This window comes from Diprion similis, chromosome 2, assembly GCF_021155765.1.
Source record: "Diprion similis isolate iyDipSimi1 chromosome 2, iyDipSimi1.1, whole genome shotgun sequence".
Lineage (NCBI taxonomy): Eukaryota > Metazoa > Arthropoda > Insecta > Hymenoptera > Diprionidae > Diprion > Diprion similis.
Window position 1 is genome coordinate 5,453,043 of NC_060106.1, and position 66,511 is coordinate 5,519,553.

The 66,511-nt window shown below is 39.5% G+C and overlaps 2 protein-coding genes across 3 annotated transcripts; both read left to right on the plus strand.

Moving 5' to 3' along the window:
* The first annotated feature begins 3,012 nt into the window (after positions 1–3,012).
* Positions 3,013–29,569, plus strand: LOC124416093. 2 transcript variants are annotated; one of them, XM_046896958.1, is made up of 4 exons: positions 3,013–3,313; positions 23,842–23,984; positions 28,649–28,742; positions 29,292–29,569. In XM_046896958.1, the coding sequence occupies exons 1-4, from the start codon at positions 3,113–3,115 to the stop codon at positions 29,460–29,462; spliced, it is 609 nt and encodes a 202-aa protein (XP_046752914.1). In that variant the 5' UTR covers positions 3,013–3,112; the 3' UTR covers positions 29,463–29,569. The 2 variants fall into 2 exon arrangements, with proteins under 2 accessions (XP_046752914.1, XP_046752915.1); XM_046896959.1 differs by having other exon boundaries at positions 23,866–23,984.
* A 7,729-nt stretch (positions 29,570–37,298) lies between these two features.
* On the plus strand, positions 37,299–46,501 carry LOC124413960. Its single transcript, XM_046894784.1, has 2 exons — positions 37,299–37,635; positions 45,799–46,501. The coding sequence occupies exons 1-2, from the start codon at positions 37,433–37,435 to the stop codon at positions 46,052–46,054; spliced, it is 459 nt and encodes a 152-aa protein (XP_046750740.1). The 5' UTR covers positions 37,299–37,432; the 3' UTR covers positions 46,055–46,501.
* The last annotated feature ends 20,010 nt before the right edge of the window (positions 46,502–66,511 follow it).

The following is a 66,511-nucleotide window of genomic DNA, read 5'->3' on the forward strand; positions in this document are numbered from 1 at the left end:
CTTAGGGTACGAAAGCGTTTTGGGAACACCACAGTGTGTCGTGGATATATATGCGCTCTGTTGATTCGACGAAAATGCAGATCCTCGCGGGAACGATCAGGCTAATTAATTGCGCGTAGGCTCAAACAGTTAGGGGTAAGTTTCGCATTCAAAGTGTGTCGCCGGAAAGATCTTAAGCTGTGTCTAGAATACGAATAGCGGCGCGTTTCACGTATTGTAAAAATCAATTTCATGATTCGTTTTTCCAGTAATTATGTAATGCGGCGAAGTTGATTACACCGAGTGTGAGAATCTAAATACGTTAGCTTTCGGAAAAGCACATGAAGTCAGTTATGCAACTTTACTCTTCTATTCTTTTTCATCCGATTTTAAAATCGCGCTCCTTCGATCATGTTGCACAGTTTTAAGAAAAAGTTCGTGCGGTGATGAAGAAAAATAAAATGAACTTATTCTTGAATCGTAGCCATGTGAATTTTCTTTTTTTATGCCTTATAACTTTGCGTTTTAAAAGATCTTGAACAACAGTTTGATCGACAATACCACCTAAACCAATAACAAAAATTCACTTTGATATAAACTTTTGATCTCAAGATTCAGTTAATACTTTTGGCGATAGGAAATCTTTTTCTCACGATATTTCTGCACAATTTTTAGACTAAATAATATTGACTGTAGAGATTGCAAGAAACAAACCACAATTATCACGATCTCAGGTTATTTTGAACACGCGAAGTTGTTATTAATGATCAGACTGTAAATAAAGTCCAGTTTTATATCGCATGAGAAAGAAACGTCTGGACTATTGAATGAGCTTGGCTTTTAGACAATACGTAAACGAATGTTTCGAAGTCGGAGAACACCAACTTTTTTCACACGATAAATTTAAAATTTTAAAAATTTACGAACGTAGAGAAGAAAAGAATCGCAGATTAAAATGCATAAATAAAATAATATCAAAGTAAGACATAGTTTTCGGGATAAAACCTTATCGGAAAATTGCAACAATAGAAACCTTGCGTGACAATTTGTATAGCCGTGGATCTCGAGTTCAGCCAGATCAAAGATTGATTCTGTAAACATAGTTTCCTAACTAATGCAAGAAAGCTTAGAAAGCGTTCTAACATCGAAACTCGGGAACATATAAATCAGACATTTGGAGCCCAGAATATCGCGGATCCCATGATCCGGAAAAATATATATAGGAGGTGATCAAGTCTGCGGAGTTTCAAATTCACTGAGGGAGTTGGGAAAATTGAAAGAGAAAAGAGAGAAAAGCGCAGAGATGTTCGGTAAGATGAGAAGGAGGCGAGCTAGTGAAATAAATAATGATAAGAAGCCGTGCAGTCGGTATTTCCGGCTCACTTTTCTTCCGGACTCTTCCACTGCACCGGCGGTCTCATCTCCTCGGAAAACACGATAGAGGCGTCTCGTTTCCTCCTCCTAGGTCAGGTCCGGGGAAAACCTCGTTAATTTCCACCATCGGGACGACGCGCGGGTTAAAATTGCCGCGTCGCACGTCGTGTCGGAAAAGACGGCGCAGGAATCCATTAAAATTCTGAAAGCTCTCCGATTCTGGGGTATTTTACTAGCGTAAAATAACAGCTCGGTTAATAGGCGACCCCCTCGAGTCTCCCCTTCTTAAACGCCTGCACGGGACGAGAGAGTCCTCCTGGGTGTTTTTGAGTGCGGGCTACGCCACCCTCTTCGTCGTCCTCCTCCGGGTTCCGTTCCCCCAACCGCTTCTTTCGCATTTCAACTTTCCACCTTGCCGCCCAATCCTGATAATAAGGACGAACAAGAAGAAGAAAAATGTCGAAGGAAAAGGCTGGAGAAACGCAAGCTTTGAAACGTGAAGAATTCCGCTTCTTGCGCTTTACAGATTTTTATGCGACTGAAAACTTCACGCATCGCGAAATTTGCACCGCAATTTTTTATTGCTCTGCAAAATTTCTTCTAGTTTCAATTCTCAATGTGTTGAAATTGTTTATACAATAGTTGAAAGTTACGTTTCGATTGAAACATCGAATTAGCATACATATCACGTCTAATTTGGACCGTTTCTAAATTTAATCTGCACCTCGTACACTCGTAGTGATTATGGTCGGATTTTTTTTTCTCAAAAAAGTTGTATTGCATCATTATATTTTGCACATTTCCTCTTAATTTAGTGCTTGATATTGAATCAGGTTTACGATCCGGTTAAAAACGTATCGAAACGTGAAAATATTGGAAAACAAAGGTTCAATAATAAATAATGTTTAAGTTGTAATAACTCTCATCAGAAAACCATCCTCTTATTAGTACAGAAAAAATTGAAAATTGAAAATTCTGATCAACATAGTTTAGAGATTAATTATCTCAGACGGCTGAAATTATCGAGCACATTTTTTTAGAGTAAAATTTGCAAAGTTTGTTTAATTTCAACAAATAGTTAGGCTCGTTTTATTCGTAAATAAATTCTGCAAAAATCACTTGGCATGAAGTTTTAATATAACACGAATATATTTTGAAATAAAACCGTAGTTATTTATTAACTGCAACCTGTAACGATCTTACGTCATTCACTTTATTAGTCAATTCAAGAGCTGAAAATTTAACTTTTGGTCGGTGTTAGATTGATCATTTTCAAACAGACTTATCACTACTACCTTCAGTCTGGTAACAAAGTAAGTTATATTCAAAGTAATATTGAATATGCAATAAATTTTTCAATTTATTTAATGAATACAGCATATTACGGTATCTAAAAAATTATTAACGATTAAGATGATATTTTATTTTTCCATACTGACAACTCACTTCAAATCAGAACTTCGCTTTTCCTATTTTATGATGATTGGCATGTTTTTCACTTGACTGTACATTTGATAAATTCTAAACTTTCTTCAATCCCCAAAGGTAACAACGATCCCCTTTTTTCAATTCCAGGCGAAGTTGCGAAATCCTCGGAAACGCCCAAAATGGCAACTTTCCCTCGGCGCATTTTCGGCCCCTTCGACTGAGGCCGCCTCGGGCCCCAGGACGAGACACACGGGACTCGGGGCTGCTGTCCCTTTGGGGGTGGGGCGAAGGACGGGGCCCCTCGGGTCAGGGGCGACTCAGGGCCCGTGGGATGGTCTCGGGGTGGTGCCCCTGCGTGCCGCTTGGGCGTCGGCAGCTACCGCCCCCGCAGAATCCGAACATCAACGGAAACGGGGGTCCATTCACCGTCAGTGCCGCGACGGATCACTCAGAAATGGTGCAGATGTTTTACTACGAGAACCGGGGAAAATGCTGCAAGAAACTCCTGCGGTACAACGGATATCCAAACAAGGTAACCTCAAAATAGCGAAGTACGCCATCTGGTGGCAAAAAAATGCGTTCTCATATTTAACGATAGAAGGCGTTGTTCAACGTATGCTTCACTCTGTATTAACTCATTCTTCTTAAACAGAAGTCGAATCACTCGTGTAAGAAGTTTTCTGTCTAGTTGTGTCCGCGTATTTCGGCTAAACTGATCAGCTGTTGAACCGGTGCGACGCCATATTTCTCTAGTCATGCCCTACTTTGGATACCAATAATTAGCTATCGCCTTCGATCCTGCATTTGTAGGTTATAAAAGGCTTTTAAATCCAGAGAAACTTACCTCTTAACTGCGAGATAACGATTCTAATTATACAACTTTCCAAACTACTACGAATTTTACAACTCTTCAATAATCGTTTCGTGTATCCTAAATTATAGAAGAATTGCTCGACTGATTTCGACGACGTTTTAGTGATACGTCGAGTACTCGGTAGAAATTTCTCACGAAACTTTTGAAACTTTTACCACTTCCGATAATGGATATTCTGGATTTCGAACGAATGGCCAAATCGATTTGAATACAATTTCATTCTCAGATACGCGATCATTTTTTTGAACATCTTTCGACATTTGGTTACAAAAAGGTTACTTTTAAGTTCTAACTATGAAAATCTATCGCTTGATTATAACATTCGTTTTAATTAATCAATCAAATATGGCATCATTTAAGACAATTTATTTGTAGTTGGATCGAGTAATCTAATTTTATTGATTCATCATTTGCTTTTTCTCGGTGTACCAATTTCGATTTCTTGTTGCGATAAAAACATATTTATCCCAAACTTACTTCTGAATATAGCCTGTCGTTTATTTCTTAGATTTCTTTCGTACAACATTTCCAATGAAATTCTATTTTCATTTTTCAAAACACGAATCTACCGTCACCAAAAAATCTTTTGCCAAGATTTATTTGAGATTTGAAGAAACTAATTGATCTGCAAATTAACCGCTGATAATTATTTATTCCCCTCATCGTGTATTAAAAATACACAAAATACTGTGAGAAAAGGTGCCAATTGGTGAGAATAAAATCGTTTTTCAGTTACCATTAACATATTTTTTCACACGATTTCAAATTTAGCTTCCCTCATGCCGAATTCTTACTCAATAATCATATTAAACAAAAATCCTTTCACCGGGCGTCTTTCCTCTAAAACGTAGTTGAAGCTTCTGATGATCTTCATAAAATATTCCATCTCCGAATAGCGTTTACCGATTTGTTCAACGCTAGCGAGGCAGGCGGCATTTCTCGGTGGCAGTATATCGACAATATTGTGCGGTGGAGTTAGAAATATATTGGAAATATCGACGGAGGTTTTCCTTGGGTCACCTCGGGAGCAATAACTCGATAAATTCCGCTCTGAACAACTGCAGAAATTGCAGAAATTGCATCGAGTTACGAGGAAAGTAAGTCTTGAGCCTCTTGGCGCTTGGCAGAATGTCAGGAGCCAGCTGCTGTCGCATTGTTACCTTCCAATCATGCCACGCCGGTTCCGTCCAACGCTTTCGATCAATCGGGGAACCAATTTATCCCTTAGAAAAATATCTCGATCACTCGGTATAATTACTTGCAGAAAAGTAGAAACTAGCAAAATTACGAAAAAATATCTGATCAATATCGATGTGGAATCATATTTGCTGTAAAAAAAATTCTCATTTTCAGATCAATTTTAACATACTGAGGCTTATTTTGTTCGTAAATAAATTTGGTTTCTTGCAGTTGGTCACATAACCGTGTTTAGAGACATTGTATAAAAAATACTTCCAATAATCCAATGAAAAACGGAGAATTCGTTAAAAACGAAAATGAGCCCGAGTACATTAAAATCGGTCAATCGACGCAATTTTCTCACTCAATAAATTAATAAAAATTGAGCTATCGTAGATGAAATTTATGGGTTTTAATTTTTCTCTGTATTAAGGATGCCTTCAGTCGCAACTGTACGTTTGGTAATTCCTTGAGATGCAATGATACAGCGTAGTTTTGCTGACGAAAGCGAAATCCGGAGTGTTATTTTCACCCGCGCTTGGCAATATTTTACTGATTTGAATAATTACGGCATTCGCTTTCCGCCCTCGTTCCTCTCAACTTGCAGAGTCGCTTTCTCGCCAGGGACAAATCTGCGACTCGTCAAGCGCAACGAGATACCCCGAATTATCCCAAATGCCACGTGAAAACTTTGCAAGTTACTTACCTGCTCTCGCTCTGTTTTTCTTTCTTTCTTTCTCTCTCTCTTTCTCTGCAGGCCACGAACTCGATGGGGATTTTCTTGCCTGCCTTAGTTACAACTTATTTACTTGCTAGACTCAGAGACGTGACTTTCATTCATTCATGCAGCTGAGAATTGAACTTTTTCGCGAGGAGAAATTTACTCGAAAATCAAACGAATGATTCCCATGCGTTAAAATTGATTTCGAGTGATTTCTATAATTTCTATGATACTCATGGCTTCAATAATTTTCGAGAACTTGGGCCGATTTTACTGTTTTACGGACTCCATGGAATCACGATAATCAACCTGCAACGTTGGGAAATCATTGGGAATCACTGATAGGATAGAAATGAATAGAATGTCGATGGATTGAAACCATTTACCTTATACCGCAAGACTATTTTACAATGATTTTCATGACTTATTTCAGCGATATCATGCGGTTTTCAGTGATTCGCAATCGTTTTCAATAATTTCAGTTATCTCGATAGATTTCTCGTTATAGCAAAGACCATTTCAATGATTTAAAAAAGTTGGTCGTCCAAAATCAATACTGTTTATTAATTTTTTTTAACGACATGTAATCGTACATTGAGTATTTATCGAATCATTATATTCCTAACCTGCGAACATCTCTTTAAAAGTAGAGTAGAAAATAATAAAATTATAATCAGAAACTTGGAAATAGTTGCTTCCTTTCAAATGGCTTGAAAACGGCTAAAAATCAAGCAGATTCGTTCGATTTCTCCCTATATCGACTGATGTTATTCAAACGACTACTTTCTAAAAAGTCACTGAAGCAAAGTTTGTAACCTTGTAAAATTAAACATTCAACGAACTGAACAAAATGAGCCATCATAAAATGAAATCAAACAAACATCCCAGATTTGAATCCATTCTGACGTGGTTTGAAATGAAATATTGATGTCTGAGCTCTTTTTTTTATAATTTGCACAACGAATATACATTCAATGTACGAAAATCTCGTAATAAAATTGATAAAACGTATCAATTTTTGTCCAACCAATTCTTTGAAATTTTCCTGGTCGACTATTCGATTTCCAATCGTGAAACTTATGACTTCCTTGGGAAACTTGCACTCCTTTTGCGCGTCTAAATTTCGCAACATCGGCAAAACAAATAAAAGCATCGAAAAATATTTCTTTTTCATGATTTTTGTTCTTTGTCTGTAACTCGCGCTTTTCAATAATTAATCCGAGCCCTGAATTCAACTCTTCTACTGTCTCGGGTGAAAACCTCGAGTCGACTCGTCGAAAGACGAGCCGACTGGTGCTTTGAATATGGAATTTTGTTGGCCGTCGGAGATCCGAGAATCCCGCTGCAGTCTCCTTCGTATTAGTTTTATTCCGCACTCCGAAGTCGTCTCTCTTCCTTTTTCCAGCACGATTCAACGCATTCTTCAAGTTTATTTTAACCTCCCCTTCTATTCCTCCTTCTTCTCGGTGTATTTGGGATCCCTTTATTGCTTCCCGAAGCTACGGGGAACGCGATTCCTTCTCACTTCTTCAAATAACTTTCGAAGACCTGTCTGGAAAGTACCCAGAATCACGTCTGCACTCGGTTCTTTAGTGGCTGATGCATCGCGTGTGCCGCAAATGTTGCACAACTTGACGAGCTCCCCGCAATAAACTTTCAATGATCGCTGTCGAGATGCGAGGAAATTAGTTAGAAGCTCTTCGATCTTAACCCTTCATTAAATCCTTATTACTATTATTATCATAGGCGAAATAATTAACTAGAGAAGATAATTCTCAGTAACTAAAATTAATCTCCCTTCCACCAGCTTAATTAATTCAACCGAATGATACTTTCTTTGATATAGACTTTTCGAATTTCTGCGATCGTATAAATTTAATTATAGAATCTGCTTATTATACCAAACGAATACACGGTTAAGTGATTATATTCAAATGATACGTTTTTCTTGTACCCAATCAAATATTAAGTACATTTATACTTTATTTTATGGGTTCTCATGGAAGTTCATATAATTCGCTGGAATCAAATTCTTATAACAATTCCAAGAATATTCAGTCGATTATTTCATCAAAATATTCGATTAATTCAAACCACAGCGAATCAATTCATTAGATTCAAGTGACGAATGTCATTTGCAAATTGCATCGGAATAAACTAAAAGGTGACGCAGTTCGTTAGGTAAATCAAGTAAATGTAATTACTCGCTATTTAAATGCAGCGAATTTTCTTCCTCAGCGTGGGAGAAAATTGATGCAGGAAATCAATGAATTGATTCGATATCCAAATAGCCGTTATATGCCGAGGGTAAACGGGGCGAATCGACAGCCCAGCCCCACTTCCGAACTGGGGCAATGTCTCGAGTTTCTAAACTTTTGCACGCTTTCGAAATTCCTTATTGAAAATAACCGTTCAACCGTATCCTCAATCAGCTCTGGGATTTTTTCTACCCCCAAAACAATTGTCTCTACACTTTTTCCAAATTGTGAATCGTGTAAATTGATTAGCAGAATCGTAGATAATCCAAACAAGGGTAGCGCAGTAAAGGGAGCGAAAAAATATTGGCCGAAGTTTTTGCAACAAGATTTGACCCTGGGTTGATATTTTCCATACGATTTTTCGTGTCTTATTCAATTTCTCTTTTTCTTAGTCTTCCGGGTTTTTTCTCTATCTTTTTTTCTGTTTTACTTCTTATTCTTCTTCTTCTTGTTCTTCTTTCTTGGTAAATACCTCGACTGAAAACTGAAACGCGCGCGCTCTGAGGAGCATTTTAAAAACTTATACTTATGGGCTTTACGTCGTTAGACTTTGAAAAGTTTCTCCTTTTACCCTCCCTCCACCCCTAATTCGCATCCTCAGCCCAAGATGCGCACGTCTAACTTCCAGCATCCGCTGTTAACTACTACCATCAAATATCTGGAAAGAGATGACGCGCAGATCGATGCGACTCATCTCAACTAAGAAGAAGCAGCAGCCGAATGGTTTACTCTCAAAAACACCAGTTAAATTGATCTCAATTTTTCAAATGAAATTATGGACACTTTACTTGCACGGAGAAGGGATAATAAACTTATCATTTTTGGATAACCGACCATTCAGTGAAATAAACGTTTGATAAAACACGTTAAGAAATCGACATCCTGTTCACTTTATACGAGAACAATTAACTTTGTTGAGGGTTTTTGCAGTACCCGTGAATCCACCCTCAAAAATTGAACGAAATTAGATTTTTCCCCGTATTCCTTTTGTCACATTATTCACTTTGATGAATTTTTCTCACCCGGTGAAATATAGCGGAAGAACGGAATTGTACTTTTTCTCTTGAATACGTAATTAGTTGCCAAAGTTTTTTTTCATGTTCCTGTTTTTTTTTTACATTTGTCCTTCTTGTATCAAAGTTTGTACCGTATTAAACGAATATTTCAGTTAATTTGATTGCAACGATGTATTCATGCCGTTTATATTGACTCGGAACTTACTTCAAGTTTCCCGCTTGAAATATTGCTTAGCGTTTTTCGAGACATAAATATTGTCAGATGATACTCATTTCGCCGAACACATGTTCAGAATTCTTAATATTCGGTTGTAGAAAAAAAAAACTATTTCAAATCGAGCCGTATTTGATAAAAATCGTCATTAATATAAAAGCAAAGTGAGATTTCTAAACATCAGTCAAGCAAAAGATATATATGATTACGAACTGATTTTCAAGCCGGCAACGAGATTATGAGCCTAAAATATAATTCAAGGGATAAATAAATCGCGAAATTTTATTCCGCACAGAAAATTCACATGTATAAAAATTTAAGGCACTCAGTCAGTCGACTCGGTGAAATATAATTACGTTCACCGAACCGTGAAATTGAATCACCATGAATCAAGAGATCACGTTACATTTTGACTCGATCCGCGAAGATCTTTTCAGTCCCGAAACAAGCTTTGACAAAAGTCCCACCAACCCAGGGGCGTAACTAGCCATTTAGGGGCCCTGCGGTAAGGACACAAATCGGGCCCCTTGGGTGAATAATGAAACATATTTTTTGGGGCCCCTCCTTCCGTGCTTTATAAATTTCTTCCAAATAAAACTGTAATTGCTGGGCAACTGTCAAGTTGTTAGATTGGATAATAGTAATGAACTATCACCAAACCTTGCAAAACGCATCTCAAAATACAGTACAAAAACATCATGATTACGAATCCGAATGAAATATTGCGACTTCATTTTTTACCCCGTTACCCCCGGGGCCTCGGGCCATTGTCCCGATTCCCTAGTTCCCACCCACTCCCGGAGGAGTGGAAAATTGTGTAGAATCCATTGTTTAGAACATAATGCGTGCGTAAGAACTATTCGGGTCTTTGAAAGCTGCGTATAACCCTGGTGGGCATGCGTAATGCTGAAAAATGAGTAACACGACTCGAGCCGAAGAAAGAGGCGGTTTTAATCCATCACTGAGGTATAATGTTTAGTGATTAACGAGCGGTGCCACCAACTTAACACCGTGACACGTGTTTTGTCGGTTGACACTGGCGCCACCGAGTCCCAAGGCATTGTGCCCAGGTCCCGCCGCCTGTGGAGCTACTGTGATTAATCGTAACCTGAACCCGTCCACGTGTAACGATGGATGTGTGGATGCGTATTCCCATACCTGGCCCTAATCCACCGGGCGTAGTCTCGCCCTTACGTGAAATCCATCGAAATTCGTCGAGGGAGTTATTTTTGAGGTTGCCTGTACCTGGTATAATTTATTGTACGGTGGCAAAGGACCGCTTACGTGCAACGACTCAATTTTTTAATACCTTTAATTTGTAGGTACTCGAGTATGAGACGATCAGATGCGAAGACAGATGAAAATCTAATTTCCGGAAATTTGTTGGGCTGAAGTTAGGAACGTCGTTGCGACGATTGATTTTTCTTAAAAGTCGGTATTCCGTGATTTTGGGAATGTTTTAAATGCAGTAAACCATAATTAACGAAAAATGTATTGATATTTTGGGAAATGTAACTACTTGAAACTCGCTATATGTATAATTTCTAAGTAGTAAACTTTACCGAGAATGATTTATTGCGGTTATGTTACGAAGTTCAGTCTCATGGAAATTTGCATTGAAAACAATAGAGAAAAAAATCATTCAATCCGATGGTTCTTGTCATTAGTGAATAATTTTTTTCGTTCCTCTTGAAATGGTTTTTCGAAATCATAGTCTTTTGTGCGGTTATTCAGATTCAATAGATTATACATTCTCAGATTATTTCCAAGTATCTTTGAAGAGATGGGATTCAAATTCCACCCTGGAATTTTCAAGATTTTTCAAGAATTTAGTCGTTATTGCGTTTTAGTTTCACCTTTAAAAGCTTTGCTTTATAATCACTACATTCTTTAACCTCTCTCCTCTGATAATCAAATATGAATAAATATGTATAATATATTATATTGTGTAATATTCAAAAACTTGAAAATTAATTTCTCATACTGAAAAATCTGTGTGGTTTTGTACTTCGTGAACCTAAATTTATTCCGTGTTTAACCAATAGTAATATTTAATTAAGACTACGAATGATCCTTGATTGAGATTACATTTTCGATAACTTATTCGGAATTTTATGTCTACATCGTTGATGACAATTTTTCAGCAGGTATACAATAAATCGACAATTCTCTTCCCAAAGTTTATTTTTCCATGAACTCGACGGGCCGTCACCGAATTTTCATTAACACCGACTATATATATATATATCCTATAGTCTGAAAATATGTAATTTCGCTGCATCCTGCAGGAAGACCGCATATGCGATGTGAGCTCGACGGAATCCAGCGAGGTATCTTCTCCGCGTGCGTAGGGATGGGGTATATCATTATTCACGAGTGAATGAATCCGGTTCCAAGGTTTTAAATCCAGACCCAAGAGGCGGCGGGTTAAGCAACGGGGAAAGTAATTAGTTTTTAACAAGCAGAATACCCCAGTCTCATTAACGTCCCGTGCGTACGGCGGCAGGCCGGTGCACCGGACGAGCGGAAAGAAGAAAAAAGAAAAGGTGCGGAAGAAACGAAAGGAAGAATGAGCGCCGGAAGGCAAAATTGGAATTACTGCAATTTAAGGACGTGGCTCCCGAAGGAATTGATTCTTTCTCATAATTTTTTTACCAGGTAATCGTAGGTTGAGTATTTATCAAATTATTGTATCCGTAAGCTGCAAAAATGTCTTTCGAAAGTAATAGAATTGATAGAATTCACTTTGCGATCAGTCATTTTATTCCCAGGACTATTTTTACAAAGTTGTTGAAACAGATTTTCTTGCTCCTCAGTAATCAATCCAATATTGCAATGGGAATAGTCTTTTGAACAAAACGAACCACCGTAGAATAAAATCGAATGAATAATCTCCTAAGCTTTTAACTAATCTAAATCAATTTAAAGTAAAACATCGATAATCAAAGCTTAATTTGCTTAAAACTGCGGTATTTTTTTCCATTTTTGCACTCCAAGAAAGCGATCTTCGCAGCTCATAGGAACATAAGAACTCTATGAATACTCAATGTACGACAATTTTTTAATAAAACCAACAAAAAGTATCGGTTCTTGGCCATCCGACCTTCTCATTAAGCCTCGTTTCCAACCGGACTGCCCAACCAAAGACCAAACACTGCGATATGCGAGGCAGAACCGGAGAGGATCCCATTCCGTTTCCATGGTGACCGACCCGAACAACACCCTCCACTCACACCCGTCAAGGGGGTTGTTCTGCGCTCTGCAGGGGTGGACAGGAGCCGCGGCTAAGCATTGCTTTCCGATTATACCGATATAATAGTTATCCCTACTCGATTCCGGACTCCTCCATGTTGCCAGGGGTCGCGGCTGACGCAGGAACGCATTTCAATTTCCGCAGGACAACGCCTTTTCACCCTTTCACGCGATCTCTGCGCGAGTTTACGAGTCGAACTATTTTTAAACCAGAGACCAACGGGTCAGAGTTGATATGAACGGGTAATTAAATGAGTTGATTATTTTTATGATTTGATAAAGACAGTGTACAAGTAGCTGTGAACAATTTGTTTATCTGAATACTTGAGTAGCTTGGTTTCATTATTTCCCAATGTCATACGAAGCTTGATGATTTATCCGCTGTGACTTTGGCAAGCAAAATAATGGATTCGATTGTGAATGCATTGCGAAAATCACAGAGAATGATACTGAAGAAATTCTTTCTACAGAGAACAGTCAATCGTATCATTATTGATCCATGCGTCGAGTGTCTTTTACCAATTTTGATTGCACTTAACACGTACTTTCAAACAGTTAACCATCCATTGATTCACTTTTTGTCTGCTTTATTCTGTCATCTTGTGTTGTGCATATCACGATGTCGTAGTTTAATCAAGATTTCACTATTTCATTGCGTACACCGTAAGAGGATCGAACAGTGCGCAGTGTGAAAAGAGATCATTTCGGCACTTCTTGTTGCTTTCAACAGCTATCCTCGCTGACTCTCAATATGGAGAAGGTCGGATCGTTAAGTCAGTTTCCTCGAGCATTCGGTCTACGGACCGTAATCGATAGTTGGATAATTAATTTATGCTAAAGAATTCCTAAAATTTCTTTGATCATTCCTCACTTCGTAGGCTCGGTCCCGTCTCTTGTGCCCGTTTTTCTAGAATCCAAGGCCTGATGGAGGCGTGTAAAAACTCTGGAGTAGATTCTGTAATCCAGTAATTTGTTAAACGACCCCTTTATGCTATCACTTGAGTCTAATCTCACTCCAAATTCAACCGGATAGATGAAGAAATCACATCAAGCAACCTAACTGGTGAAGTTTAGTTAATCTAAACGAGCATGTGATTCCACTTTTAGAGAATATTCTTTTCTCAATAAGACATGCACCTTTGGATCAGTTTGGCCATGCTGTTAGGAATGCACAGTTCAGACCGTTACCTAACGGTGTCGGCAGGTTTAGTCGGTGCCACTTGTTCCTAACGAGCCTCTTTGTCTGAGCCCCTTGCGAAACCTTTTGTAGCCAGGACCTTATCGCCCCTGACCTAGGCCTCTAACCCCTTTTCCACTTTACCCGGGATGATGACGAAGCGCCGTTCCGCACCGCTTCTGTAAACCTTGTTATTGTTTACCCTGTAAGGCAGCTTATAGCTGGTTACGTCTGCATCCCACTGTACTCAACACCTCGTGTGTAACGCGTATATTGATTGCCACAACCACCCAATGCTCTGGCCATTGAGTTTGTTTTTCGGAACCACTTTGCGGCCTTCGATCTATACGAGGGTATAATGTTGTGAAAACATAATCATTTATAACGGTTTACCGACCCGTCAATCGGCTTCCAAATCGTTTGATCCTATTTTTCTCTAGCTTCTTAGGACGTGTTATTGCATATTCGTACCAGTTATAACCATATTCATCACATGCAATCTGAACTTATGGCCACAGATGGTATACCTGGAGGTACTTTGGTCTACGTAAATGATAGACCAATTTTCAACCACCAAAGTGTGCCGAGTACTGAAAACTTGTTTTACATTTCAGTAAAGCGTCAAACTGATGAACACATAATTCTATAAAGCTGTCCGCAGTTGGTACAGTAACCACAAATGGAACAAACATTCAATAACTTCAGTGGCTCGGGTTTTGGGCTGGGCAACAGATGGAATCTGAGAATGGACAATGAGCCGGGGTCCGCTAGCCGCTAGAATTCCGTGACGCTAGAAACCGATATGGCATCCCTGATTGGCTCTGTTTGAATAACTTCCCAGCGAACTGAAATACCTACCTCATTCACCCTCCAGAGGTGTATGCTTGCCCAAACAAAGTGGGCGACCAGCCGGGGAGGGGGGGAGGAGTCCTGTGAAAATATGGCTCGATGAATATCGGTCATCTTGCCCGGTTCCACGAATCTCCGCTGTACGAGCCCTGAACCGAAAATGGAATAACAAGATCGCAGCACCGTCAGCAAGGGTTCAAGCAACGCCGGAAATTGCGGAGTCTTTGGGCTCGCGGTGTTGGTCACGTTGTGAAAACGTCCTGTTCACCAAATTAGGAGTTGCCTGCGATGAATTTTGATCGAAGACATTGGGCGTGGAACAGTGCTTGCTTCAAGATTCATCGGGAAGGAATTAGTTGGATTTTTTTTTTTTTAACCTTTTATTTATTTATCCTCGTGGATTTTTTTACCAGAGAAATTCATCGTCGTGTCGTGAGATAATTTGAAATATTTCATCGGCGATAAATTCTTTGAAAGAAAACTTGTCGAGGTATTCAAATAATTAAGCACTATTAATTCCAGCTTGTCGTTGTTCCTTCACAATTCGCGGCAAGATTTTCTCTATAATCTCTGCGAATAATTTGAAATAATTTGAAATAATTTGAAATAATTTGCATGTCTAACGATCCGTGGGAGTTTCAGGGAGAGACGACTACGGTGCGATTTAATAAGTCGTTAAATCGGTAGTCAAGAAGGCACTGGGGCAAATTCAGATTAACGACTGCTACCTTGTTTCGCTGTTTAATTGTTTGTTGCGAAGCTTTTTGCAAATTAATGGACGAGTCGTGGATTAATTAGTCCTCGGCTTTATACGATAAAATTACCCTGGGACTACGGATTGATCGTCGTGTACTGAAAGCCACCCATTCATCACCATCGCCCACTAGTTCCTGTACCTGATATATATAGGTATATATGTGTATGTATATCACATATGTATATGTGTAAACTAAGGTTATTATCAATTACGTCATGCAAAAGAAACCTGCACGAAATTTTTAAATCGACACGTGCAGCCTTCTTTGGAATTCGAGAGGAGCATTGCTAATCGTCATTTGAAACAACATCTGATTAGACACGTGTCGTCTTGTAATTGAGTTAAAATCAGAATTACACATCTGCACCCTGCTCGTCCCTCGGCAAATGTTTAGCAATGGCTTAACGAGCCTTAACTATGGCGTGGCTTATTTGATCGATCGATATAATTGGAAAGACACACATCTCGGGGTTCGCGTTCAAGTGTTTATCCTCATTCAATGAGGTTTGAGGTACGCCTTTAACGATCATGTGCACATCTGTGTCCCGGTTGATCAAAGTTACCCCCAAAGTCCTGGATTCATTCTGGCTTGTAGCTATATATATATATATATACGTCTCTCGTGAATCCTTATCTAATTTACAGGCCATTGTTTTTGCATCGAGGCTTGAACCTGGTTAAATTTTTGCCCCTCGATTCGATAATGGAAGTAATTCGTCCGATGTAAATGAATCCTCAAGGGATGGGGGATGGGGTGTCAGAGTAGAGCAGAGCAGCGTGCGAACAGTCAATTTTTCACCAGGCGAGTAGGAAATGTCGCGGAACGCGGTAATGCGCGGAGCGCAAAGGGATTGATTGAAATCAATGCCCAGATGCGAGGCGTGATTGAAGTGGCTCTGCGAAGCGTAGGAGCTGAGATTCGCAGCATGCTGGTTAAAAATTGCAAACGATATGATAAAATCGGGAATAAAAGAAGAGAAAACAAAAATAAAATTAGACAGATCACCTTTAAGAATGAAGAAAGTTTTTTCTCGAAAGATTCGATCGAGACCTCGAGGTGCGCGAGATATTTTCTAGTCGATTGACCCAAGAAACAAAAAAAAAAAATCGAAATCAAAGTCGATAAGGCATAAGGGAAACGAGAGAATTGCATGCCCGGTGTAAAGTCGAACGGCGTGTCAGGACGCGGGAAGCCGGAGGAAGTTCTATATATTCAAGGAGTGACACAGGTCGGCGCCACTTTTATGCTACTACAATATCCCGCGTCATTGGTTTCCCCTTGACAAACGACAGGCGCAATGTCCTACACCGTTTGCTGGAATATCCACTTCTGCAAACTTTGGCAAATCGATACACTTGCAGCCTCACACATTCGCCCGCGTTACACGCTCTCCGACTTTGTATATATATATGTATTTATTATATATACATATGTGCAGCTATACATATATATTCAAGTTGCGGAGAACGATGCAGAGAAATCCGGTGACCGGATGTAATTCTGACAACTGCTGCTGCTGCTGCTGCTGCTGCTGCAAGGATGATAGTGCCAGGATAATTTGTCAATTCGATTATATTAACAAACTTTGCAAACTTCGTCGATTACGTTGCAGGATTAAGGAAAATATCTACTGATTATTCTAAGTCATTTGATCGAATGATCCTCGAACCATTTTAACCAATCTTGATTGTCATTTCTTTCGGAGCTCGTACGGTACCATCATATACAGTATAGGACGTACATAGTAGCAATAAATAAAAATGGACAACAGATTTAGTAACAGACACACATCCGCGTTCCGGCTCGAGTTAATAAGTCGAGGCACGTAGTTCTGTATCCCATTCCACGTCACGTCAGTTTGAACAATACCCAGGAAATTGACCTCCGCTACCAAAAACATAGAAGAACTCTGCGTTCTGAGCAGAAGTTTCTCTTTGCACATCGAGTATGTGCGACTCAAGTCACGAGAGATGATATGTTGACAATTGGCATGTGGCTAACGAAGATTGTGCAACCATTGAAAGTGCCAATTCCCACTTCACAAAGCCAGCAAAGCTTCGGAGACTTAAAAGTCTCACTGACATCACCACCTGCGATGACTCAGGTGAAGCCAGAAATCTAATCCCGGCGTGGTGTAAAATTTCTGACCCAGAAACCGGGCTGATCCGCATATGTACCAGAGTGGTTTAAGTTACAGGAGTCGAGAATCACTGCAAATGCTCCTCGCCTCTGTCAGGTACACGCGTTACACCATTCTGTTTCATTTTATTCTGCTTAGCCGACACATTTATACTCCGAGCTCTTCACTCTCTGCTGGCTTCTGTTTGTAAACTAATTCCGCTCGCACTTGGTCCAGTTTCTATCGCACTGCAGTACCTGATTCCGACGTACGTACATACATACATACTGGTAACACCGCGAGAGTTGTTTAGGGATAGATGAGGGTGACGCGATGGCCTTACACTAGTTGAAACAATCTTCTTTATACATTACAGTGGTTGAATGTTGCGTTAAATTTTCTAGTGGTGCTATGTCTGTTCTATACTGTAATCGATTTCTAACTAACTCTCTAGGAGTTCTTTAATAAGTCTCTGAGTGAGGGTTGCAAATTTTATAAGGGTGAAAATTGTTCAAGGAGGGAATCCAAGTCGAGGGTGTTGGATTTCTGATGTTCGGTTCAATGTGTTTTAACAATGAACGGTAATTAGTGTCGGAGAGTCACCTACGAACCGTACTAAAGAAGTTTGGAAAAACTGAATTTACGACCAGCCATGTGGTTGCCAAATGTTTGATGCGACAGTGAGAAAGTTGAGGAGACAATGGTTATGACGGGTTAGTTGAGGTTTATAGGCTCTCTTGTTACAGATGTTGAATTAACGTTATTTTCACTATACCATTGTCCAAATTAATCTTATGAATCTACCTACGTCTTAGTTGAAGTAAGCGCTAAACGTGATATTGCATGTAACATTGAAATATTAATTCTACTATGAGACTTCAACTCCCTGTTAAGGTGGTTTGGGACCAAATATGAGTTGCCATCATCAATCTCCATAGGCGTAGAACAGCACGTGTGAATATGACTCCAGGGTATACAATTGCGCCCTCTTCCAACTAAAAATATTTTTTAGCCTCCACGTGGCTCTTAGGGGATGTTTTCACCGTGCAACTCCCAGGGGTTGAAGTGGGGTATCGTTTTCTCGAAACATCAACGAAACGGATACTTTAAACTGGATTTCCATGCCGTGAACACGCACCGCTATATACCCTTTTGCGTTTCTCTCGTCCCGAGAGAGAACCCCTCGAGTCAATTCACCCTCGCATTTCCCTCGACAAGTGAGAGCCTCTCCCCCCGATGATGTACCTATACGATTTAGAGAGAAGCAGGTAATGGGGTGGCCAAATTTGCCAGAATAAGCGACTAGATTCCGGCTCAGCCAAGCGCACCATTGCTTTATCACATTAGCCTTCCTGCTCACGCTTTTCAGTGGTCTCCTCTTCCCCGCCCATGACCAACGCTGCCCGGGACCATCTCGTTTGGTAATACTCATTTCCGGCGGCTCAATGGCGCCTGACTGTATCGTTCAATTCAAGTTTGAATAATCCGACGCGATGGAATTTTGCACAATCTTCCAGACCTCATGTTTGTCAGCTCGATGATGGGTCTTGTCCTTCGAAAGGATTATCGCTGGCATCGCTTGGTGTGAAGTAGAAATTGATCGTTATAATCGCACGATTAACAACATGTAGATTAACGCAGAAACGTTACCGTCACATCTCGTTTAACGCATCGCGTCGTTGGATATCCTGGACGACGTCGGTGGTCCTGGGCTGTTGAACCCAGAAGTCGAGGCTAGACGCGGCTTATTTGCACCAAATTTAATCCGGATTATTGTAATAGGCTTGCAACGTGTGGAAACAGTTTTGACCGGGTTGGACTTGGGATTATAATATTTATGTAAAAGCTGTTCGATATTCGATTACATAGTCAACAAACCCTGAAGGCTTTTGCGGAAACAACGCGTGTGCAATGTAATATCGAAAACTAATGGCACCTTGAAACTTAAAAACAATATACAAAGAGCGTCACATTTTAGTTTCCCTAAATTGAGAAGCCATCTTCGTTTGTTGAAAAACTCTGCTTTCGTAGAGCTTCATTTCTGACCGTGGAAGACTCGAGGAACCGTTATAAGTACCGTTCGAGTACCGAAGAAGCACTAAATGAGCAGTTTCTAGCCGAAAGGACTGCTAATGGTAAAATTAGTAAAGCAAACGTGCCGTTTCGAGTCCCAATTAAATACGCCAGTAATGTAACACGCCACCCTTGTACCTTCGCCTTTCTGCCATGTCGCAATGCACTCCCTCTCGAGGATCACGGAGTTTGCGGCTAACTTTGCTGCAGTCGGGGTTTGCACTGCACTTTGTTACATAGTTATACGGCAGACTGGCACGTTTCTAACTTGCTCAATTACAGCGCTAAATCAACGTTACGCCGCTTTCCCCAATCGCTGCAACGCGAAATGAAACTGCGAATTATCATCGCGTTGTCTCCACCAGGATCCCACGTCCAATTCGGAGGGATAATTAATTCGGTAATTATTGCCGTTGAATCGGAGTGACATTTCGCAGGGTCGGGTAATATTTAATATCTGAATACCAGAGGCCGGATTTCACGTTCAGTCTTCGTGCGGTTCGTCAGCTTGACGTGCTGACGAGAGCAGGACGTGACATGCACCCGTTGCTGCTAACAATTTCCGGAATGTTTATGAGAATTAATATCATTTCCAGAGCGTGCAATTGGGAGAATCTGCCGATCAACGCTTAACGCGTATAAAGTGGCTCTGCAGCTCAACTTCAGCGCTCTGTTCAACGGACGAAAAGCTCGCCAGCTGCTGCGAGATCCGAGTCCAGCAGCAAGGCTGTACCGATCATCCGGCTTATAGCTCTCGCTCAATCAGCTCCAATAATCTCTGCAATCTAGCTTTTCGTCCGGGCGATACAAGAGGGCATGGATTGTTTGTTCCTGTTATTTTATCCCCTTCTTTTCCGTCATCCCATTCGCGAAACCTCGCCGAAACTCCCATCTGGAATATTTCTGGTCGAGCAATTGACGCGATCATTTTATCCTCGAGAAAAATGGATAACCAACTAAAAAACGGTGTGGAGTAAATTTATTTGAGGATAAGATTAGAAGCCAATCTACGTCGTGTCGCCGTACATGTCACGGTTATGGGAGACAGAATTCTGGATTTCAAAGTGACGACGAGTTTCCAAGTTTTCTTTGTTTGCTGGTGTGGCACGTGGGACGTTTGCAATATTCATAATTAGAATGAAGAACAGCGCGTGCCTCTTTCGCAGAGGACTGAGGGAGGCTGCCAGGTATTTCCCTAATTATTTTCAGCCAGTGCTTCGTGTTTCTCATTTAAACAGGGAGGCACGGGAGGAGCTTTCATTTCCCTTGGACGAGTTCTCCCTTTTCTTCTCTTTATATTCTATCACGCGTTTGCTTTTTTCTCTTTCTTTCTTTATTTCTTTATTTTTACTCTTGCTTTTCTTTTCTCAGTTTCGAGCATCGTAAGAGGATTACAAATTCAACGATATTGCTAAAACTTTCCGAGTGCCGTTGCTGCTGCTGCATTGGCACAGCGCTTTATGCACGTTTATAAAGCTCAACTACTCTGAACACTCTTGTTGTTCCTAATTATTTATTCCACTGTCCCGATCCTGCTGTATATCCTTCTCTGCACATCCTTCCACTTTGCAATTTTTCCTCTCGAATAATTTATCTCCTTTGGATTCTTTCGTCGGACACCATAAATTAAACCCTTTCTTTACAATCTTATAAATTTGAGATGATACGTAAATGCGGGTGAAAAATATTTAAAACGATTCAAAGTGTTGAGCATGCTGGAAAGACCTGCATCGTCGCGCCTTTTGCGAATGGTGAAAGAACTCGTTGTACCGGACAAAAGCACCAGAGATAAGCCGGATGACCCTTCTGAGCTCCAACAAATGTGAAATTATGCGAATAATTTGCATTCCCGGTGCTTTGGACGGGAGATTGGAAACTTCATCGGCCGGTAGGATCAAAGTGATGCGAATTTCCGGGTGGAATTTGGTCCGAAATTAATAGACTGAGCTCGGTGCAGCGCAGCCAACGGGGTGCATGAATATTCGCACTCGTTAAATTGCATCGAGGAGTAGCTGCACGTTAATTCCCTGTACAAACAAAGTTACGGTGCATTTAGAGGGAAATTGATTGCCGCGATGTCGTGTAAAAGTTTCTATTTCTGTTCCGAGTATCGGGGAGGTCCTCGAGCCTCTTTGGGTCTCCTTCAGGCTTGCCAACTCCGGTTTTCTTCCCTCCGAGATCCGAGCCTTCAGTCTCCTGACCCTGCACGAAAATAAATCTCGTAAAGCGAACGAACTCAGCAGATTGAGCCGTAGAAGGGGGAGGAGGACGGGGTTTGAGGGAGCCTCGAGTCGGTTCTCAATATTCTTGTTTACGCGGTAGATCCGAGATTTTGGCTCAGGATCTCAGCGGTCTTTGCCGAGGCGGTCCGCTGACGCCGGCGCGGATGCTGGGAGTTGATAAAATCTCCAGACGACCCTTTGGTCTCGATCTAAATCTTGATATCGCGCTCACCCTCCCTCTTCCCTCTCCCCTCTCATCATTCCGCTTTTCATTCTGATGCTTCTCTCCAGAGTCGCGGGGGTCGGGAAAGCGGAGAAGAGCGGTAAATTGTCTTGAGGATTTCACTTCCATGCGAAACGACGCGAGTTAAGAAGTTTCAATCGGTTCGACATCCCGCGATGTGTGTATTATACCTACACACACACACACACACTCATACGTACACCATAATTCTTGTGATTATTTCCGAAAGTGCATCGGTTACGGTGCACTGCTCAGATGAGCGAGGCAGCAGACCGTCGTGATGAAAAAACTAGACACTGCAGCTTCCCACGACTAATGGCTTTATGGCTTAACAACTCATGCGGTGTGCTTCTCTAAATTGAAAACCCACACACCCCTGAAACACTGCTGCTTTTACGTGCTGCAATGGCTGCCTGTTTCATGTGAATCACATGCTTGATCCGCTTTCATGCATTTTGGATAATGTTTTCATTAACGGATCGGAAAGAAATCCCCCTCTGAGTTGGCTTTATTCTTTTTTCCGGTTTAGTTATCCGCTTCCGGTTATTTTCTTGGATTACCAAACGGATCAATAATAATCTGCTTTTCTTGGATGTTTTATATATTGTATAGAGATTGATTTGAATTAGATCAATTTGTAGATCTGATGAGGGCTCTGGTCAGAGTCGAATCGTCATTTGTTGCTAACAAACTATGACAACTTATTTTAACGACGGACCTACAAAATCAACCACTTCGTTAACAAATATGGATACTTCAATATTCGTTTATCCCAAAATTATGAGCTCGATGAGTTCAGAGAATATTCAGTAAGGAACCCAATCGATCAAAACCGAATTCATTTATGCACGATGCTGCAGATTACATAAAATATTTCATATAAATTGATAAACATCTTTTTATGGGGATAGAAAAACAAGGTAATAGCGTTTTTCAATTATCATTTCATACTTTATTGCAATTTTAATTAATCAATATAATCACTTATTGTGACGTTTTTTCGAGCAGTATGGTTTTCAAGTGATATACACCGTCGTTAAAATTGTTTATTATATCCAGAAAATCGATAACCAACTTATTGCAGTATAATAAATCATGATGTATTTTAATCAAACTAGGATAACAGTGGAGAAAATAATGTCAATCAAGTGTCATCTGCACGAGATAAAACATTCGTTCGTAAAGCGAAAAATCCTCGACAGTCGAAGACGTGAATCACATTGAGTTTTAAATAAGGTAGAAGGTATCTGTTCGCTTCAGGGATTTCTAAAAGCCCTGAAGAGTCTGTCAAGAATATCAATATTTCCGTCAGATAGTTTCGCACTGCCGGGAAACCAGACCACAGCTAGAGCCCAGAAGGCAAACGTTGACGGTTGCTCTTCGCCCTGACACTCTTGCGCAATGATCTATCCTTGATCTCTCCTCCCGTTGCAGTCAGCATCCCGCTCTCCTTATAGCTTCATTTTATTTCAAGGATGTGCCAGGTTGTTAAGGTACGTCTAGTGTGTAGGTAACCCGAGTAAAAATTCCCCGGGGAATCTTCCCTCTATCGCAATTCTCTCAATTCTATCCCCGCAGGGTGGAAAAATATTATACCCTCCGATTACTCAACCCTTTTTCTCCCCCTCTTCTTGCCGACATATCGCCCGATGCTTTTTGCCACAGCTTTCACGTCCCGTCACCTTTTTAGTCCCCGATGGCCACCGCCTTACACTTGAACTCATTTCTCAACTCTCCGTCGCGTCGCCCTCAGACGCCGCAAGATATCCGCGAAGGGAAACCACGATGTCACGTGATACAGCGCGGTACTTCCAACTTCCGGGACTGACATTAACTGACTCCGCTAACTGGCGTGAGCTTCGAAACTTGGCTTCTCTGACAAACGTATACCCAAACGTTTGTGCAGAATGTTCAGTGACGTGCGGCTTCAGGCTTTTGCAATGACACGAATTCTGCATACCTTGCAAAGTTGCACAATTCCGTTTGTCACGTGAAACTGACAATCACTGTGAGAAACCTTGGCTTTGGTTCCTCTACACTCAACGAGCCACTCTCTTCTCCCCCCCAAAGCTGAACCGAATCTATTACCACCCCTGGCTGATAGAATACCGGTCAATTCTTGTTCCAGGTCCTGTTATTCCCAGAGGAGGGCTGGGCGAGGAGTGCGAGCAGTTCCTACTGGACCCTGACGCCGTTCTGGTGGAGCAGAAGCCGTTGCAAGGTGGTCGAAGTGGCTGGAACGAGGAGGTAATAGACTTTCGAGTCAATTTTTCACCCCCGAATCGATGATTGGCGGGACGATAACTCTGACTCCGGTTTTTCCCCGATAATATAAGTTGGAAAACTTTCTCTTATACATATTTTTCGAGCTATTTTCTTTCCCTTTTCTTCCTTACTTGCGAATCGAAGAAGGGCGCGTGGCGCTCCTCAACAATTTCGCGATTTCAATATCTGTCTGCACGGCCCAACGCTATCGACGCGTGGGGGATGAACGATCGGTACTCCCTTTATACTCCTCCTCACCCTCCTGCTTTCAGACACGATAGAAATGCTCTGGCACAATACGTCGTGGGTTACCATCTAGAAGGCTCATATACAATGTTTATGGGCACTTCACCCTCAATATTCGGGTCATAAATTACGTCCAATTCGACACAAGGATCGCGACTCAATTCTAAATCCGAGACCAAGGATATACGGAGTTTCTACTTGCGAGGGAATTAATGCAAGGCGAGAGGCACAATATCGCTAATTATTTATACATAGAGTTCTGATCGTTCCTGCAAAACCCCTCACCTCGATTATTCATCGAGCAAAATCCCGCCACGCGATCTTCAATTCCGGGCACGCAGTGCCAATTCAAAGACGCGAGGTTCCCTTGACTGTTTCGATGCTACGTGCTCTCCTCATTATATCTGCCCAGCTATGGAATCGCACCGTACCTTCCATCTCCCTGTTTCTTCGGCTTGGGTTGTACCAGTACATCGTGTAATTCTCACGGAACCGTCGCTTCCAATGGCATCGTCGTTGGCTCCCTCCGATTCCCTTTGTCCTCTTTCCTCTGATGTCTTCATCGCCTCACCCTCCGAACTTCCGTCTTTCCATTACCTTTAATATCCACTCGATCAATGAAAACCAGTATAGATCATTTTTCTTTGCCATCGTTTGTTCCTTCCTCTCGAAAGTATCTTTCATATCTTGATTTTAACCTCTATTTGGGAGGATACTGTATAGGGTGGACCCGGATATTGCGTGTCGACACCATCGTTCCACAGTAAATGAAAGTGTGGGAGGTACAGGTGTACAGAGTTTATTTTCACATGTGAAAGAAAAATGGTTTTGACGTATTCTGGGAAGTCTGAAATTCAGAAGGGCCGAGAACTTTGTTGATTATAGAATTTTGCTTCATCGGAAGTATTGCAAATTGATTATTTTACTTTGTTTTTGTGATATTAGATTCTGCTCATTGCAATAACTGAGTGCCCTTTGTAATGGAAATCTTGAGAAAACAAAAAAAAAACTTGCGCAAACATACCGACTCGTATATTGATCCTTTTCCTTAACACGACTCGTCTATATATAAGACACCTGAGTGTTGGAAAACTGGAGCAGTAGAAAGTTAGTGAGGTTCTTCTTGGCACAGGATTCGATGCAAAAGAAGGAAACAGTTCACTTTTGACATGGTAATTTTTGATCGTGAATTTTGGCTGGCTGCCGTTCGACGGTATAAGGACATTGAAATTCCTACAGTACCGAGATAAATTCTTCGTCCTTGGCGGTCTGGTTGGTCTAAATATCATCCGGACGGTTTCATCTCCATCCGCGTTTCTCCCGGGAGATGAGGATCGAGTTAATTCACTCACCACGTAGCTGCAGAGCTAGAACTGCAGCTCTCGGAAACTAGAACTGGAGATGCTCGCCCCATTGCCTTGTCGTAATCTCCTTCTGTTCCTCCATGTCATATCCACGTTTCACGACTTTGCAGGAACCAGCAGTCTGCACTTCGGTCTGCTACAAAACCGATGTAGAATCTATCCTCGCTGCGTTGATAACATAGTTCTTTTTTATTTTATTTATAAAAAATGCTGGGATGTAACGTACGTTCTAAACGACCCTTTCGAACAGAGTTCTTCTTTTTTGTGATTGATTGACCGTAACAACTAAAGACTTATAGAAATTAATTGCCAAGTTTTCATAAATCTCATGTAATTTTTGAAATATAGAAACGATTCTAGAACTGTTGCTGAGCGCATAAGAGGCGAACCGTAGATTTGCAGGTGGGTACAGAGTTGTTTATGGACTTGGTAGGTACATACATGTCGGAGTTACCCTCCGGAGGGTGGTTTGCCTGGCGCCAGACACCACGGCTTATTTGATGTCGACGGTTTCCCGCTACCTCTTCACCAAGGGATTCGAATAAAAGCCTCGGGTCCTGGGACCCGGGGTTCAAGTCGGCCGCAGATGCCATGAATTGCTCAGAAATATCCACGATAGTTCGACGCTGGTTAGCCGTTGCCAGCTTTCGCTGTACTACACTTCTTGACCGCAGCTTTACAACCAACTCATACCCGCCAAGGGACAACGATATTTTTGATGTTTCACACCGGCGAAATAACTCCTCATGTTTTTCATCGTCGAGGAAAAGGTTAGAATAACATGGGGTCGTATAGCACTTCTTTTTTACGGATTATATTGTGCTGTCCTATCGCAGAGGTCCATCACCATGATAGGGATCCATGGTTTCCAGTAGGTTTTGTGGCAATGTAACATTTGATGTTATCTGATTCGTGAGTTTCGGTGTGCAGAGTTGAGGCCGTTGGATAGAATCAAAGCCAACCCCACAGGTGTTGAATGGAGGATTTTAAATAATTTCCTTGCCTCTGAGAGTACCTTCGGTACATAAATTATACTTATACGTATAAGCTACGTGATGTGTATGGAATACATTCTGGAAAGAGTAAAAATACTCGCGAGATGGGAGCTTAATTTTAACGACGCAGGGTATAACAACATCGGTACTTCGAAATTCTGTGAAAGGAAGTACGGTGAAAGCAGGCTGCAGGATAGAGCCATTATATCCGCTCGCTTTACGAGCTTGATGAATACTTTGTTCGGCATAAAATCATCCGGTATAGCAATAAATGGAGTAAATAGCTTGTATAAACGAAAAAACGAACGAATTTACGTTTTCCAAAACTTTTTCCACCCGGAGTTTTCCGAGCGCTCGAGATTCGGAATTTTGCAAGCTCAAAGAACCGTGCAGCTCGCTTTCATTCAAACATTCCAACTTAATCCACGCCATTACTCAAAACCTAATGCTATACAACATACTTTGAAAATGAAGCTCCAAGTTTTACCTCCTGGCTGTGACTCCTGATGCGCGTCGAAGGATTTTTGAAACGAGGGTCATACGTTCAATACCTTTGTTTCATTTCGTTTGCGTCCAACAGCCTAGCTAGTAAGTATAGGTTGGAATTTGGATAAAAGTCGAGCACTTGATCCGCGTACTTCACGGAGTCCCCTATCGTTTACACTTTTAACAATCTCCATTGATCTCGAGGGTGGCTGCTTTCCGCTCTCTTTGCTCTTGCCCTTCGAAGTCAGAGTCTGATCCACCGCGTTTGGTCCTTGGTGCTTAGCCTAAATCCACAGGCTCTTTGAACCGGCGTTTAGTTACAGAAGTAGGCAGTCCTTTACGGTGAGACTCGTCAATTTCAAACCGAAAATATCCGCGGAAAAAGACGGCAGGAAATGCGCATCGTGAGCTTTCAGCGGGATCTTCTCGCTCGGTAAGATCGTCAGCTCTGAGCTCGCTCCACGATTTCGTTCGGCGTGATCCCGGTAATCTCTCCAGGTTTTCGGGTCCCCGGTTTCATCACGTAACTTTTCGAGTTTCGGATCAAACAGCTGGAAATATCCCGAGTCGATTAGATGCCAGATAATCCACGAAGTTCCCAGTCAAACTTTGACGCGAATTTTCGTCACCGGGGTTCCAATTTCCAACATCTTTCCTAACTCCCGTCTATGTCTGCTTTATCCCTCTGGTAGAGAGACTTTGGCTAACGATTTATCTAGCATACCGTGCGCTAGATTTCACCAGCATGAGACCCTCGAGGCTGCGACACGTGGAGGGTATGTGAAGTGCAAACAAGTACGTCTCTCGGTATCAGCTCGTCTTCGCAGACAGATTGGGAACACAAACGGGCTTATCAAGTTGGCTAAAGTTGTTCGGTGACAAGGAGAAGCTCGGATATTGCGATGATTTTCCTTTCTCCTTCGTCTTCATATCACCGTCATTTCGGGAAAGAAACACAGTGCGAAAAGCACAAGGTGAATCTGGTAGATGAGCTTTCAATGAAGTTGAGCACCGCGATGAAATACTTGTCTTGACTTGACTAGTGACGTTTCGAAAGTAGCTATCTAACTAATCTTGCGAGGTATTTGTTTAAATGAATGGCATTTCAACGTCTCTCGAAAGGCAAAGGAACCCGCTTGAATCCAGGATGAGATTTGTTGAACGATTTACGGATGCTGTTATCTCCGTTTGAATAATAAAACTTTTCCCTCGGTTAGTTAGTTAGTTACTTACTTACTTACTTTCTTAGTCAGTTAGAATGAAATTTTTGCGACAGTATTCTTTCCTCCCTTCGTTCAACTCGTCAACTCTTGCAATGGCTGTGCGATCTTATAATGAAGTTCTAGACCAGGAGGGGGATGAAATCAGTCGGACGTTTTGACGTTAAGAAAGAATCTTTTAAACTCGGTATGAAGATAATTTCCGGAAGATTTTCTTTTTCTGCTTGGCATTATATTATATCCCGGTAATCACTTTTCCTCCCTGCCTCAACTTCTACGGTAAACTACCCCTGCCCGTCCTCCCCTTTCACGGCTCTCCGTAATTTCTGTTCCAGATACAGCACTCAGGCAAAAATGGTCGACACTGGAACTGGGACGCTCTACATCATCGGATCCTTCAAGAGAATGACGACAGATCCAGATTTCAAGGTAGATTCCCCGTCACTATAATGCCGAGTCATTCCATGGCAAGCGGAGAGTCTTTTGTGTAGAATTTAACTCGATGCGATCGATTTGATCTCAGTTTTTGAAATGCGCGTCTTTTTTCTCGTACAGGAGTTATTTATTTATTTATTTCTTTTTTTTCAAAAGTCACGACCCTTTGAAAAAACGTGACGTGACGTGACCCATAAATCTTGACCTTTTAAAAATTGTCAGATAAACCATTAGGTCGATTCTCGTTATTCAAAACGGGGTAAAAAATCAAGTAAACGATTCTAATTTTCAAACATGCGTGAAAAAAAGTGTACATACGAAAAATGTATGAGCACATATGTTCGTTTTGCGTAAATAATGTGATTCTCACGTACGTGTGTTTGATAAATGAGAAATACATTCTACCTACATGGCATGCATACTTCATGCATGATTGAACGAACGTGACTACATATTCGCACGTATATCGAAACTATATTGAAAATATATTTACTGCCAATCAAATCTTCGACATCAATCCAATTCCTTGCCATTTCCGAGCAGCTGTACCTAACGTCCAACGTCTCGTCGAGCGACTTCAACATGGGGTACAGCATGACCGGGACCCTGGAGAGGGGCTGCAAGAAAACGAACTCCTTCCAGATGACGCACTTCGCTGTGATCCGTCGACGGGACTACGAGAAGGCCTACGAGGAGCCGAACCACCCCACCTAGTGTCCGGAGACACCCACATCGTCGGAGTGTGGGGACTACGAGCGATATACGTAAGAATTATAAGGTGTGCCCCGACGAGTTGTGACACTCGAGTATCAAGAAGACGCGAATCATGATCCAAGTAATGCATGTGTAGCCGGCTATAGGCGTGAGTTTATTACACGATAGCTGAAGAATTTCTGCCGAGAAAATCCCTAGTCAAGGAATAAAATATATGTATACCCTGAGAACGTGGGTGTTGATCAACGAATTATATCCTGCACTATGATTTGCTTGAGTGCTTGGCGTTTTTCGGCTGCTGTTGAAAACGTTGATATAATATGTATACGGTATCTATTACGCGTGTAGTTGACATTATCGAATAGAACGGTGACACGGACGAATTTTTTAGCAGATATTATACTCGATGAAACCAAATGAAAACTTTAATCAAAAGTGTAGAGCAGACTTTGAAAGATAATCAAAAAGCGTTTAAGAGAATTTTATAACTCGATCACTCGTTGACCAAAGGGAACTTACGTTCGGCTGCAACCTCTTCATTCATCGACTACGATGAAAGAGATTTCTTTGACTCTCGTTTAATTGATGTCGTTTTAATTTTTTTTTTTTTTTTTTTTTTTCTACTTTCAACCGTCAAGCGCGCGTCGTAAATCGTAAGTTACGACGATACCTACCGTCTGTGGAAACTTCACGAGTATTTCGTATACATATATATGTATACATAGGTATATACATTAAAATCGTAGGGGCACCCCGACGAAACAGTAAACGTCCAGATATTTTAAGATTTAGGTTAAACTTTTACTGTCGCCTGGTTAAATGCGAGAAAGAAAGAAAGAAAGAAAGAAAGAAAGAAAGAGAAAAAGTAAAAGAATCGATTGAAACGTGATAATGTAAATGAGGGATTAGCGATCAACCGAAGCGATCCGATATATATATATATATATATATATACATATGTAACTTTACCAAAGTATTAACGAGTAAGTTTAGTCCCATCGCGAATGCCTGCAGCGTTGAGTGAATGCAAGGGCCCGAATTCCTTTCGAGTGCTTGAGTTAAGTCGTAGAATATAAGGGCTGAGGATGATAAGTAATACTCTTAATTATACGGTAAGATATTGAAAACTAATAACGAATTCTTCAATTTAAACTTTTGACTATATTGTATGTTTTCTTAGCTGCAGACGTTTCGTTTTTCAATGCTTAATTGGTCAGTTAATCAAACTGCTGTATGAAATTATATATAACACCGAAAAATCGCGAGTAAAATTTAAATTACAATGATACATATATATGTATGTCTATTATATACTCGACACGTAAGTATAATACATATTTATAAATAGTACATTAATATGGGGGATAAAAATTTTGTGCTCCTTTTTTTCGATAAAAAAAAAAAAAAAAAAAAAAAAATTTTTTTTTGTTTTTTTTTCTAGTCTTTTTCAAAGTAAAAATAATCTCGTCCGTTACTATAATTATACACTAATATAAACGATGCTGACAGTTCTACGTGATAGTTATTTTTGCTAACAGACAACGCTTTCATTATGATATATTATATATATATATATATATATATATATATATATATATATATGTGTAACATATACGTTATGTACCGTAATTGCTCGTATCTGAATCAAAATGCGAACTTATATGCTCAATGGTCAGTATAATTATCTATTGCCAAAGAATACTAAGAGAATAATAGTAATACAGTTGACCGATGAAAAGGTTGGTCCTTGGTTTAGAACTTCACTGTAGTTTGTACAGCGTAGAATTCTACGACGATGATCATTGTGAAAATCTACTTGTCGTGTAGTATGCGTTTCATTCCTTGCTCAGCAAATATGCATGGTATTGTTATAAACATAATCCAGGCCAAAGAAAACCAAAGAAAAATCGGAGAGCTGAAAGAAACGCACGAATTAAAGAAATCGGTATGATACTGCGTACATGGACGAATTTTGACGAATTGGAAAAATCGCGATTTGGCTATGTTGGTAGTGTTTTTTGAAAAATTGAACGGATTTATAAAAAACGAATCACGAGTTTACATAGAGTGAATCAATAGTTATAGAAAAAAAGTTTTCGTCGAAGTAATAATATTTTTTATAAATATTGAGGATAATTGCGTTTCCTTTGAATAAATTCAACAAAAAATAATATATGTAACATCTTACTACAACTGTTTTCGTAAAACCAACATCAATGATTAATGATCAATAAACAAATGCGATTTTTCGAAATTATAAACCTGCATATCCATCATTGCAGGTCGGTGCGGTTAGTCAGAAAAATTGGCCTTTTACAAGCGGTAAATAAACTAACAATGTGCTGCTTAATCCGTGTTTTTGCTTCATGTTTTCCTCCTCTAATGAAAGCTTTGGATTTGGATGAGTCCACGTCCAGCTGTTGAATACGCGTTTACTCCCAGCAGAGAGAAAAATTTTTCATTCCATTTCCTGCGGCTTGAGTGTCTGCGAAAATAAGGACTTGATAAAAAAAAATGCCAGAACAAGAAACATGCAAAACTAGTTCGTATATATCATCGGTGCAGATGCTGATTCGTTCGCTATTCTCACGACGGACTTCGATGAAGGTGTGAGAAAGTTCGGCTATTCCGTGTTCAAAAAGTGTTTTAGAAGAAAACGGAAGTCTGGTTTACTCCTCCAGCATTTTATATTCTTCCACGTCCGCGCATGTCGTAGAGAAAAGTTTTTCTGACGTCGACGATGTAGCTTCAAGCCGTTAATGGTCTCTATTTCGATATTCTATAACCGTGTGTAGCTGTGTATTATAATAATAAAAGTATTTTTATCAATTAAAATTTATCCGATTAATTAGCGCGGTACAGGGTTTCGCTGGATGTCGTTTTCAAACGGCGTTCTTCTTAGCTGCAGAAAGAGCAGACGCGTTTGGTCCATGAAATGATAATCGCGATGTCGCAGCCGGGTTGTTCGTTGCGTCTAAATAAACGTATCGTCGCCAAAATCCCTGTCTAATAAATGGGGAAAAGTGACGTTGGCATGCTTGTAAATAATTGTAAAAAAGAATGAAATTTAACTAATCGATAATGACTCTTCAATTTTCTCATCGATGTTAGATGCAGGAGGAATACATGTATACCAGGGTGTTTCTGAAAAAAAATTATTTACCATTTTCCACCGTGTCACCCACCAAAAAGTTTGCTTAGGCTGAAAAAAAGATTCTGGAAAAAAATGAGCGCTCTATGTTATGTGGAATCTCATTTGATTTTTCACTTGATTCACAATTTTTTTGAAATTCCGAAGGAATGCTTTGTAGCACTTCAATTATTATTTCTTTCCTGATATTTATATTCAAACCAAAGATCACGATCCATAATACGACAATATATCATCCGGAAATCTTATTCTCCCAAATTAAAAGTTCATATTAAATTATAACTATTTTATGAAATTGAACTAATAATTGAAAAGTCGTTAAATACGCTTCTCAAATATCGACTAGAGACTTGGTATTACAATTGTGTGACGTAAATTGATATTTAAAAAAAGTGACAAATCAACTGACTTCCATCTTCCACACAACGACGAAAGCTCAACTTTTTACAGAACCTTTCTTTTAACCTGAAAAAATTTTTTAGGGGGTGGAAAATGGCAAATTATTTTTTCAGAAACACCCTAATATACATATAACGACTATACCTACCACCTCGTTTGTAAACTGCATTTTTATTACATGTATGCACACTTATAATCAATTTATAGTTACGTTCTCACTTACTTATCTTACTTAGGTATATTACTATTATAAAACTCACTAATTAGACTAAGTAAACTGTCCTAGTCAACACGAGTCGTAGAATAGACTTACGATTAGTATACCCGCCGGATGTCTGGTTAATTAGTTTATCCATTCTGGTTTGGGTTCGTATAGCGTTTAGAGCTGTAGTTTCTACGTCTATCCAACGCCAGGTCTTTCGAGCACGGAAGCATTTCGAAATTTCTACGCTTCACCCATTACAACGGATTTCCACTTGCAGTAATTTTGTTTTATAGAACCCATAACGTATATCCCGGGGTCTGATATTTTTGGAGAACTTGCGTGTCTCGGCAAAAATTTTTCCACACTCAACGCAATTCGATTCTAAAACCATTCACAAATTGAAAATAATATTCTACGTAAACATATTTGTTTTTATTTTATTTTTTTTGGTGACGAATCAAGTTTATGCAACTTAAAAAGTTTCCAAACTCACTTACAACACAACCTTAATTTCTACACGATCTATAGATTTCTTTGAGATATTTTACTCCGGAATTCTCTCGCTAATTTTTTCTAATTTTCTCTTACGATTAGACATCTTTTGTATACCAATAAGAAAATTTCTAGTCGCTGTTTACCACGACTAATACATCGTTGTACGATAACTGTGTATTGAACGAGGTTTACTATAAAACTACTGTGCGTAGTGTAGCCCCCTAGAATGATCTATAAGTGAAGTTCACGTCCGATATCACGGTCCCTCCTAACTATGTAGTAGTAGCCTAGACCCAAAAATGCACGCTTAATTTTTTTTCACTTTCATATAATAGTCGCATTATTATTGAATTTTTTTTTCTCTCTCTTTTCTTTTGTAGAAAATGTGAATCGATCTTTTTTTTAATAGCTGCATACGGGTCTGTTAGTTCTTCATATTGTATCACGCGTCGCTTCTGTACTTTTCGTTCTCTGTCCAAATTTCCGAACAAATACTTAGTGGTTGAAGTAGAGAGAAAGTAGTAATTGGATAAAGAAGAAACGTCCGAGTTATATGTATAGGAGATTCCCTACGCTGCATCCATTGAAGTCTATACTGGATGCTGCTCTCTGACAATAGATAGACTAAAACCTCCATAGAATTCGGAGTTCAGAAAAGTTGGAATAGTTATTCGACGAGATATCCTGCAGGACTAAATTCTCGGTCAAAAGAGAAAAAAAAAGTGTACCAACGTAATTTGAAAATAGTTCGATTCCGTTCGCGCTGATCATAGATTTAATAGACAATATTAAATTTTTTGCTTGAATTATCGCGCGGTTTTATTCTCGCACTTAATAATTGTTGTATCAGATTTTTGACAGGAAAATTTTTGACAAGTTAGAAGCGACGCTGTATATTATAATTATTATCTTCGAGGTAAATTCTGTAGAGTATTGTTAGTCCGTAGAATCCATAGTGAGCTGAACCAGTTAATTTCGTCTCTCTGGATTACATAGCTATATGCAATTACCTATGTGAATGTAACACGTTGAATGGTCGATGTGCAGATACTGCAATAAGTATTTCAACTTGGGTAATGAATTGCGTTGGAACTTGAGTATTTTGTTTACTTCTTACGCAATTTCAAATAAAATGTTTAACCGGAAATTTTTATACAACCATGAAATCGATTCGGTGTAAATGCAGTATTTGTACGACGTTTCAACGTTCACTTTAGCTGTTCACCGCCGGAACAATGCGCAGTTGTTGCTCGATTTTCTTTACTATCAAACAATTAAACGTGAAAAAAGGAGAAAGAAGAAATGCAAACTAATGAAATCGTGGTGTTGAAATTCGCGAAGTGAGAAGAGAAAGGAAACAAAATTTAGCAATCGGATAATTATTGATGAGATGTTTTTTTTGTTTTTTTTTTTGTTTTTTTTGTTTTGCAATCTTTAACTGCAGCTGCGTGTTATTGTCGGCTGTCGGCTAAAGTGTAATCAATGTGGTAGTTATTTAGTGTGTAGATATCATCGAACTCAAAATATACTTACGCCTAATATTAACGATATTATTATACTGGTCTTAAAATACGAATTAAAGATTCGTATTCAAAGCAATGGCTGTGATCCCATATACTAATCATATTTAAAAAGAATTGGAAAAAAAAAAGAAGAAAAAAAACGGTTCAATTGTATCCGACATTGTACGTACGTAGGTTATCGCATTATATTATATTATATTATATTATATATATATATACATTCATAATAATATATATATATAAATATATTGTAGTAAGAAATTGATATTTTCAAGACGGTTAAGCGTTTATAATTAATTTTCAAATTCACCATATGAATATATATATTATAATACGTAAATACATTCATTGTACGGTTAGCTGAAGTGCAATGTATTCGATGCTACAAACGAGACGCTCAATTAATAATCAGTGTATTATATTTACTCTTTATTGTTATTCTCGATTCAATAAATTTATGGTTCTTAACACTAATATCTCAATTGCCCGTAGAAAGTGAAAAAAAAAACAACCAAGTTATTTATTTGAAATCAGTTAATAAGCTTGAGAAAACATCTCAATTCAGAGATTGTCGTAAAATGTAATAATACCTGATTAATTTATTGAATTCAGCTGTAATCAAGGGTTATAAACTATTTATGTTGTTTTCTGCAAATGCAGGAGAAACACCGACATGTTGCACAAATTGCGCAGATATTGATTGATACGTAATTACTTACATACCCCTCTAACTATCGATATTAATAATTTATTACACACACGCGGGGTGGTTAAAATCAAATCCTCATGAAAAAGTTTACTGCATATAAAGTGATTTTTTTCCCAGCTGCCCTCACGTATGCTTGTAAAGTATCCGTTTCGTCGAAATATAGTTTTACGCACGACCAATAAGGTCCCGATGCGTTTCGTCGAATTTCATACTTTTCATTGACTTCTCTGTACATATAATTACCGAAATTAATACGCTGAATGACGAATGAAATGATTATAAGACGGTTACGAATGCAGGCAGTACGCGATGTATTGAATGGATGATGTATTGATCATAATACGTTTACATTGTATTCTCACCACAGTCCTGTCTAAGTCAATTCATTTTGTATCTATACCTAATCAATGTATCTATTGTCATAATTTATGCCAAATAAATGTTACATTTACGCAACTTCCGGCCCTTCGTCCGTAATTGTTAGCCTCTCACCCTCGACCCTTCAACGTCAACGTCGAGCTGTACTTACAGAAAAGGTACGTAGTTCCTGAAACCAACACTCTAAACCACGATTCGAAGTCAATTCAAAGGCAGTTTAACCACGAAAATAACAAAATCATTGCGCTTCAAGTGAACAATTCAGAGTTCTCGTAGGTTTGGAAAATTCATCCAAAATTTACTATCTCAAGTTTTCCAACACAACCGACGACGAAGTATTTAGACACATATTACTGGCAGTGATTTCATGAAAAGTGTGGTCACGTGACGTGGCGGTCACCACCTGCTGCTACCACCATTTACATGCAAGTACAAATTATGCTCGAGGAGACCACCCTGTGGTTGGAATCAGAACCGTGCATGAACTATAGGTATGGTGGTGTGATCCATGGACCTGGGAAAGTTCCTTTCCAAGCTAAACTTCACATCCTGACACCAAATCGTGAGCATCTCGCTTCTGGAGCGTAGGTATGAAGTGAGTCTGTATTCCGTTTGAACAATTCCGTTGTGTGAATTCATTGCTCCGATTACCACTTGACAAAAGCATGGCATCACGAATGTAATTAAATTTTCGATCAGTGATGTTAGTAGTTGCGATCTAGTGAAAGCGTTTTTGTAATTGAGAAAGGATTCAGTGCTGCGGATTAACTTATCTTATTCTATATCTGTGAAGATTGTTGTGCTTTGTAGTAAGCTCAGTGGGGCGGAACGTCTTGTCAACAAACCAGCAGATCGAGTAGTCGTATCGTGCTAATACTATTTACGATAGTGTTAGTCCGTTTCAAAACACAATGGAGGTCGGATTACCGGTTATACTGAAAACAAGTGCTGAGAGCGTCAGTCGATCGGTGATCGCCGCGCGATGAACACTGATCTGGATCTATCGGACGTTTGAACGGTTACAGATCTGCAGGAATTAGTAGTGAAACAAGTTCGGACAAGTGTTTATATTTTGTGAAACTTGTGGGATGGAAATTGCGGGGAAAATTAATGGGAAAAACTGACAATGAAATTAAAAGATTGGTGATTATAATTCTATTTTGGAAAGTTGTATTGTTGTGTAAGTTCTGCCATGTCTCATGGAGGATGGCATTTGCTCGTTCTACACCGGCGCAATGCAGAATGCAGCTTGTGGCTTTAAATCACAAAGAAACTCGTCACTATTCACCGGAAAGGAAAAAAAGGAGTTCAAGGTAAAGTTGAATTTTTATATGTGTTTCACGGACTTTAAAGTTCGTCGAGAAGCTTGAGATAGAACGACAGGTAATGAGAGAAAATTATTGCATCGTACTGCGGCGATGTTTGTTAATTATTACCAGTAATTATTTCAATTTTGTTGTCCTTCAGTTTGGAAACTTGAGAATTTCTATCGAGATTTTCAATAAGCTGGAGAACCGAGCGTGAAAATTAAAGTTGAATAGAATGCGCGGATTTTCCGAGTATGCAAGCTGCGAGATTCTATTTATGATTGAAAGACGAATAAGAGTAAAAAATTGAACTGAATTAAAAACCGGTAATTTTGAATTTACGTGAGAATAAAATAAATTTCGTTTATAATCGTTGCTCTAAGACTATGAATTTTTCTAATGACATCTAATCTTGTGGCAATTATTATTGTAATGTTTTTTATACGTTAGTATGTAAAAAATGTTAGGGAATTTTTCAAACGACTTTAAGCCCCTTTCGTAGATTCACGTAAATGTGGATATCTATTTTCAATATTTTTAAATCGCCCGAGCTTGTATCCCAGCATCCTTAGTTTGTCATTTTTATACCCCAGCTGTAGATAATGTCTTTATCAATATCGGCGAATACGCCGTTCCTCTATCATGATTTGTTATTACTGTTATAAAAATGAATTTCATTTACTCAAATTTGAGATATCCTCGGACCGCGAGTTTCGGTAATTTCTCTAAAATATCAAGCCATCGTCATTTAGATTTTTTTGGATTGATTCGACATTGTCACGATACAGATTTGAGAAATAGAAAGGAGTTCGTGGACGAAATTCATTTTGTAGAAAATTTTAATGATGCGACGTTTCGGTAGGTCTGCTTTTTTTAGTCTCGTGTGAAAAAATGTTAGTTTTTGATGTTTTAAGAGCCCACTCCAAAGGACAACTCGAAAAGAAAATTTTAAGAGGTCACTCCAAATTTTTTAAACTGTCAAAATCGTCAAAAAATTAAATTAAAAAAATTCTATTTTCAGTATTTTGTTTGATTTTTAATTCATGTCGTGGTGTATTGTTATCGGTTTTTTTTTACTGAATAAAAGAAAAAAAATTTATGAAATTTTAATATGAATATTAAAAGGTCGCTTGAAAAAATCTAAAGTAATGCACTGACAAATGAAAAAAAATCATGAGTGAACTTTCAAAATTCAAATTTTGAACTGAAACTTTCGGAAACTTATTTTCTTTTGGTCTATCAAATTATACCATAACGAGAAAAAAAATTAAAAATAAAAAATCGATTTTTGACGATTTCTGACGTTTTAAAAAATGTGGAGCGACCTTTTAAAAAAATTTTTTTGAACTATATTTTGGAGTGGGCTCTTGAAACACCAAAAACTAACATTTTCTCACACGAGACTCAAAAAAAAAAAATCGGTTTTTTTGCGACACCCTAATATATATGTTTTATCTATAACGTCAACTATATCAGAAAGGTTCACCCACATTTTTTACTCTCTACAGTCGTACATATGTAAACCCCGTTTACGGCGTGAAGAGGAAAGCTTGAACCTTGCTGAGAAGTAATAATCACGTTACGTTCGCTATCCAGAGCTTTTGTTATTCCTGATAATTAGCGTAAGTGTACCGCAATTGACGACGAGTGGGTCGATGTGAAACGACCGGCGTGCAGTTATGAGTGACTCTTGCATAGCATGGCACTCGAGATTGTCACGACTTTGAAGTATTTCAGTAAAATTACCTCTTGCGTAAAAGTATTATGGATATGTACGCACGTAAGGGTGGCCGTTAAAAAAAATGTTTATGCTCCAAGTTGAAAAATCTTAAGTAAAGCTTGAAAAAAGATGATCCTCAAAGTTTCAATGCATTATTTCACCGTTAAGGAGTGCCGGCAGATTTGGAAAAAAATGTTGCTTTTTAAAATAAGATTTCGTATTTTTTTGAAACCCTGATCTTTTTTAACTGTGTGACGATTAAAGAAAAAATCAAACGGTAGACAAATAACTTTTTACTCAAACTCTTTATGATGGAATAACCGACACGGTGCGTCCAAAAAAAGTATATCCTGGAAATTAGTCTATAAAGAATTTTACAAAGTCGTAGAATAAATAATTAACAAATCAAAATAGTAACAAAACATATATCACGACTGCACTGCACTGCACACATGAAACATTGAAAATGTTTGATTAATAAGTATTTTTAATCCTAGATTTATTTGTTTACCATTTGACTTGTTTCTATTATTCCTTTTTTTCTTCTTTTGAATCGTTGTAAAATTCAAAAAGATCAAAGTCTGAAAAAAATCACATAATATTTTATAAGCAGGGGAAAGGATAGAAAAAGAAAAAATACAAAATAAAAAAACTTGCCGGCATTCCTTAATAGTGAAACTTTCAGGAACTTCATTTTTCACGGTTAACTGAAAGAATTTTCAACTCGGAGCATAAACATTTTTTTTAACGGCCATCCTAACGCACGTTGTATATTATATGTATACGTCGATAATGTTACGCCGCGGTACTTACTTAGCGGTGCGTAAAGGAGGCTGCTGCGTTACGCGGGGTTAAAAATACGCCAAATCAGTGATTCAATGTGCAATACCTGAAACATAAATCTGAAAGCATTTACATAACCGCCGTGCGGTAAATTCGACCCAGCCGCTTTGCATACAAAGGCCTTCTCGCCCCTTCTTCCTAGCCACGCCACCCCTCACGCTCACCCCCCCCCTCCCCCTTGCCCCTCTCATTTCTCTTCACCCCTGCAATGTTCGCTACTATTTTCAACCCCCGACCCCGACCCCTGATTCGAATCCTCGACCTTATATACCGCCGGAAACTTCACCGTGTCACGTGGAACATCCCTTATTATCCATCTGCAGCCACGGATTGCCAATCAAAGATGTAGATATACTACGAGGGAAAAATTAGCCCAGCATATATTCTTGGATATTATAAATTTTTAAGTAGACGGTATTTCGTTTTATAACTTATTACAGCAGCCAACTATATATACTTGGCATTATCGTGATAAGTTTTTTTTATCGTCTGCGCGCTGTAATGGACGAGGTTCGTAGTTAATGATGTTATTGCATAAAAGCTATGAGTAAAATAATCGTGTTTGTTAATTTTTTTAACTAAGAATTTCAAACGATAAATTGCTGTTATGATTAGTTTTAGATTGTTGAAAAGTCATTGGTTTTTCAGTAGCCAATCCGTATCCTTGGTCGAAAATGGTCTATTATAAATCGTTCATTTTTTATAAATGAATTTTCTACAAATCGTGTGAATTATATTTTGACTGCTTATAGTAGATTACGAAAATTTGGTGCGCAGAATCATTATAGATTTCCGAATGATGAATGATGAACGACTTGTTACGAAACACTTTAAATTTGTTGTGATATGGTTTTCAAAACAAAAAAATGTATATAAAAATAAAGTGATCTCTTCATGGTGATTGAACGAACTAAACTTTTTTCATTAAAATTTAATATTTTTTTTTAATTGCGCCTCGTGCTAAAGTAAAATATTTTTTCTCATTAAAGATGAAGATTGAGCTTTAGTCCCACTATATCATCTTTAAATTGTTTACGTATCTGTTGCATCTATGATTTTATCGAACTGGAAGCTTGATACATCGATACTGTTATCATACTTTTGTGAATGCACGAAGATTCGGAATTGAGAATGGATTTTTTTATATTTTAATCAATATTCTGGAGTCACGATAAATTGGAGTATGTTGAGAAACTTATAATTTGACGACGTGGATAAAAAATACAATAAAAAGCGTCTAGTGTTAATTATTAAAATTAAACACGGTCAAATACATTGAAACGCTACTACATTCAGTTCGTTAAAATTATAATCACTAACCGCTGCTCTTGAAACTCCAGGTTCAGTCAAGTGTAGAAAAATCTGATGATCACATTTACTCATTATCCCAAATATGGTTTTGATCCTATTTAATTCAAAGTTATTATATCTAGTTTTTTAAGTTTTTCAACACACAGTATTTATTGTTCGAGTTAAATACAATTTTATTCTAAAAAAAAAAACTGGAAGACTTCTTACCTCACCTATACATACACTGTTAGAAATGCGGTGTTAAACGTAACACCGAAAATATTCTATAGAAGTCCACACCACTTTGGTGTTGATTTTAAAACCACTTGGTGTCAAAAATCGAACGATTTACACAAATAATATTTAATTTTACGCTAATCGGTGTGGAATTTTATTGACACCGTGAATTTTATAACAGTGTAATAATCAATAAATGACCAGCTCGTTAAGTAATTGCCACAAATTTCCTCGTATTTTCTTCTCATTCGACGTCGAATAAAACGTCTCTGCAAGATTTCCGGAGAGCGATTTAAGCAGCCAGGGTGCGTCAGGCGTATGCAGAGAATAAAGGTAAATCCCGATCTTAGTAGGCGCGAAAATCCCTCCTGCAGGTGATAAACTCGGGCACATTTGCAGCTTTATTTTCCCTCTGTTTTACTTTTTCCAGCTTTTCTCTTTCCTCGTGATAGGCAACTAAGAAGATCAAGGGCGTAAACGGGGGTAGATTTTCCGAAAGATATTTCCCGAGGCGGCAAAATTGCGGACGTGGTAGAGCTAACGTCTTCGTTCCTCGAAATTACCGTCACGATTTAACCGCCCGGCCGTGTAGGCCGTATATTTTTCCTCGTTGATTTTCATTCGGAAATGAGGGCGGAAAGGAAACAAGGCAAGACCGTGGCAGAGGCACATCCTTATCGTTTGCACTGATCGCGTATATTTCCAAGCATTACGCACGTACGTATGCCTGTGCGTTTAAGAAACATGCTCCTAGACGCGATTCATCATTCGGCGTAATTTTGGCAAAAAAAAAAAAAATTGATACACGACTACAGATTGGCCGTTAAATTTCCTGTGCAAAAGCAGCTACCTTCTCTGATAATATCGTCGTTAGCTCCTTAATGGGATCTCGACGAAATGTTGCAGCGGTTTCAGCCAACCGTGAATCACACTCACGAGTGCTGAAAAGGTACACATCGTCCGGAGTAGATAACCTCGAGAGTAAGAGAGAGAGAGAGAGAGAGAGAGAGAGAGAGAAAGTCTCTTTGAAAATTAAGTACTCGACGGGCTGAACGTCGCCTTCAGTGTGCCCATGGTGTAGGTATACATCTATAACTCGGAGGACTCTCATCCTTTAAACCGTTGCCCTTAATGATCGACGGTTCATTTTTAATTGCACTTGGCCTGTTATTAAAAACGAGCTTTTTAAGCACCCGGTGAGCAGAGGCGCCAAAGCTTCTCGACTATAATAATTCGGATGAATTAGTTTGCTGTTAGTTGATTAATCGTTATTCCCGCAGAGAGAGAAAGAGAGAGTGAAAGGGCGGAGAATTAGGTTGTACAAGTTGCACAACGAAACCAAAATCGTTTCAATTTATATCGGGATAATCGTTGAGGACTCGGTAAACGTAGGTTACGTGTATCGTACCAATAATAACCAACGAATGGAACACGATATTTGTGGCATTGAAATTAGACGAATGAATGGAATGGAATATGTACAATTAGTTATTAAAATTGCGATGCTCGCAGCAGGGGATGACAGCTCAATTACTCTACAAGACGTATAATCTATATACGTGTAGTAGTAGACCCCTGGAGTGCCAACAATAGCTGCATACATCGGATGAATTATGACGGCAGTTGCGTGTCACGCGCAGTGTTTACTTACAGTAGATATGTATAATCTCATGTTGTAAACAATCGCGTGATAACTACTCCCGATCTTTTACGAATTCGGAAATTATCCCTAGGGATTATAACAGAGGCGATGAAAGCACCTTGCAATTTTCACCGCAATTATATAGAAATTAGATAGAGAATGTTCATTATTCCTATTCTGTCAACGTAATTACATCCTTCAGCATAATCAAGGGGACGAAATTATCTTTTCGCTTGAAAATTTATACAACGCGTATCAATTTCGGCGAGCTTTGGTTATTTAGGTAACGAATTTGCAGAATATAATACACTGGACATTGTTCTCTGACTGTCTCTACAGCTTTCATGGGATTTCATCAAAGCCTCGTTTTACTGTAGGGTAATCGCCTGTTGTGCGATTGAATTACTTGCGAAAATATCTGTGGTTAGCATTTCCCAACGGCAGGTGTACTGAATTTCAGCTAAACTTCTGGCCAAACAAAACATTGTCAGCTTTGTATCAATCGTGCGATCGTTAATGTGGTTAATTCCAATAGAAATCCATTAGTTATGGAATCAAGATAAAAGTATTGTGAAACCAGTTTACGGTGAGAATTAAATCCTACGTCAGCTATCCCATGAGAATTTTTTTTTCTTTCTGATATCCTCTTTCTCACATTTCGATAGAATATTTTTTTACCGTCCGTAAGGGTGAAAAGGGGAGAAGGTACAGGAAGAAAGATGTGCGGAAGGAGCCTGTCAAAAAAGCAGGGGGACCTTGAATATTCCAAGTATAAGATTGCGCTTATCATTTTACACGGAATATTTTCTTGGGCGTAAGAAAATGTATGCACAGATTTGTATGTAGGTACACGGGTGCGGTGAAAATTTAAAAATGAAAATCAACGGCCCTCCTTTCTTGATATTTTTTCTTAGTTCATATCGCGTTTCGTTTTCCTTGTATTCGGTGGAAACGTTGACTTGGACCAACCGTAATTGCCGGAATTGGTTTTTTTTCAAGTTATGATTTTAATAAGCATTGTACAAAAAATGGACAAAAACGGGAGGATTCATTTGGCGTTCAGCAAGAAAATGTTTTAATGAACTAAACTGATAAAGGAAAAGTCCAAAATTATGACGATATATTTGAAACCCACGTATTTTGTCTGGAAAAAATCAGGTTACTATATTAATTTCAGAGCAGTTACAATATTGATGAATTTTTATTTTCGGAAGGCAAGAATATACAGTTCTTCCCAACAAAATGTTCTTGAGTCTATTATAATCGTAAACGAATCCTGTACAAATCACAACGGATGAATTATTATCACAAAAGAAATTTGACAAAAATTTCGTATTCCACTGACGACTACGAATCGATTGAATTTGTTAAGTAACAAAATTCACATTCTTATCAGAATGTCCGTTAGGCTCAGGGAGTTAATTGTGGAAGCTGTTTGAATAGTCTCGAAGGCTTTGTGATCCTCGTCTACTGCAGCGGTGTGCTAAAGTTTCGGCAAAGCATTGTCTGAATTCTGATTAATATGCAACTCGATGTCGCGAGTCAGAGGGTGGATGAGGGTGGGCAAAGATATAAATACACGCTTGTACAAAGGTTCAGCGACAGCGCTATATACACACGTACAGAGCAGCCTGATTCGAACACCGTCGTATCGCGTCTTCCTGGATAAGAGACGAGATAATTAGCATGCAAGCTTCGTTCGCCTTGTATCGTGGCTCGAAATGATTGAATTTCAATAGTAACTAATTTAATCACCTGGCTTGTAGATAAGGCAAAGGATTGGCTGTTTCCTCTTCAGGATTCCGGGCACACTGCTCAGTTCCCTTACTTCCTTCTTGCTCCTCGGCCTCCAAGATCTTCGGTCCAGTCGAGGCCACTGTTGCAACCCCCAGACCTCATATTCCTTTACCGCAATCTTGTAGTCACTTTACACCCTGCATCTTCTTCTTATCTTCACTGAGCCAGGAGGTTCATCTCTAAACTGCACCTAGCGAGTCTCCTACATTCTCTGAACTCGTCACTCGCATCCGAGCTTTCACACGAAGCACTTCTAATTGTCTTTCTCCATTCCAATCCAAGCCCTTCTTCCAACCTGACTCCTTCACACTTCTTCAGCACTCAATCAACTATGCAATTTGAATCATCAGCTTCCTGCAAAACCGATCTCTTCATCACTTCCTGCATTGGAAGTAGTGAACTGTAAGTACATAGTCGACGTGTGTGAACCCTGAAACAGCCAAATGACACCTTGGCTGAGCGTAGAGCAGGTTTTGGTAGTCGCTCGTCGAAGTCTACGAAAAATAAGAATAAGAATACATTTTAGGTGGCGCCAACTTTTCATGTGTGGGTATCGAAAGCCCAGCGGGTGACGAAGACGGTCTCACGTACCGCCGCCTCCTCGAGTCGCTCTCCATTACGACGTCCTGTTTATTTGCAGGAAAGTGGTGAGCCCCCGGGGCGTGTACGACGCCGGGCTTCGAAAGCTCCGAGCTTTCTTTCCCGCACCTGATACAGTAAGCTTAAAGGCTCAACGACGTTCGGCGGTCCGAGTCATCGGTTATATATACGCACACAGACGCAGCTTGTACTCGATCGGGAAAGCCACTTTGACGAGGTTGAAGTCCTCCGTTGGTCCCAGGAGGAGAGATTCCGCGGGAGGGTCCGTCGCCGCAGACGTTGATTCGGGAGCGTAAGCCGCAGGAATAACATCAAAGCCCGACCAAAGGTAAAGCAATAAAATAAAATTAGAATAATTCAGACCGCGGTGCAAATTGATTCCCTTTGTAAGGACGCCGGACGGCCTGCCGTCCTACGTAAAAGCTGCCTTCAACCGGTGAGAGAAGCACGAAGCAGCCAAGAAGCCAAGAAGCCAAGAGGCCGAGAGGACTTCCCGACTCTCTAATCAATGCTTGTGTTATACATATTTCCAACCATTTTATTCGTCTTGACTACTTCGTACCGATTTCATTCAACTTCTAACTGCAGCACGCAGCTTCGAGGATTTCAGGTCCTGCTGAAAAGCTGCAAGCACCTTCAACGCAATCATTTCTTCTGGTATCGTGGATCGGATTGAAACCATGCCGGGAACATGTGTAACGTTGAAATCGACGTTGAGAATGGATCAAGGACAGGTAGACAGAACAGAAAATCAATTGCAAGTACACCGGTGTGAATTGAAAGCTTCACTACAAGCCTGCTTCATCTAGATATGATTTATGAAATTGTGACTATGAAATAACGTTGAAACTGAGTGAACTCGATATTATGGGGTTGAAGTTAGTTACGTTACTACAAGGAGGTATGTTTAGGAAAAATCGTTCACCTTGAGAATCGTCTAAAATTTAGCGTAAATCACAATTGAAAAAAAAATGCTCATATCTTGAAAATCCAACTCCATGAAAGTCGTTCTAAAAGTGCGCAACGATTATGTTTACCCTGAAGTCTCATTACGTTCAGCATTCGCAAAGAAAAGAAAGTATATTCGACATTTATATGTAATCGACTTTACTCCGAAGTGACTTACCTTTAACTGTTCATCCGATACATTTGCTGGAGCGTGTGAAGATAGTCGCAGAAATGCTTTTCCTGAAAGAACAAGCCGCACTCTGATTCCATGTCTTATTGTATACACTTGGTCTCATATATACTGGAATCGATCTGTTTCATTATTTCACCAAAACTGAACAAGTACTGCATTGATATCGAAGTTGGTTTATCTTTGGTCTACTCTGTGTTCTTAGGAGAATCTTTTTTACTATAAAAAGTCAGTGTCTGATGTCAACCAGGCATCTTCTATGGGCAGAGCAGTGTCTCAGAAATGAGTTTTTTAAAACATACTGAAAGGGGAAAAAGTTTCGCGATGGTTGTCTCGAGAGGGTCGTGCGATGTTGGCTTAACGACAGGTTCTTCGTCGCAAAGTAAATGATTGTGAGAAACGACGAGGGGTTGTTAAGAATTAAATCGTCCTCGTGACTGGCGGGAAAATTAAATATTATTAAAATCCATAAGGATTGGCCTGTTTGGCACAAAAGACTCTTTTAAACGCGAGTCTAAAAGACCTGCTAACTGTGTGGTTACGGGGACTTTTGACGATGAACTCAATCTTCACGTGGAGAAATCTGCAAGAGCCGAGTCATGGCCGGGACGAGAAAGTTAGAGCTGGACGATTCTAATAACCGAAATGAAACCCTCCTCAGCTGATAAGAGGAGAGAATTTCTCGCAACAACGTAATGTGACAGTAGGATATACACCTAACAGGTAGGTCAGCTATAACCGGTGAGCACACGAGGGTAGAAACATCCTTGAACTCTCAAACTGTCGGCAAACTGCAGTTATACCATTGTTACCACCAAGACGTAGCACATTGTTTAAGTAACTTTGCTAACGATCTTCCGGCTAACTGGCTTGTTTTTGTTACCTGCCGTATAGAACTTTGAGATAAGCAAAGGACCGCCGCTGCTGCGCCGTGCCTATTATTACCGGCGTTTAAAGTTCGAGGAATACTTCCAAGAGAAATAAATGCTCCCCCTTGCTTTGTCCCAATTGGCTGACACCTGATGTTTTCTCTACTTTCATTCGAGATAGAAGACAGAGAAAAGATGCTAGCCGGGAGTTGCAACGACTTGAGACTCGCGGGGGTAGAAAACTCCGCGTTTTGGGGTTGAACACGAGGCCCGGGAGGCTGACTCCGCATCTGTGACAGCTGTATCGTTCTCACGCTGGCTGCAAATGTCGCCCATCCCCATTAAATTATTCAGAGTATTCTGAACTCTGTTGGACGGTGGGTTGGTGGGTGTATACGGCATCCAGATACGCCCCTAACCACTCGACAACCGCATCTGCACCCTCCAGGTACGTTACACCTTCCGCACAGGTGTGTATGCACGTCCCCTGCAGTAATGGCATCGAAACAGCCGACGCGCTATTTACATTTGCAAGGATTAAGTGTAGCACCACTGCATCTATTAGTCGAGACGTGTCCACTCGGCGATTAGGTTACCGGCGACTAATTGTGAGGGATGAATCTTCCGCACGTAGTCACGGTATCGTTATTCGATCATTTGACGTTGTTTCGACAGGATATTCCGAACGCTTTCAGATAATCCTTACCTTCGTTCTCAGCGAATGCTTATGTTCTTTTTTTTTTGGGCTGTCAGCTGATCCAGATTACGCGAATTCAACATTCGGTAACGAAAAAGGTTATTAATTAGATACCACTTACTGGATTGAACTCGCCATATTTATTTGATAATTTTTTTTCTCTTTTTCAAAACGAGATGTATGATTTTAGTTTCATTAATCATCTGAGCAAGAATCGTTTGAACAACAAATTTAAAGAATTCAATTTCGGGTGGATGGGGACGAACTGTTATGGAAATACAGATATTCTTTTTTTTAAACTAATTAGTCTGACACAGATGTATACAACGCATCAGATCCAATTACCAGGTGATATATAGTACGAGAAACCAATTTTGCTCAATTTTCCAGCACACAATATATAGCAACGCAATTAGCTCGGTTGAATATAGTGAGTATCATAAATGTCGCGAGATTCGTTATTAAAACGATTTAAAAAATTGTGTTACGCTACTTGGGGCAGACTAATTTCCTCAATTTGAGAAGATTCAAATAACTTTCGGAAAAACGTATAAGAGCCATTTTCTCTAGCACTTACCATTTAATTTCTAATTTTTTAGAAGGAATAATTCATTCTGAACTGTCCGCGCGTAATGCTTTTAAAATTTTCTTTATAAGTTTCTCAGAAACTAAAACTTAAAGGTAAAAATTAAGGCAACGTATTTTTATTTCTGGGTCATTAAAACAAGGTACGACTTCGCATTATACGTATTCTCAAAACTTAGAAGTGATGTCACTGTAAGTTCGATATTCTCAAATTCTGCAAACTCACCATAATCACCCTGAATAACTCCACCAATCTCCCACAGTGTAACAAACCCTCAAAAAAACAAAAAAAAAAAAAGATGCGAGAATCCAATTTTCACTAGGTGCCTCAAAAAGTTTATCTCTTTCACACTGTCTGGTTTCAGGCTACAGAAACCGCATCGTAATTTGAGGTGGACAGGAGCCTTAGCAGAGCAGGAATGCCCGAGTAAAACTGGTAAAACTGGTAAAACTGACATGACGTCCCGACGGAACACTGACGGGACTTAACCCGGAATTTCCAGAACCCTTGGGAGACAGTTTTGTCGTATAAAATTCAATTACTCCGGTATTATACTCGCTGTGGTAGCGTTGGCGTCTTTTTTCTTGGCGTCCGTCGCGTGCTCATCTTCAATCTACGATGCAGCCTGCGCACTGACAATGAAAGATAATGAAACATGGTGAATGCATGGGGTCGCGTTTCTACCTCAACCTACAACATGGTTTGGCTTACCCAAAACATGAAAGTTTTCACCATTATTTATGTGGTTAGGATGACATTTTTTATGGAGTTCGTTGTGACCTCAAATGTTTCTACCTCAACCTCCAACATGGTTTGGCTTGCCCAAAATATGGAAGTTTTTATCATTATTTGCGTGGTTAGAATGACATTTTTTATGGTTCACTGTGCCCTCCAGTGAAATTTGCGGACCATTTCACCACATGTTTCTTTCAATGCAGTATAAGCCACATTTCCGGCGGAAATTGAGGCTACGTTACATCACATCGCTCCAGTTCCTCACCCACAAGATGACACTCTGTCGGACCAGACGCAGGTGCTCCGGCATTCTGGAGGGTGACCACTGCGGTGGTTCCATCCGCTAATATACATGCATTCGGAACTGTGTACCTATGTGAACATTGAAATACAGCTGACCCGAGTGCCTTGGCCAGCCGGCTTTACCCTGAATAGTGTATCGACGTCTAATGGACGGCCGCTGCAGGGCTGGATTCTGTTTATTCAAATTACATCGCGTGCAAACTTCCCTCTGAATGGAAGGCTGCTGTTCGGATCCTTGTCCTCCTTTGCGCCCCCGGCGCGGCGTCTGCCTGCAGGAAAACTTTTCACCGTCTTTTCGGAGCCGTTTTCTTGCATCCAGTTCCGTTAGGGAGCGTGAAACCTGCGAGGAAAGCCGCGATTTGACACTGCACGAAATTCGTTGCGAATATACGTGAAACCGTGGATATATACAACTACGTTGAGAAGAGTATGGAAAAAGTTATTTTCCCTTTCAGTTGGTACAGCTGCTTTGTCGAATTCTGAACACGAATCGTTCCGCAATGCCAGATCCGAGAGTGAATCGAATGTGACACGTGCAAGACGTATTTTTTCCTTTTTCCGAATATTGCTCCACTAGTGAGTCAAGCAAGGTTGATCGTCTGACGATTTTATGGATCAAGTGACCCATAACGTTTGTACATAACATTGAAAATTTAACGCGACGAGAGGTGTAAGAAATACACCATGGATTTCAATCACGTATTACGTTCTCGAATCAGTATCGTTCCGTATTCACAAACGGTTTGATAATTTGCAGTTATACTTAATCATCAAGAACGACCAGACGGATTGATTATCCACATTTTTTAAATCTCTCTCACCTCAACGTGTACGATAGTGCAAAAAATTATTGAAATGTGAATGCTTGTTATGTCCACAGTTAAACAATTGTTGTGCTATCGATGTTTATACACTTTGCTGTATAATTTCATCAAACCTGCGATACGAGTTTCAAATATATTTAAACTTTTCTCCGCACATATTTGAATTAACGATAAAAACAAACAACCGTGATTATTTTTCAGGATGTCATAACGATATATCTGTGTATAGTACTTTGTTGAAATTTGCTTAATCCGAGATCCATGAAAGACAAACATACGTGGTGTTACAGCATTGTCACGGAGTTTTGAGAAACGCAAAATTACCAAAAGTTATAATGACGCTTCATTCATTCATTTGCTTATGCTTTATACTAATATTGGAGGGGTAGCTTATTGTTAGTGAATAGAAGTCGCAGGGGGTCGCTCAATAAGTCGCGGTAACTGTACACCATAGAATGGAAGCATGATTTTTTTTTAAAAACAAGGACCATGGATCTAAAAGTTTTGACAAATTTATACGTGAGGATTACTCTTTGAACACCATATATCGCATTTTTTAGCAAAACGGCACTTAGTGTACACCGTTCATCCATTTTGACTTCGGAAGCCACATTTATTTTCGGAAGACACGCCATTTTCGCTTAAGTGTCGAGAACGATTTTTAGCTTTTTATTTTCGGTTTAAGTTATAGCTGGAAATAGCAACATATTTTTTTTTATTTTTCCTTGAGTCTTAGCACATGTATGATATATCCTAAATCAAATTTTTTCAATCACGAATTTCCACATTCAAGCGTAAATAGCATGTTTTTTTAAGAGAACAGCTGCTCCTTGTAAAGTCAAATAAAACTAACGCAACGGTGTACCTTCAACCTTACAACAACCAACTGGTTTTGCCGAAAAATCAACATTATGTGTGTGGACGTATGTGGGTTTTAATCTTTGACCAGCAATGATGGACTAGGAATTTTTCATAACCGTCAAAATTTATAATACACTATAAATGTATATTAGGCTAGTCCGTTAAAAAGGTTGTTTTTGAATTTTTATGATCCCAGAGGCTTAAACGCTATTAAAAATATTTAAAAAAATATGCACTCTTTATCAACTCAAAGTTAGTCCGGTTTGTGATCGAAATATTTTATGGAAACAAGATTGAAAAACCCTTTTTTTGCTCTTTGAAATTTCATAAGTCGTTGACGAATATATACCGATAATAATGTAAAATACAATGTAATATATTTTATGATACGGTTGTTTATTTCGTAGCTGTACTTGACAGAATAATACTTTTATATAAATTAAACTTGGAACGTTGATTAATATACGAAAGCTGTCATTCCGGAATTTTATGCATCGGAGCTTTTTTGTAGAGCGTTCAGTTCTTTACGAAAATACGTATTTTCCATTATTTTCGATCTATTTGTCGACTCATAAAATTTCAAAGAGCAAAAAAAATTTTCTTATGTTGTTTCCATAAGATGGTTTAAGCGGACTAGATCCGAGTTCATGTATAGAGCTCAAATTTTCATGAAATTATTTTTAATCAATTTGAAAGCATTTAAGCCCCTGGGAGTGTAAAAATTACAAAAGTAACCCTATTAAAGACGACCCTGATACAGGGAAGGGTGGGGCACCCCTAAGCCGTCTATTACTTTTTGTGGCTTTTTACCATCAAATTAATTTATTTTTCTTCTACTTTCAATAAATTCACCGAAATTTTACCAAATATCTAAATAGACATTTTTTTTCTGGTGCACGATAGCCCCCCTCTAAAAAATGGTAAAAAAAATTTTATTTTCCCCAGGATATGGTCAATTGGCCTGAAATAGTCTTAAGTGGATGAATGCTCTAAATTTACACCGATGAAAAAATATATTTACATATTACAACATGAAAAACATCAATATTTGCATTCTATAATATAAAAAAATAATCATGACTAGTAGTTTTCTGTACAAACCATCAATACGAGAATCAATCATACATATCATTCGGACATAGTTCACTGTTCCTGATTCGCTACCGGGATGAATTCGCTCTGTTAATTGACAGTTCGTCGTATAACCGGAAACACATTCAGCTACTATATGGTGTTAGTTCTTCGTATAATCGGATTCGACGGTCACGCCATGGGGATTAGCCGCTTCTGAGCGTTGGGCGATGTGCAGGGCTCGTGATGGATGAACTCTTGCAAGCCTGTGCGGCCCGTGTTTCTGTTGCTGGCACGTACCGAAACTTTGCTAGTGAAAAAATGATCGATCGACACACGGATCGATCCATCCTTCAAACTCCATCCAGGGAATCAATTTCACCGCCGGCAGGTATTATTTTCATATCCGTTGAATGACCGAGTGCAGAGTTACCGGCAGTAAGCATGCCACCTTACTACAGAGTCGAATATGCAAGGAAGTACCTTTTTGCGTCTCAGATTTTCGTCCCTAACTTTTACTCTTTTAATTCCGGGCACTTTCGGTCTGGCGGAATCAAATACGAGGGCTGGTAGAAGAAATTGCGAAGCCTCAGCGAGGTTCGCTCATTCGTGGGTAATTAATCGCGGACCGATTTCATTTAGTGAGATGCATTGAGGCGTCGTGATTCGATGGGGCTTTTCGCTAGGGGGTAGAAAGCGCGCAACGAGCCTCGATAAAAGTTTCCGTATTTGCTCGATGGATATTGCATCCGTACCAGAACGCCGATATTATTTTATCCGCTTCTCGACAAAGTAAACTTTATTCTATCAACTACTATACGCGGCTATTCGCACTATATACCTACGAGGCGAACTAGTCCCAGCTGAGTTTCTTCGCCGATCAACAACCCCACGAACGTATATGGGGAAAATTTCAGAGAAACTGTCTCGATCATGCTAGACTTGAGGATTCACGTAGTCGCGAATCACATGGAAGCAGGATGCGGTGCACAGACGCGATCTTCAGAAGCTAGACTACTCGACTAGACTACTCTTCGTGCTCGTATTTACGGAATAATCAACCTGGGTACGCGATAACTTGAAGGAAGAGAATTACGATAAAGCCAAACGTCTTTTAGACTTTCGCTTCGATGGGTAAATTCAAACTTAGGGGAAAATCTAACGGGTGAATAAGCAGCGAAAACCCCTTCGTGATTCATGCTATCCTAAATTGTGCTTCACTTTGACAGTAAATCGGACATTGTGAGCATCGAATTTGTCGATTTTTTTAAATATAGTAAAAGAAAGATCTTTATTTGATTTGATTTAACAGAAAAATGATCGCCAGAACAAAAATTCTGAAATAATAAATAGATTAAGAAAGAAAAAAAAAAATTTCTAATCAAGTTGACAAAAAATTTCAATAGCGGTCTTAATCGTTGATTGCTTTTGGAACAGTTGAATACATTTCAGAAGATGCAATTCTCGAGTAAGATGTCACGTGTTTACAATACTTCCTCCCCCAACAGTTTTCTTTCTCCCTTACTTTTCTTTCTTGACTAAACGAGGATTGCCATTTCCGTTTAATCTAAATTTACGGTTTTGTTTATCGTACGGTTTAGTCATTGTAAAGAAAACTGAAAATGATAATAAATCTTCCATATCCCGTGCATACACATTATTCTGATTACTCAATTACGAGTTGGTGAAGTCCCGAAGTACCAGTTTCAGAAATTAACCAGCCAACATGCGATGGCTCACCCTCGCCTCGATTCTACACCGCAGTTGAAACACCCCCGCCCTGTTGCGTCACGTTACAAGGCAGGAAAAAAACGAATTCAATTTCATTAGGTTGATAAAAAAGCGTACCACAGGTTACAATTCATTCTTATCACTATAATACATAATATTTTACTTATAATTATCATGTCGTAGCGTGGTTCCGAGTAAATTGACTATGCTAGTCATGTTACTCAAATAAATAGGTACATTATTAACGTCGTGAATAATAGGGTGACAAGATAAATAAACTACGATAAAGAAATAACAGTTGTTAAAAAAAAAAAAAAAAAAAAGAATTAGTAAGTTTGCGAACAGATTTTCGGAAATATTTATTCCTAAATGTATTAGAATCTTGTGCAAAATCGATTCGGCCTGTTTTCAGTAAAGTAACACATTTTTTTACTTGTAGGTTTTAGGAAAGGTTGATGAGAAGGAGATTTTAAGGTCACTTATTCCAGCGTTGAGCGAGTATATATATATATACATATATAATTTGTGGGTATTCTAATACAGGTGTATACGTATATATAACATTTCTCATTTTACCGGCATCGCCATTTCCAACTTCAAACAGAATCCATCGTATTATTCTTTCTCGGAGCTTTATATACGCCTTCTTTTCAAAACACGACAGACCAATTCCAGTGAAAATATAAACCGCACGTCAAGTTTGTGTAAATATCAAGAGCACAAGGGGCCGTGAAGGGTGTTTAGGGAGAAGAAAATCTTAGTTTTATATTCGTGAGAGGAGAGTTAGTTAGGTAATGAAACACTGCAGAAACGAGATTAGTACCTTGGTCTCGGAATGTGGTGGTTAATCATTTACTAACGATCCTAAACTCATCCCGTATTCTGTATTGAAACAAGGTACCTAGTCGTCGGTGGCAACGGATGTAAATCTCAACTGGTTAGGCAACTCTGTTAAGCACATGTACCAGGCAGCTATCCGTTAGTAGCTAGGATTGGTTTCATGATCCACACCGAACGCTGTGTCAGCTGTTAATTAAAACTCAATGATGTATTGGCGAAGGATTTTTTTGTCACGCCGTACCGTTTAAAAGGAACTTTGGCTTCATTAGATAAAAAAAAAAAAACTTTACAAATCGTCTCTGTTAGGTTCGTTTCCTGATTTTAATGATAGAAAGTATTGATTACGTGGTGGAAATCGTCTGCGTCTTGTTAAATGGGTCGTTTTCTCGTACATACTTGACAAGAAAAAAATGAAAAAAAAAATTTTTTTCACGTATGCGGCACCTCACTCAGACTTAACTTGAAAAGTACCGCAAATTCATTCTCAAACATAAGATCAATCACCGTTTTCTTCGTCGATAGTTACACACAAAGTACAAGTTTCAAGTTCTACGGTGTTTCGTATTAGAGAGTTACACGATTAGAGTGACTTGCCAACTGAATAAAAAGTTAAGTATAATACTGTATGGGCGTGCAATTATTGACCCTAGAAGAAAAGGCCCTTTCAAAATTTGCAACAAAGAAAAACAACAGAGAGAGAGAGAGTTACAAAATACTTTTAGCCCGCGTGGTTAGATAGCTTTATTGTTGTTACGTCCGATTGAATGTATGAAATTAAAAAACGAAGCAAGAATAATGAGGCAGAAATTAAGGAAATTACACTGTTGCGATCTTTAAAAAATTAGGTATCCAAGAAATTTTTCATACCGTTACCATCATTTAATACACACGATTTATTCGATTTTATTTGCGTCGAAGAAACTTGATTTGACCTGCCACCAATCCTCACCATGTCCGATTTTGCTTGAACTTTAATATAGTATTTCAGTGGTAGAAAAAGTAACTCGTGAATTATTTCAGATATTTTTGACCGCTGGTTAGAAAGTTATCTTATTTTCGCTTTAATTTATATCCCAACATTCGTCAGTCAAGCGAAAAAATCTTTAACACACAAATTCTTCGCGATGACGTCAAATGGAAGGAAATATTTTTAACCTTTTTTTTTATTGGCCACTTGATGCTTTTTTTGACAAAGACAGACTGAAATCGCGATTTTCATGGTGTTGATCACCTTCAATTTTCATCAAAGTTTCACCATAAATTCTTTGTGTGAAGTACGAAACTTTTCAGATCATACCAAAGATGCAAAGATCTTCGGTTGGCATGGAATGTCCCAGGTATAAACTTGAAGACGTTATTTATTATTTTACTTTGTTTGATTTCAAAAAAATTTGATTAAAATTGAAATAAAAATTCGATAATCAATGACACTATCATTTGGAAAGTCAATCGAGAAATAAAATGACATCCGAAAAAAGTATTTCCTAGTTTTACAGAGATAATTGCGAAAAAACGCTTCGAGTCGAGCGAAGATGAAAAATTTCATTTGAACCAAAAGAACACGTGGATTTAAATAATTATTCTCAGTGTATAAATTATTGCTCGAAAAGGATATCTCAATTCTCTCCATTTGTCGAATTCACTGAACATCAATTTTGTACTTAAACGAGTTGTGCAATGTGATGTAATTGGTATTCAATTTACTGTGGTACATTTGTCCCAGATTCAACACCACTTTTACTCATCCATGATAAATTTAACGCGTCAAGTTCTTGGCGGTTTATTCACATCCTCGAGTGCAATATTTTCTCTGTCGTAAAGTCTTCAAATGAGCCAAACCAATTTTCCTTTGGACTTGAATGACTTGAAAGGATAAAAGTGGATGCTATGGTATTTAACACATTCATCCAGAGTGGAATGCTCAGTGTTCCATTTGAAAAATTTCCATTTCCTAGCCTCATTACAACTTATTTATAACTTCAAATGATCTTTGTTACTTCGTACGACCCCAAGAACCCTCAAGTACCAAGTTTCGGCGAGAATAATCGAAATTTTATAATTTTTTCGATTTAACATCCACCATTTTGGATTCAGTAATTATCAGATTCGTGATTCAGCAAGCTCAAAAACTCCCGAGTAATAAAACTCAGGTCAAAATATTGAATTGAAAAAAAAATAAAAACGACTCGACGATGCACTTTCAGCAGCATTGCAGAATGCAGTTGTGTCAGCCTGAAAGCACTTGGTTAAACGCAATTCACGAATGTGGCGAACGACGAGATCGTGAATAACGATGTGGATTTTGCGCGATGGTGAAGGGCCAACCCTTGACAATTATTGGAATCGAGGTGCCGAGTCGCGCGAGATTGAAACTACGGCAAAGTTAATCGACGCTTTCGAAGGGGTCGCGTTGAGATCCTAACTTCTTGAGGATCGGGTGAATGCAGGCGTCGCTCTGAGGTGTGTGCCTATCGTCTTATACATCTCGTCACGACGACGCTACCGCGACAGAACTTTCAGTTTACAACTTATTTGCCCGCCTCGCTCAAGACATAAACCATAGTTATGCCCCAATTTAAACTTTCAACGAGGTACCATAAACAAGATTACGGTTAAGGAATCGAGTTTTCCACCGCATCGGTTCTTGCTTCTGCCACTTCTCGAGTATCGCGCCGTTTAGAAGAGTGGAAAAAATAAATAGTAATGAAATAAAATAAAGCCCGATATGACACTGCTTTCAAAGTCTGAAGGACTTGCAACAAAGTCGACAGATTTTTCAGCCTGTGTTTCTAGTGTTTTAATTCACTGCAGGCTAATAGAAAAACAACCCTTTTGATGTACAGATGAGCGTAGTTTGAAAGAAGTTTTGAGTTTTAGAATCCTTACTCAAGGGACTAGAAAATTGTAAAAGTTTTATAAATGTAGTTTTTGGAAGTTTTTTCATAGTTTTGTATTTTTTTGTAATACTTTTAATTTCACAATATAATCACACCAGAATTTATCTTCTATTTTAAACTTGACAAAATCAGTATGATTAATAGATCAGTATTAAATAATCAATATCCTGGAAATGGCGAGGAAGTGATCTCGATAAAATTGAATCAAATGCAATCCGTATTATAATATGAATGTAAACGTCTAAGAACACGTGCGAAGTTCAGCAATGAATGAGAAGCTTCTATGCATGTAAGAAACGGAGAGTCAAATTTGATGTGTTTCCAAATACGATTTCTAAAAAATTCACCCAACTTTTTTCAATTGGTTAACATCAAAAGCTAGCAATTAAATATCACTTTTTATTCCGCTACCATCTTCATTAAAGACCATAACGAGTTGCTTAAGCTTTCTTAAGGGAAACGACCGTTACTCCAGCCTTTGATCAAACGATACTGAATACGAAACGTTATCCCCAAGTACAATCTTCGTTTTCAGTTCTCACAGCACTTCGTTTCTGCCCCCGTAGTTCTAGTTAGAATGCCTGGAGTTTTGTAAGCACTTCACAAAGCCCTCGTTATCAGGTAATTCCCACCGGATGTCGAGATGTGATGTGATAGACTGTCAGGATCGTTCTACTTGCGTAGTAGCGATACAAAGTAGCTACTGAAAAAGCAGGAGAATCGCGAGAAGGGAAATCTCACTCCTCACCTTCACGGGTTATGACAATTTCATTTTTTAAACTTGCGTAACCTTACGCGCCCCTTTGAGGAGGGTCTCGTCCTTGTTCTCCATTCGCTCGTGGTTGCCACGCGTCCTCAGCAGAGGCAATCGCTGCTCCTCCGGGTTGAACGGAACACTTCAACCTGAGCTCGAAATTCCAGAGAGTCTGTCGAAGCTGGCAAGCCACGTAAAAGGCTGAGGCTTCAATCAGATTCTCCTTACCCATCGCGGTCCCTTTTCCTTTTTCACCCAATCGTTTCCTTCACCCACGCTGTCAACGGGAGCAAGGATTCGAGAACTGGGTTGAGGCACTCGGCGCGACCTGGTCGATTCTTTTCCAATCTTGGATTAAGTTTTCACCAAGAATTTCAATTTCACGCCTGTTTCTCCTCGTCGGTAGTAATTTCATTTATCTTTCTCTCTCTCTCATTCAGTCCTCCGTTGCACTTCTTCGATATCAGTTGTGCACTTGTGGTCAGTTGGCGACACTCGACAATAACTAAACGATATGATCTATGCAAGGAGATTATATAATCGAGAATACTCAGAAAACGGTACGCTCAGACATATTTCAATTGTCGAATATTAAAAAGTCCTTCACTATTTTCTTTTCTTACCAAAAACCTAAAAATATAGTTTCGCACTTCTCGGTAAAAAATGAAAATTAGTTTTGTTACTACAAACATAAAATCTGGCATGTATGCGTTAATATTTTTTATGATTATGGTCACTCGCACTATATTTTGAAGGCAGGACTCTGCTTTATTCTACTCAACAATAGAAATAGATTCAATGAACATTGCTCAAGTTAATCTTTACACTTTTCTTCAGAGTAAAACATACATATTCGATTCTGTTGACCTATTTATCATTTAAGCTCGTGATAATTCTTTATTGGCAGAAAGCGAGTGTCCGAACTAGTATATACACAAGACTCTTCTACCTAGAATTGTTAGAAAAAGTTTGTACTTGCGGTGTGTGCAGGACAATCGGAGGATCAGGAAGGCGTTCGGAACAAATTGCTCCCCGGTATAAGGGCGTAGAGAAGTCGAGAGCCGAGAGCAGTTGCATCAGACCGCTATCGGTGACCCCGTCGCTCTTTACATAGCAATTATCGTAACTCTCTTTATCTGTTCCGGGAAAAGCCTCCGGGGGGTAAATCTTGAACCTCGAGCCAGAGAGGAAGGAGGACTCTTCGGTAGTCCTGGATGCACCGTTCCCATGAGAGACGCGTTCGCACCAACGAAGAAACTACCCTGAGGCTGCTACACCGCGTGAGACACGCCCCCGCGCCCCTCAATGCCACCAGAAAGGGAAGGATCCCCCTCTTCGTCTTGTTCAAAGTTCTCTTCGAATTTATTTCACCACCGTTCTATGCCCTCGCTTTGTCTTCCTCGTCCTAGCTTCTTCAATCGCCCAACGTCTTCGTTCGTTATACCCTCGAGCCATCGTTATAATATCAGCTTTGGTGCAACGGATGATGTGAACTGGCTCGTTTCATGGATTTCGCATGGGTGGTACTAGTATACTAGTTCCACGGTTCAATCACAGTGTACAAAAAAAAAAAAAAAATATACACTTGCTGCATTTATCTTTAAAAATGTGGGCTTGAAGTTGACTGGTGTAGACTTCTATAGAACAATTTTTGTGGTCGATTCGTAAGTTTAGCAACGGATAGTATCAAATGGTCATTAGATATTGTCAGATTGACATCAGATAATGACTAACTGATATTGGATACTGTTGAAGTGGTATCAAGTATTGTCGAATTGACGTCCAATAGTGTCAGATTGACATCAGATAGTGTCGTTTTGGTATCTGGTATTGTGAGATTGACATCAGATATTGTCGAATTGATATCCAATAGTGTCAGGTTGACTTCGGATAGTTTCGAATTGATGATGTTGAATTATACTGTTAGATTCACATCAGATGGTGTCGAATTAATATCTGGTACTGTGGGATTAACATCAAATATTGTCGAATTGACATGCAATAGTATAAAATTGATATCGAATGGTGTCAAATTGACATCAGATAGTGTTGAATTGACTACAAATTATGCAGTCCAGTGAAGTGTATGCAGAAATTTTTCTTTCCATGTTTGTTGATAAAAAATTCTAAAGTTAAAAATACGCACGTTGTTGATCTGAAATTAATCACAAAAATCCGTTTCAACTCCACCCTGTAATCAGAGCAATGATAACTTCTGATGATTATCCCAGTGCCTGGGATAATCACATAAAACACAGTGATAATAAAATATTGACCAGGGCGCCTCGGCACTTCGCTAGTTGAGTCTGAAGTAATGGATATATGGTAGACCGCAGGTGGAATATGGCTGCCAAATCACTGCTATATTAACTATTGAGACGGGGAGTGGGTGGATTCGTTTTTTTCTTGCCAGGGTCAGCATCTCCAGAGGCCATGATGCGAATCGAGATATCCCAAATATGGCCGGCGATCGGGAGAGCGCGTTGTTACCGCATCGGGAGGAAACTCCGGTTCTTTTGCCAATACGAAAGAAGATATACTCAAGGTGATGGAGCGCGTAGCGTCGCATGGAATTGGCATTGAATAATGCATGATGTCATCGACCGGGTTACTCGGACCAACTTGAGATGCTCCCCGTGGCCCAACGCTCTATGCTCCAAAACGCCTCCGCGAAACTCTTTTCCTTATACCATTTCTGCCCTTATCACCGGTGCAGGAACGGTCCCTCGAAACGGTGAGATCAGTGTCGCGGGAGAAAAGTTTGTTGACTCAGCTAAACGAGATTCGAGGAACCATTCTGCACTTTAAATTCCTCCGCAGTATATGTATTCACTCCATTTTAAATCCCCATGCACAGTTCTTTTCTTACGGTGACTCGGGTTCTCACTCTGTTTTACTGAAGTAACGTACTGCAGGATTGGAATATTTTTTAAACCTATTGACGTGTGTGAATTGTGTCAAAATCAGGTTTGTTTTGTATTTGCACAGAGATAACCTTTGGGGGATTATTTCATTACACACGTTTCAACCCCCCGATGATTTGATGGTTATGTTTTTTGATTTTTTGAATTTTAAGGGGACAAACTGCTTTATTCAATTCTTGTTCCGAACGAATTACGATTTCAATTTAATCAGCCCACACCGAGACTTGTTCTCCTGTATTTGTGTTCTGTGTTTCGGGGGACCGATCCCAAAGCACAATAAATATCAATTATCGAAGGTGGATAGGTAAAGTGTGATTTGTTGCAACGGTTGAATTTTTCTCCCTCCATTACCGCGTATATAGGATATAATAGATTTACGTAACTGCTACTCCCTTTTTGTTTCTTATTTTCAAAATTATAAGCGATAGCAGATGATATAATACTTGATCTCACGAAGTGCTTCGTAGACAGCAAAGCATGCTAGATATCGACAAAAAAAGTTTTAAAAAAACGGGAAAATCTCTATCTTTTTTTCAACCCCTCCTTATACCGGTAATCGTATTTTCTGAAATGGTTAATTCTGTCCTATAATGTACGGTCTGTTGAACGACTTCAAGCTCGAGTGTTATCTGGACCTTCCATAGCGTCCGCGCTAAAACCGTAGTCCGAAACATAAGTCGCTAAGCCAGAGGGTACTTTACGACTTGATATTCAGTAAGTGGCTGCTTGAAAGGTAAGCCGATCATGCCTAGTCGGATTTCTCGCAATGGAAGTTAGATTGTCAGGGAAAAAAATATCACCCAGTATCCTACGTGGAGAAAAAAAAAACGTCTACTACCGACTCTTGCCTTTTGACGAACAGTAAATTCAAAATTTTCGCGAATAACGGTCTCCCCACAAATTGCATTTTTCAGCATTTTAAACAAGAATTCTGAACCATGAGATTAGTAAATTCTTTCTATCATTCTCTTTCTATTATCTACTGTAATTAACTATCACTGAAGTAAATTTCATTACTGGTCTGAGACACAAGCGAAATGAAAAGAGAATAACAAAAAGACTTAAAAAAAAAACAAAAAAAAACTGAAATGTGAAGAAGCAGAGAGTGGGTTGATGGCCGGAAGCCCTCAGTTTCGATGAAGAAAGAAAGAGAGAAAGAAAGAGGTTCCTTTTTGAGGGCTGCATGTTCATGGCGAGGGGGAGAAAGCGGGGTCGCGGTGGGAATTGAAAAGGTGATACATAGCGTCAAGTGTTGTCGTGCTTTCGCTGAAATGTCAGCATTACCGAAGAACCCGTGAGAAAATATTGATGTCGACGTATTTCCCGGGGCATAAATCCGTTTAGGGTTCCGCTTTACGCGCTACGTTTCACCCTTCGCCCTTCGCCCTCACGCGTCGTTCAGATAATAAAGATTGAGGCACCACGCGTACGTGGATGCTGTCATAATACACACTAAGGATAATTTTATCGAGTACCAATGTCCTATTCTAGCCACCGACGTCTTAGTTGGTTCAAGAAAATTGATACCTTTTTGCAAATTTCTTCACCAAAATTATCTCTGTTTCTAAATTTCTCTTCGCTGCTCTTTCATCGCTTTATTCGTTCTGTACTTTAGATCGAGCAGCTAGTATGCATGTATGTACATTCTCACTTTGGTGAGGGTGTGTTAGTGTTCAGGATCCCTATTTGTCAGAAGCTTCTGGCGCTATAGCGCTGATAGTTTTTGGCTCATTTAACGCGGTTGGTAAATGCCAGGCAGAGGATCGTTCATCACCGGAATCCTCCCTTCTGGTAACCCAACCGGCATATAGAAGACCGCAAGACAAACGACACTCTCGCCTCAAGATTACCTTGTTTGTATCATTTTCCCTAAAAGCGCGAGTGAAAAGATTGGTCACCGCGTTCCGCGATGCTTCAGAACTGTACAAACCTTCGTTTTCCACTTTTTTTCTTACTTTCTTTCTTTCTTTCTTTCTTTCTTTCTTTCTTCCTTTCATTCGTTTCACGGTGTGTCTCGGCTCTTGACGGGCAGTTAATGTGTTCCGCTCTCTCAGCCTGCAGACTGACTTTCACGGATGAAGAAACAAAAACGAGGTAACAGACGGAAAAGCGGTCGCTGAATACAAGACACGGGGTGAAATAGAATGAGGGACGGAAGTAGGAAGATAGAAAAAATCAATCATACGTCACGGATCCCACGCGAGAAATCCACTTCAGGTTATCTTGACAGTCCGTCTAATTTCCGACTTCGTGTATTATAGCTTCCCACTACCAATCAGAGTTAAAATCGCAGTTGGGGTATCAGAAGACCCTTTTGTCTTATTAGCTGAGAGTAATCAATTAAGAATTTATGGGACGTACGATCAAGTGAAAAAAGTTTCTCGTACAAAAACGTGATAAAACAAAGATTTTTCGAGTCTTGATTAAACCGATATAGTAATATATTATATATGTATATGTACATAACCAAAAGCATTCGCCTGTCAAAAAGTTGGATAGGCTGTGCCCGCAGGTGTTTGTTGTAACCCGTTTAGGGGCTGATCCTCCCCAACTCGCGAGACTGCCACGGAACTTTTTATTTATTTTTCCTGAACAAGATATCCTCCCTCCCCAACCCCCGAAGGTGTTCTTTGTCGAGCCACGAGGCAGTCGACCGGCAAATCTGCGAGGCCAATTTCTCGAATGATTTTTCAAAGAAGCCACGGCTGGGTGGCTGGATGGATGAATGAATGGATAGATGGATGGATGGATCGTTAGTTTTCTTGTCTGACGTTGTCTTCATCCCTTCACCCCGCGGCTGTCTTCCCGCAATACGCGAGCCCTCCGCAAGTCGAACGTACGTTAAGGGTCGCAAGGATGCTCCTGCAGGACGAATCAAAGGGAAGGCGAACGCCGCGCTTCGCTCGAACCGATATTTCATATCGGCGGATCGGCGAAAGACTGCGGTCTTTTCTTTGGCACAATGCCTTTCCTCCCGATAGCGAGGATGTACGTGAATTCCGTATACACACTCAGCCGGCTATCCTGAGAATTTTCCTCTTTTTATTCCAAGGCTTTTCCCGTAGGTATATACCTTCTTTTCACTATGATCTTAACGACGAAAGTTGATGGGACGAGATATGCTTCCATAGGATTAGCCGAGCCAAATTGATCGCTTCGCGCGAATTACCGCCGCGAAAAAAGGCTGGAGAAAAAGAGGATTTAAGATCGCTTGGTATACGCCAATTTTTAATTCGTTTACTTTAACAGCGTTCGGTTGGTTGATTCGAAACTTGAGAATTATGAAGATAAATTAATAATTTTCTATAATCATCTTATAATACGAAAACATAAAATTCGTTTCCCAAAGCTCAGGTCATTATTAAAATCACCTATGAATTTCAACGAGTCTGTACAACGTCATATATATATTCGTATGTATAACGTCCATTACAAAGTGGCTTAAAATATGATCACTTCGTACTTTAACTGGAAAATCGAATTAAATTTGAGGAGGATCGAAATGTTGAAATCTTTGATTCTACGCTGAAATGCACGGTGTCTAGTTATATTTGTAATATTAGGATACGTGATATCGGATTTCCATCGGCGTCTTCAGAGCGATAAAAAGGAATAAAGCGGAGAACCCATTTCACCGTTGAAAAATTTCTACGACCTGACGCCCCAGTTTTTGGAGACGTGCACGATGGTCGTTGTCGACGTCAGTTACATCCGCATCCTCGCGTCTCTGCCTCCTCCATTTAATATCCATCATCTTATCCAGACACAGAGGTGTATCCTGCAGGCTGAGGCATCAATATTCCTCATCGTCAAGCCCGATGGATCCGGAAGGCGGGAGTCAGCCGGCGGCGAGGGCGGCGGCGCAGTCGATACCAAAGTTTTCAACTTTTATCATTCCTCGATCCTTTCCGCTGAGTCTGATGCACCAGCCGATCTGTTTGCCCAAAGTGTATTGTCTCGTAAAAAATGGGAGATGAACAAAGCAGGCAGGCGGGTATAAGAGCGATATCGAAAAGCGATCGCGAGGCATAGAAGCTGGCTTTGATCAAGAAAGTAAAGTGCGTGGGGGGGAAAGTTTTGAGGGAAAGTTTTTGTTTATATGTTTTGCCGCCTCTCCCTTGACGGGAAATTATCAATTTTCTTATTTATAGGAAATTCGGTGCAAGCCGGCTCGGGGCAAAAAGTACGCAGGCAAATTTACGGTGGGATCATGAAAATGGTTGGTGCTTCGCGGGGAGGAAATTCTCCCAGCCTTTTCCATCCAGACAATTCCATTTGAGGCAATTCAGTCCCCGATGGTTCGCTCTTCTACTATATACGAGACAGGATCTGTTTCACGTGCCAATAATACCTAACCTGACCTAAATTGAACCCAGGGTGAATATGGGCGCTCTGCTCAAGCACTTCAGACGATTCTCAAATTTCATTTAACTTTTAAAGTGAAATGAAAAAAAAAAATTTTACAATTCTTCGCTCTTTTTATCAGCCACAATACGCGGGAGCGGTTTCAACTCTATTACACT

Bases quoted from the DNA above. Each gene is read 5' to 3' on its own strand.
- LOC124413960 (XM_046894784.1), top strand. From the start codon at position 37,433: ATGGGAAAAACTGACAATGAAATTAAAAGATTGGTGATTATAATTCTA. The intron at 37,636-45,798 runs GTAAAGTTGAAT...GTTTATTTGCAG, and splicing joins AGGAAAAAAAGGAGTTCAAG to GAAAGTGGTGAGCCCCCGGG.
- LOC124416093 (XM_046896958.1), top strand. From the start codon at position 3,113: ATGGTCTCGGGGTGGTGCCCCTGCGTGCCGCTTGGGCGTCGGCAGCTA. The intron at 3,314-23,841 runs GTAACCTCAAAA...CCTGGCTGATAG, and splicing joins ACAACGGATATCCAAACAAG to AATACCGGTCAATTCTTGTT. The intron at 28,743-29,291 runs GTAGATTCCCCG...ATTTCCGAGCAG, and splicing joins CGACAGATCCAGATTTCAAG to CTGTACCTAACGTCCAACGT.